At 32.5% G+C, this 72,089-nt stretch overlaps 4 protein-coding genes across 11 annotated transcripts in view; 1 reads left to right on the forward strand and 3 right to left on the reverse strand.

Annotated features, from left to right (window-relative positions):
• Positions 1-31,409: 31,409 nt before the first annotated feature.
• LOC105772237 (histidine-containing phosphotransfer protein 4) lies at positions 31,410-33,579 on the reverse strand. Its single transcript, XM_012593551.2, has 6 exons — positions 33,424-33,579; positions 32,906-33,036; positions 32,741-32,809; positions 32,557-32,628; positions 31,847-31,919; positions 31,410-31,753 (listed from the first exon to the last, which is right to left on the reverse strand). Exons 1-6 carry the CDS (start codon positions 33,481-33,483, stop codon positions 31,724-31,726), a joined length of 435 nt encoding a protein of 144 aa, XP_012449005.1. The 5' UTR covers positions 33,484-33,579; the 3' UTR covers positions 31,410-31,723.
• Positions 33,580-38,872: 5,293 nt separating this feature from the next.
• On the reverse strand, positions 38,873-45,504 carry LOC105771807 (tryptophan--tRNA ligase, chloroplastic/mitochondrial). 2 transcript variants are annotated; one of them, XM_012593199.2, is made up of 15 exons: positions 45,365-45,504; positions 45,107-45,262; positions 44,132-44,219; positions 43,575-43,616; positions 43,332-43,421; positions 43,111-43,233; positions 42,470-42,541; positions 42,209-42,321; positions 42,057-42,078; positions 41,891-41,956; positions 40,941-40,997; positions 40,507-40,553; positions 40,278-40,359; positions 40,067-40,156; positions 38,873-39,308 (listed from the first exon to the last, which is right to left on the reverse strand). In XM_012593199.2, exons 1-15 carry the CDS (start codon positions 45,430-45,432, stop codon positions 39,174-39,176), a joined length of 1,251 nt encoding a protein of 416 aa, XP_012448653.2. In that variant the 5' UTR covers positions 45,433-45,504; the 3' UTR covers positions 38,873-39,173. The 2 variants fall into 2 exon arrangements, with proteins under 2 accessions (XP_012448653.2, XP_052488829.1); XM_052632869.1 differs by having other exon boundaries at positions 45,107-45,265.
• Positions 45,505-49,033: 3,529 nt separating this feature from the next.
• Positions 49,034-53,875, reverse strand: LOC105773911 (NADP-dependent malic enzyme). The gene is made up of 17 exons (XM_012596110.2): positions 53,524-53,875; positions 52,572-52,767; positions 52,323-52,474; positions 52,127-52,232; positions 51,894-51,959; positions 51,637-51,732; positions 51,474-51,545; positions 51,296-51,379; positions 51,083-51,181; positions 50,948-50,995; positions 50,697-50,849; positions 50,164-50,253; positions 49,971-50,048; positions 49,814-49,888; positions 49,625-49,715; positions 49,408-49,536; positions 49,034-49,308 (listed from the first exon to the last, which is right to left on the reverse strand). Exons 1-17 carry the CDS (start codon positions 53,628-53,630, stop codon positions 49,220-49,222), a joined length of 1,731 nt encoding a protein of 576 aa, XP_012451564.1. The 5' UTR covers positions 53,631-53,875; the 3' UTR covers positions 49,034-49,219.
• Positions 53,876-71,758: 17,883 nt separating this feature from the next.
• Positions 71,759-72,089, forward strand: part of LOC105774671 (uncharacterized) — a 3,246-nt gene continuing 2,915 nt past the window's right edge. For all 7 annotated transcript variants that reach the window (XR_008197172.1, XR_008197173.1, XR_008197174.1 and 4 more), the window contains exon 1: positions 71,759-72,048. The gene's annotated coding sequence lies outside the window, so the exon portion shown is untranslated. The remainder of the gene's footprint in view (positions 72,049-72,089) is intronic.

Genomic DNA, 72,089 nt, shown 5'->3' on the forward strand with positions numbered 1-72,089 from the left:
TGCATCTTAAATTATTGTATTTTTAGAGGATTTTGACAATGATGATGATTTCTCATCTTCTTCATGGAAAATTTCATACCATGACTTAATTGGTTTTGAGGTGATTTGGGTTTTGAAGAAACTCTCTGGTGAGAAAATCAGGCAAATAATTTGTTTCTTGTTTGATGTATTCAATATCAAAATCAAATATGCTCAAGATTGCCTGCCATCTTGCAAAAATCTGTTTTGAGGCAATGTTTTGGACATCTTTTTGTAAAACTTCTTTTACTGATTTCCAATCGATTCGTAAAAGAAATTTTTGATTTAATAAATCACTTTGGAGTTTTGTAATGCACAAAACAATTGATAAAATTTCTTTTTTAATAGTACTATAATTTTGCTGAGTAGGATTCCAATGTCTGGAAGTAAACTGGACTATCTACTCTTTACCTCCTTTAACTTGTTTTAGGATCCCATCATATCCTATTTTAGAAGCATCTGTGTCAACAATCTTGGGGGCTTTTGGATAAGCTAAATATAAATAAGGAAGCTTAGTGATTTGTTTTTTGATTTGGGTGATAATATTGGTATGGTTATTTGTCTAAGGTTGTGGATTCTTTTTGAGCCTGTCATATAACGGTTCACATAATTTTCTAAGACCTGGATAAAAGTCTATGACATAATTGAGGCTTCCTAAGAATCTTTGTAACTGGACTTTATCAAGAATTTGGTCTGGGAATTTGCTAGCAAACTCTATAGATCGTTCTATTGGGGTAATGGTTCCTTAGATAATATAATGACCTAAAAACCTTACTTTGGATTGGAACAAACTACTTTGCATTGGGAATTTTGTAAGTAATTTTTAGTTTTTTACCATTTGCAGGTTTAAGAGATTCTGATGTTTTATTATAATATTTTGTTGGAATTATTCCTTCTCTAAGGCAGTTTTGGTCCGCTCCTGTATCAAAAAGGGCTATTGTTTCTAATTGAAATTCATTATTTATAACAATATTTATTTTTATTAAATATCTTTGAATAGATACTTCAGTTAGAATCATCATATATTCTTGTGTTTTTTCTTCAGGTTCAGTTTCTGAAGAACTTTTTTCTGAGGTTTCGTGTTTTAAGGTCCTCATTTGTTCTTTCATTTCTTGTTGTTCTGTTTTAAGCTGAGAAAGTTCCAATTTAACATGTTTTGTTTCCAAATATAATTCAGAATTTGTAATTTGCCTTGGTTTTATTTTTTCATATTTATTAAATATTATGTCTTGTATATTATACATTTGTGATTGACTAGAAATGATTTCTTTTTCTTTTCTCGGTTTTTCTTTTAATGAGGATTTTAATTTCAAAGTGTATTCTCTTTTAAGCTCTAGGTCTTGAATTTTATCAATAACTTCAATCATAAATTCTTGATCTTTGCTTAACATATTAATTGAAGGTTCATTTTCATCACTAGAAGATCGAGATGTTGTATGTAATTCATCTATTTGTAATTCATCTATTTCAAGAGATGTATCATTTTCGAAGAAGTTGTTTCTAATAGGATTTCATTTAATTTTGTTCTATCTCTTCATCTAGATTTAAATTATTGATTTTTCTTTTGATTTTACAATATTTTGACATTTGTCCTGGTTTTCCACACATATAACATTTTATTGTTTTATCAATTTTGTTTTCTATTTTTGTTGTTTCTTTTCTTTTCTCGTATTTTCTATATTTGGGTTTTTATAATATTCTGAAATATTCTTTTCCTATTTTTTTGCTTTACAGGGTAACATGGTTTTGAAGCAAAAGGTTCATTTCTAATGTCAAATTGGTGGCAGAATAATCCTAATTCCTTTCTACATTGATATCTTTCATTCTTAAGTTGTTTTTGTAATTTTAAATCATGACAAATTTTTAATCCTTCTTTTTGGGTGAAACTAATTAGTTCACCATATGTAAGCTTTTCATATGGAATAATACCTTTGTAATTTTCTCTTATTTGATTCCTAACTTTTTCTCCTAATAAAGTGGGAAGTCCTGCTAGAAATTTTTCTTTCCAAAATGGTTGCTGGTTATCAGATCTTTGCATAACTCTAGTCATAAAGACATCTTTATACCATTTAAAATCGGTTAATTTTTTGCATTTTAAATTTGATAATAATTCTGAATTTCTATCTTTAAGATGAGAAGGATCTCCAATAAAGTGTTTAAAGATTGAGAAAATTAAAGTTGCTACTACATCTTAGATTTCTCTTCCTTGTTTGTCTAAAATAATTCTATCTTGGTCATTTTATTGCTTTTAAAATTTCTTCATGTTGGGTTTTAGTGAGTGCATGATCCCGCCATCTTTTTAATTGACCAACTAAAAGATTAGTTATAACATGATCACTAATTAATTCATTTTGATTTTGGGTTTTATAAACATTTGAAACCATTGTCATTTGTTGTAATAAACTCAGAATATTGTATTTAGACATTCCATCTATATTCCATTCATATATTGTATTAGCATTGTATTTATTTTGGAAAACAAGTTTTTCTTCTATGTTAAGATCAGGTGCAGTGATTTTTGGATAATATAATCTTTTTGGTTCTTTCCAAGCCATCTTATTAATTTGTTGTTCATCTGACTGATCCGATTCAGATTGGGAGGATTGGTATAATGTATTTACTGAATATTGGGCTTGTATTGGGGTATCAGGGGCAATTAATTCAGACTTGTAGCTTTCCAAAGCATTAAGTCTATTTTGGATTTCTGTTAGGAAATCATTTTGGGATTTTTGGAAAGTTTTTGGAATCTCATAAGGTGTGAATATTGGTTCTTTGGAACTTTTTTCTGTTATTTCTTTTACTGGTTCTTTCCTGATCGGTTGACTCTCTACCAGATTCTCAATATAATCTAATTGTTTTCCTATTTTATGAAGGTTAATATTTGTATAATTGTTTTGTTCTACTATCATTTTAATATCTTTTGATGAGATTTGTTCTCATGCATCAGGAGCTCTCATTATTAAAGGGTTTGCTTTTATTCCAGTATTCTTGTGAAGATATTGAACCTCCATTAAAGGGGGATGTCGGGATTCAATTTCTCTTTTATTAGTCTGCCATCTAGTATTATGTCTTATTGTATTAACAGATTCTAAATAATATTCTTCAAACCATTCAAAGAATTTTATATGGACTTTATGGGTATTCATAAATTCATAATATTCTTGAAGAATGCTTTCTTTTTTATCATTATAATTTTTAAGGTAATCTTCTCTTTTTTGCTTATTTTTGTTGGAATAGAAGTGTTTTCTACACCATTCTTTATTTATTTCAAACATTTTTTCTAAAACAAATATTTCTAAAATTTCTCCTTGTCTTGCATTATTAGTCATTGATGAATATGTTGGTGGCATATTAGGTGAATTTTGGGGACTCTCTTCCTGTCTGGCATAGATAGGTTGAGTTATATTTGAGGAATTATCTATTCCTTGTAAATTGGTCCTAAATGTTGCTAAGATAGAAGAGACAGAGGCTATGGCTGTCCTAAAATCTACTGTTTGTGTTTCTGGATTTGACTCTTTTTCTATATTTAACCTCCTAAAAGTTGTGCTGGTACTTCCTATTTCAAAGGAATATCTTGGAGGCATTCTTTGTTGGACTATTGAATTTTAATTCAACTGTGCCATCTAGGTGTTAAGAAATTTCACTTAATAAAGTGTTTCTTATGGGGGTTGGTGCCACAGGATCTGTACCACCTTCAAGTTTCCACTTATTAGGAAGGCTTATCTCATGCCATTGTATTGTTCTTGGGATTGAGGTATGAGATCTTGTGGTATCTGTCTCTATTAAGAGGGTTTCTCCTTTTGGGCTTTGGAGTAAAGCCTTAGTATTAGCAACAGAATACATAGCTTTGAAATGGAGTCTATAAACTAATGTTAATACTTCCGTACCAGGAAGCATTTTGTAGTTATGGGTATGTATTTGGAGGGTCAAAGATTGTAAAATATTTTTATCAGTCAAAGAAACCATAAAATTTGGATAACTATTAAAATTTATTGGGCCTGTACATAGGCTTGTTTCTATAGTTCTTAATAATGAGTCATTAAACATGACGTGTCTTTGGTCTCTTAAGACTACTAATATTGAGGTATTTTTAGTGGCTTCAACACTAAGAGGTTTGACTCCAACCTGGACTAATCCAAAATGGATATATTTGTATATTTGATCTTTGAGTTTATTAATGACGACTTTATCTAATAATTGGATTGTTTCATATTCTTTTTGAATAGGTAAACTTCTTTCTTTTGTTTTTATAACATAACTGCAAAAAGCATTTAAATTTTAAAAAGTTGTTTTCTTGTAAACTTGGTTTGTTGGAACTCTTGGAAGAGTCCAATTATCAAATCTTTGAGGAATATTTTCATAATGCTCTTCTTGTTCATTAATGGTGTTGTTTGAGGTTTGGTCAGATTCTTGGGATTGATTAGAAGCAAAGGTTGCAAAAGAATTGGTTCTCCTTAAAAAAGGAAACATTCTTTGATTTCTTATTTCCTACAGGGGGTTCTACTATCTATATTTCTGAATTAATTAAGTTGCCTAGGGGGATACTATATGTCCTTAACATGCCTAATCCATGGCTAAATGGACACTGAATCAATTCTCAGCAAAATAATAATACATCAATGGAGATAGTTAAACCAGAACTCGAAAATATTGAAAACAATTTGAATTTTTTCTTAAACTTAGAAATACCTGCTCCTCCTTGGCTCTGATACTAGTAAGTCCCGAAGATCTGAAGATCGGATTGGTAATGAAATATTTGTAAGTTGAAAACTTAAGTTTGAAAACTTAATTTGAAAATTTGGTAACTTGAAAATTAAATTTTGTAAACTTAAAAATTTTGAGAAACTTTGAGAAACTTTTTAGAAAATTTGGAGAAACAACTGAAATGGGTAAATCGAGTTCTGCCTTCCATTCTCAATCTGATTATATAATATAATATATTATATAATAAAATAATATATATAAAACATAAAAATCTAATATTTTATCACTTATGCCGCATCATTTCTTGTTAATGGCTTAATTGACATTTTAATTCTTTCTATTTTCTATTAATCTATAATACAACTTTTACCACTAATTCAATTTAATCCTTTTCCTAATTTCTCTTAACTAAACTAAATTCACCCAATCAATACCTAATTAAGCACTCAACTAAACTCATAATTACTTCAAATAATTTTTTTTATGACTCAGTTTAATAAGACGGAGGCCCAATAATGTACTTTTCCAATGCTTGTGAATTTTGGGTTATTACATAGGCAATATTGGAAAGCATTCCAGATAGTAACAATCTCCCCCAATTCCAGGGTACGCCCCTTCGTTAATCGTTTAAATTATTTTCAAGCAACCTCTGAATCAACATGCTAGCTTTGTAGGCAGATGTCCTCTTAGATATTGACCATAAAGAGGGAAAGTCAAAATCAGTTTCGAGTTTGCACGTGACTCTGACGAGCTTGTATTTTTTAAGATGGAGGTTTGAAGCCCAATTCTGGATAATGGGCTCATAACCCTGGCCTGTATTAAAATGGGTCCCGGCCAAGGCACCCTACCTTTTGATCTTCAATTGATAAATCTTTTTGAAAACTTCAAGAACATGCAGCTCATTGTTCATGCAACAGTCAATGAAAGAAGCCACTAATTTCCACCAAGAAAGGCGAAGAGTTGCCCTAGTGCAAAGCCGTATTCGTTGAACACTGAGTAAAACAAAGCGTAAAGAGGCAAGTGAAAGCCATCCTTGAGGAAGAAAAGGGGAAGAATAAAGCCCTCAGTGTTGTCCCTCTTGTGACAGTTGCCGTATGTGAACTGACATGCAATTTGTACAAGTATATACGTCGGTTCAAGTAATAAAGTGATGAGTGAGTATCATTCCCGTGATGATCGGATTGAGGCACAAAATTGGTCAAGTTATTGTAATATGGTTAATGTTATGGCAAGACTGACGAATAAGATGTTATCGTAAACTCAGGTAAGTATGCAGTGATAAATCAAAGGAATGACAAAGTATGCAATAGATGGAATTGATGAATAATTAGAAATGTTATGGCAAAAGTAAAAGCAGAAATGAAATGGTAATAACGAGAATGTTTATCCGAATAAAAGGTAAACAAAGAAATAAACAACTAAATATGTTGTGACAAAGATATTACGATAAAGAATAAGGATATAGTGATGTTGATTTGAAAGGACGGGATTACCCAGAATCGACCCTTACTATCAATAATGCCTTGGCAAAATCATATCTATTTTACTACATAAAAGAGTTCTAAAATGGCCTGCCTCTCACGAGAGCAAAACCTCAAGTACATTGCCCATTTCTATACGCTTTTTAGATATCTTCCATGGGTTCCTTCTGTATGATCGTGACTCTATGTCTAGTGTCCACTACAAGTGTCTATCGAATGCTTGCTCATTTTATTTAATTTTAATCCAACCCTTTCAGAATTAGAATCAATTTATAACATGCGAACAACCTTCTATGTCTAAAGATGGTTGCATTTTAATTAAGAAATAAGAATAATCTAATGAAACAATAAAGTAATGAGATATATATGGCATTCATAAAAAAAGTTAAGGTTTCATTGAAAGTAATCTCAACCCTATGAGATTTAGCTCATGGGTTAGAAAATAAAATTCCAAACCAAAGTATTATACGACATTGCATTCGACTACTACAATTCAATCTTTCGAAGGAAATAACGGAAGAACATCAGGAAGCAACTCTCGCTTGCCTAGTCTGTACTTTGGCAGCACAGCATCCTATGATGGTTAAGAAGGACTGCCTTCGACTTCCTTTCTTCTGCGTAGTCGAACCCTTATTCACGTCTTAGTATCTCTCCCACTTTTTATCTTTCTTGTTCATTTTTCGGGGTTTCCTCCTTTGGCTTTTTATAGGCTTTTCCTTAGAGTAAATCCAACAACCTAATATTATCTTCTCCTCTTTTTAAATTCTAAATTCAACAACTCAATTTTATCTTCTCCCTTTTTTAAATTCTATTTTTTCTAGGATAAAAACCAACAACCCAATATTATCTTCTCCTCTTTTTACGTTGATTTTTCTGCTACAAGTACAATTGAGTTGACACTGGTTTGCGTTGAGTGTTGACTCGGTCTTCCTGGAATTGCCATGGCATTTGTGCTAAAAAAATGTCCAACATTTTGTCCTTGCAAACCTTCACTCCGTTATTTCTCATTCCTCAACCTGAACTTACCAAACCACCAAACACAACCCTTCCACGAATAATTAAAAGTACCTAATATTTAAACACAGTCCGGACTCTTAATGAAATGATGAAAATACAAATAAAATGTTCTAAAATATAACTGAATGTACCTAAGTACAAGAAATTAGCTAGGTTTAAAGGCATGAAATATAACTCTTTTCAAGAGTTATCAAACCCCCAAACTTGAGTTATTGTTTGTCCTCAAGCAAAATACATATGAATGTATGAACGCATATATGCCAACATTTTGCCAATGCACCACCCCAACTCATACTGACAGGCTATTCGAAGAACAACAAGTACATCAGTTTTCAGCAATCTCCTTTTTCCTAAAACCCGTTCGAGTGTCAAAGGGTTGTTCAAAAAAGGCATAGCAAAAATTTATCCCTAAACATAGAATCTCTTAAGTACTCATATATTCTCTCTTTTGGCCTATAGCAACCATCTTCTATTTTACTTAGTTCATTTATTACCTAAACATAAGTTACTTGCTTTAAGCCTACTCGGAATATATTAATCATATTTATGTTTTTTATGGTATTATTATTAGGGGATTTAGCATGTCACAAAATTCTTTGACTTGGCAATCACAGTGGAGCATACACCAAATTGCCGAGTATCAATCATGTCACAATTTAAACCAAAAGTCACTCATGAAGCTCAAAATTTTGACTAAAAAAATGGATGGAGCATACAACTACCTCCTTAGCTACTCAGTCCTTTTTGATACAACGAAGTGCCCCTAATTTTCTTTCCATGAAACACACTCTTGCTTACACTCACCTTTCTAATCAATAGCACGATGGAACAAACAAAGTGATGTTGACCTACTTGGAAATTCTAAACATTGGCGTGCCTACTATCCTTTATTTAAATAATGTTGTGGCAATATAACTAATGCTTGGCTTTAAAAATCCCTAGCTTCATTAAAAGATATTTACTATATTAAAAAAAAAACACATTGAGTATAAGACATCCTATTTTTAGGAATTAATTTTCAAGCATCTTAACCAAAGCTAAATTCACCCAATCCACTGTCACATGTTCTAGGTATATCAAAAAATGTAAACTCATCATCGAACATCATAAGCAAATATTGTACTCCGCATAGGTAAAACAGTACATAGTAGTTACATTGCAGTGGGAAAAAAATTTAACTATACTAAAATGATTATACTAAAATGATCATACATACAAAATATAAAATGCAGCCTAAATACACAACACGCCCCCAAGCCTAGTAGTTACATTGCACCGTCCTCAACGCATGTACATATATGAAATGCAAAATATATCTGTATACAGATAATGTAATGGAAAAATATATGCAATGCAATATGTATGAAAGAAAAAGAAAAAGAAAACTTTCCTTGCTTGGACTAGAGTGTAGTTACTTCATTTCGTTCGGCGTGTGGATTTACAGGCACTGACTTCATCAGTCTCCGTGAATCTAGGAAAAACTGCTCATTTATTCAAAAATAAAAGTAGAAATGAAAACAACATGAAATAATTAAATATAATCAATAATAAAGAAGAAACTAAAGTAAAGTAATTAAATAAAATAAAATAAACAAAAAAAACTGCTAACTCAAGCATTTTGAAAGTCGATGCTTTACTTGTCACGCTCCACAAGAGCACCCCAGTAGTGCTTCAAGCATTGTCCATTAATTTTAAATGGGTCCCCCACTTTCATGTCTTTGACATCAACAGCTCCATGTGGGGTATACATAAGCTAGCAAGCATTTTTCATCAAAATTAAAAGGTCTATTTTGTTCCAACAAAGTGCACAAGGGTCTCCGCTCAAATGAATCTTCATCACTATCAGAATAGTTGTTGCAAAATTTGTTGAATTCTTTCTCCACTGTTGTTTCTATAAAATCAATGGCGTTGCATTCTTCATTTTCATCTGCACATTTCAAACCATCAAAAATATTAAAATAAACTGTTTATTATTTACCCTCATGGTCAGTTCACCTTTCTGTATGTCAATTAAAGTTCCACTTGTAGCCGGCCTTCCAAGGATAATTGACACATTTTGATCAACTTCAAATTCTAAAATAAGGAAATCAGCAGGAAAGATAAATTTATCTACTCTTACCAGTACATCCTCAATTTTACCTTCCAGATGGGCGTAAGATCGATTAGCTAATTGCAAAGTCACCGTAGTAGGTTTTCCTAGCTTCCTAAAAATAGACATAGGCATTAGATTTATACTCCCTCCTAAATCACATAACGCCTTACCAACATAATGATTTCCAATCGAATATGGGATAGTGAAACTCCCTAGGTCTTTCAACTTTTGAGGTAGTTTATTCATCAACATTGTTGTGCACCATTCAGTGAGAGCAACAGTCTCAAATTCTCCCAATTTGCACTTCTTCGACAATATATCTTTCATGAATTTCACGTAATTGGGCATTTTCTGCGAAGCTTCTACTAGTGGTATCTTTATATGAAGTAGCTTCAAGACCTCTAAAAACATTTGGAATTGAACATTCTTTTTAGAATTATAAAAACGTTGAGGAAAAGGTAAAGGTCATCGTCCTTCATGTTGCTGATATTGTTTTGTCATGGTATTCTTGTTGACAATATGTTCTGATTTTGCCACGGCAGTCTTCTACTTACTCTTTTCACATGCAGTATGTTTTTCAGATGGCTCTGAGATCTTTACATGATAGTTACTTGCATTATCTTCTCCTTCCGCTGCATCGTGAACAACATCACTTAACTGAATCCCGCTTCTAATGGTGATAGCCTTGTACTACTATTTCCCTTGTGTTCTCCAATTCCCGATATCACTTGCAAATGCTTCTTGTAGCCTTGAATTTAGAACATTCGCTATTTGCCCCACTTGATTTTTAGGCTCTCGGAGAGATGCAGCCTGACTTTGAATTACAGCATCATTCTTGGACATATATTCTTTCAAAAAAGGTTCAATATAATTAGAAGATGATACTTAACCTTGTTGACCATTTTGTCTCGGCATAGGATGATTATAAACGGGTGCTGCATTGTAGATATCCTGTCTTGCAACATTGTGTGAACTCCCCGCACCTTGATTATTCTAACTAAAATTCAAATGTTGGTTCCACCCTGAATTGTAAGTGTTGGAATAGGGGTTATTATTTCGGTTAAAATTACCCATGTAGTACACTGACGCTGGATTTGATAGACATTCGTCAAACATATGGTCTTCACCACAATAAACACATGACAACTCAATTGGTTTCATCTCATGGACTACGGTTGGATTTTCATGGTTTTAATCATATTAGCTAAAGAATATACCTGGGCCATTAATGAAGTGATTGCATCAAGCTCGATGGTAGCAGCAGCTCTCTTGGTTGGATACTGAAAATCATTGTTGGAAATCTGTTCCAAAATCTCGTATGCTTCATTATAATATTTATCCAATAAAGCACCATTAGCGGAGGTATCAACTACCACCTTCGTATGCACATTTAGCCCATTATAGAATATCTCTATTCGATTCCAGTGTTGAAATCCATGCATCGGCATTTCCAAATTCAGTCTTTAAATTGTTTCCAAGCTTCATTTAGCGTTTTATCCTCTAATTACCGAAAAGATGTGATGTCATTTCTAAGCTTGGCATTCATGTTTGGTGGATTATACCGTAGCAAAAACCTCTAGCAAACATCATTCCATGACGCCACTGTTCCCGACGGTTAAACATTTAGCCATGCTCTCGCATGATCTCTTAAAGAACACCGGAATAGGTTAAGCCTCAGAGCATCTTTAGGAACACCTTATTGTCTAAATGAGTCATAGACTTCTAGAAAAAGTCTTAAATGCAGTCTTGGATCTTTAATGGGTAGTCCACCGAGCTGTCAACCTATTTACAACATCTGAATCATTACCGGTTTTAGATCAAATTGCTGAGCATGTATGGTTGGTCTAACTATCCTTGGATTCAAATCATCTAACATTGGAACAAAATGCTCTCGAATTAGCCTGTCTCAGTCATCTATCCCACGTCCAATGGGAGGATTTTCATTGCAATCATTTGGATTACCATTAAGATCATTCATGTTTCCAGCCATTTTTTTCAATTCTTTTCTCTTTCTCTGCAAGGTTTTGTCAATCTCGGGATAAAAAAGGTATTTTGTGTTAGCAGGAATGCCTCTTCTCATACACTGATTGAAGCCTGTAAAAACTAAATACACTAAGTTAAATAAAAACTACTAAGTAAAATAACCAAACCAAATTTCACCAAATTGTCGATCCCCAGCAACGGCGCCAAAAACTTGTTACGTGTTAAATGACAAGTGATTTGTGCAAGTATACACATCGGTTTAAGTAATAAAGTGATGAGTGGGTATCATTCCCATGAGGATCGAATTGAGGAAAGACTAGCGAATAATATGTTATGGTAAACTAAGGTAAGTATGTAGTCATAACTCAAAGGAATGACGATGTATACGATAGATGGAATTTATGAATAATTAGAAAGCTATGGAAAAAGTGAGAGCAGAAATGTAATGGTAATAACTAGAGTGTTTATCCAAATAGAATGTAAACAAAGAAATAAACAACTAAATATGTTATGGCAAAGATATTATGACAAAGGATAACAATAGAGTGATGTTGATTCGGAAGGTTGGGATTACCCAGAATTGACCCTTACTATCAATAATGCATTGGCAAAATTATATCTACTTTACTGCACAAAAGAGTTCTAAAATGGTCTCCCTCTCGCGAGAGTAAAACCTTAAGTACCTTGTCCTTGCCTATATGCTTTTTAGATATCATGCATGGGTTTCTTCTGTATGATCATGACTCTATGTCTAGAGTCAACTATACAAGTGTCGATCGAAGACTTGCTCATTTCATTTAATCTTAATCCAACCAATCCAACCCTTTCGAAATTAGAATCAGTTTATAGCATGCCTATGTCTAGAGATGATTGCATTTTAATTAAGAAATAAGAACAATCAAATGAAATAGTAAAGTAAATGAGATATATATGGCATTCATAAAAATAGTTAAGGTTTTCTCGAAAGTAATCCCAACCCTATGAGTTTTAGCTCATGGGCTGGGAAATAAAATTTCAAACCAAAGTATTATCCGACATTGCGTTACACTACTACAATTTAATTTTTCGAAGGAAATAACGGAAGAAATTTGGGAAGCAGCCTTCGCTTGCCTTGTCTGTACTTCGGTAGCATAGCATCCTATGATGGCTAAGAAGGACTGCCTTCGACTTCCTTTCTTCTGCGCAGTCGAACCCTTATTCACGCCTTAGGATCTCTCCCACTTTTTATTCTTTCTTATTCGTCTTTTTGGGTTTCCTCCTTTGGATTTTTCGAGGCTTTTTCCTACATTAAATCCAACAACCCAAGATTACCTTTTCTTCTTTTTAAATTCTAAATTCAATAATCCAAGATTATCCTCTCCTCTTTTTTAGGAAAATTTTTCTGCTACAAGTATAGTTGGGCTAAATCTAGTATGTATTAAGTGTTGACTAGGTCTTCCTAGAATTGCCACGGGATTTGTGCTGACAAAATGTCCAACCTTTTTCCCTGACAAACCTTTACTCCTTTATTTCTCATTCCTCAACCTTCACGCGCCAAACCACCAAACACAACCCTTCCACGAGCAATTAAAAGTTATCAACAGTATAGGCTCCTAATGAAATGATGAAAATATGAATGGAATGTCCTAAAATGCAACTAAATGTACCTAAGTACAAGCAATTAGCTAGGTCTAAAGGCATGAAATATAACTATGTTCAAGAGTTATCAACAGTCCCTTCAAACTAAATTAAAATCGTAAGCAAAGTTTGGACGGAGGATGGCTCTGGCCACTAGATATTGATTCAATTCCTTCACGGTAGTGTTGCATTCATACATGGGAGCAAGTATGTGACGGGTACCATCAAGACCTTCGAGTTTGATCCTGGAGCATTTCTAGGGTTGTTCTTTCTACTACATTGGGCACGGCCTCTTCCACGTGTGGTAGTCCTAACCATTTTTAATAATATGAGAGAGAAAAAGAATAGGGATTACCTTTGAAGAATATCATAAATTGAGGGTGCAAAAAAAAAGACTTTGGCAGAGACAGAAATTATGCCTCCAATGAATTAGTGAAATAGTTTAGGGGAAGTGTTGAACACCAAGTATTCATAAGGAACCAAGCGTCTATGAGAAGTTTTAAATTAAAGCCAACTATTTGAATTCTTTAATTATAGGAATTCTTTAATTACAGCTCGACACTTGTAAAGGCTAAGGCTACGAGATGTTTAAAAAAATGGAAGTACCTGCCAACTATTACCATGAGTCTAAAATTTGCCAATCGAGATTGCTTGTCTACATTCGCACAAGTTGAAATTTTCTAAGTATACGCCCCATACGAGAAGTGAATTGTGACTATGTTTGGGCATTTTGCCAAGCAAAATACTACGCCTGATCCAAGAAGTTGGTCATGCATCCTTGGTGATGGAATTAACAGGTTGATAAAAATTTCGAGGACAAAATTTCCTTTAGGCAGGGGAGAGTTGTCACACCCTAAAAACGGTGGACCCACAAAGGTGAGTAAAGTATCTATGTAAACTGTTTGGTGCACTATGGTAGCATAATCCTCCATCCTATTGGCTTGACGGTGAGTCAGAGTATTGGCGTATTTTAGCGTTAAGTAACCATCCGTTGGTGGTATCTAAGGATTTAATTATAGGGTATCTTTAAGTGAAGAAACAGTACTCTACAGAGTTTTGATTGAGCACTAAGAGCCTATCAAGTGTATAAGAAAGTTGTAGGAGACTCGATTGCCTTTAAGACTACGCCATATACGAGTCATCACCAAGGTATAGTAAGCTCGGTCTATAAGAGCACTGTTTTAGTTAGTTCTCGTAACAGGATTAGTTGGGAGTCAATTGGATTGATTAGACCCTCTCCATGACTAGTCAAATAGTAACGAATATCTTCATCGAATGCTCTTTACCTTTCCCTCAGATTTTTGTGGGAAAATTAAGAGATTTAGGTTAGGTAAGCATTGTCACTTGTCAAAGTCCATAGTAAGGAGACAGGGAGTTTGTATCTAGCAAAGGAGAAGACATTCCAGATAATGTTACTTCCTACTTGACATTCTGGTTCTTCTTTCTAACCTAAATGTTCTTTTCTTCTTCGTTAAGATAAAGCTAAGACATTATTTAATCAATGGATGATTCAACCTTCTGGTCAGTCTTATAGCCCTATATGTTATGATTGTTGATAAGTAAGGATTTTAAAAGGTGTAAGAATAGTGGGTTGCAAGTGAAAGGCCCTGCATGGGGATCACACGAAGTTGAAACGTTAGTAAACTATCTATAAATGGAGATTATAATGGAAATTCCTTGACCTTGTAAGTATTTGCTACTGTTGGATTGGAAGGGATAATCAAAACAAAAACTCCAAGTCGAGGTAAAGTTAGGTCTATGGTTATTCTTTAGACCCAACTTCTACATGATATACTATAATGATTCCTTGCACGATCGATGTCCATATAGATGCACATATCCTCTTGAGAAGTTGTTGTATGTATGGTTGTGTGTATTCTCTGTGAAGCATTTTTATATATGTACTTAAGTGTACGATCGTTGCATGAATATGACGATGTCTGGTAAGAATGCATGGGAAATTATATGCTAGGAAGTATGATGTTGTTAAAAATATGAGAGAAATCTATGTAAATGTGTCCATTATGTTATTTGAGTGATGCATGACGAAGGATGGTTGGTAATAAGAGGGTTCGAGCTAAGCATCTGGAAAGTATGTGATACGATAACAGACCCTGCGGTGGTGCTTGATGACGTCCAATGGGACAATAAACACGAAGGCCAATATGTAAAATGTAGTCTACTGAAACCGTAAACATGAGTTCTGTCAAATAGTAAAAACGAGAAAAGATCAGTGTGGTAGATATGTGAAAAGCCTTTATGGTGAATTGTCTTGAAAGTCATTGTGGCAAGTCATCTATAAAGCCTTTGTAGGAGTCATATAAGAAGCCTGTAACTGAATTTTGTAATGCTTAAGAGCAAGTTGTTAGTACACTTTTTTTAGCAAAATCTGGGTATGCCCTTGAGGCATTTTTTGAAGGAGGTCTTGGCAGCGTACTCGACTAATGAATCCGCTCTTGTGAACCGTTAGGATAGAAACCTTGGCATATTCAAAATTTTGGGTGGTCTATGTGCCCGCCCACCATGGAAATTGTTGCATCATGTATCAGAGTCATCTAGACTTCTGTTGTATGATTTGAAATATGATATTTATCAGAACAAGTTCATTTGGTTGAATTGAATGAAAGGTATGATGTGACTGGTGACCTTACAATATGCTTGAGCTAGTATAAGAATCCATTGAAAGTAGTGTCTGTAGGTACATCATTCTGAGAAATGTTTTCAATTTCTATACTCAAGTGATTGTAAAATGGGATACGCTATAAGGTGGGAAGTATGTGACTCGTCAATCGAGTGGAACATGTACACGGTGGTCATGTTAAAGGTTGGCGTATAGTTATCCACTAACAATCAGAAAAGTATCCTCCAAAATCTGAAAGGAAGTCCAGACTTCTTAAGTCGAGGAATTCAACATCATCGTTTAAAGGCAATAATGGTTGAGATTCACTAAGTTCTGTTGAACTTACAGGCACTTATTTGTAATGCAGGTTCTTGGCATTAAACTAGTGTGGCAGAAGGGACTGAGCCAAGAATTCACCAGGGTTGCAATTCGAAAAGAAATATTATGCATATAGAAGGGCACTCTTGGGAATGTGGCAAATAGTCCTTTACACCATGAATATGTCTATCCCACTAAAGATTTAAGTTGTAATGTTTTATACTGCTCTTAAGAGTCTGTTATAATTAATAAACATTTTCTTCAAGTCTCTTGACTTAGAAAATATTATAAATAAATAAGAAGTACATCCAGTATGGTTTTCACTAGTCTTGACATTTTGCTAAATATTTAAGTATTGTGGTGTCCTATATCAGGGCCTGATGTATTTGGTTCGGGTATCAGGTATCACACGTTAAGCTATGTGAATAACTTAGTAAGTACTCAATTGAATTCAATCTTACCTTATATATATAATATAATTAATTTTAATAATATTTATTCACATAATTTCTTTCACTGATATACTTAAACTTTTAATTCATTTCAAAAACATAAAATCATTTAAATTAACTTTATAACTTATAGTTTTTAGTTTAACACATATAGCCACTAATCAACTTTCACATTCATGTATCAAAATAGTTTTCTCATATCACAAACATAACATAATCACATATTTCATTTAACATTTAATTCACATGTATTCCTGAAACACATATATATCTATAAAACTTTTAATTTCACATGTCACTTTTGCATTCCTTGGTGAATATCAGAGGACTTCAATCATTTCAATACATTGCAGAAATCCAGGCCAAATATGAACTCTCATCCTATAACGGAACTCTGATAATGGGAACTCTAAAAAAATATACGGGAGCTCTAGTAAACACATCACATAGCCCAAGACTCATCTCTTAATCCCCTTTGAACTCATATCACCAACCTGGTTCCCATATGAAACCCCATCCCCTCTCAACTCTAAAATCATTTGTCACACCCTCATTGGTAAGTTGGTTCTGTTTTAGAGACTACACTAGCGAAGACCACCTAAGTCACAAGACTTATATAGGATAAGGTTGGAAAATTTATGGCAAAGTAGTTCATTGAAATTCACCGATGTTGTAAAGTTCCACTTCGCTAAGTGGCAAGAAACTTATTAGGTGGACTTTCCCGCTAATAAGTTTGCCACCCTTTTTTTTTTTGTGTCACTGCTAATGTAAGGGTGGTAGTTTGTGGGACACATTTAAGTCATCTAGCATCCCAGTGGAGGTAACGTGTCAGTAATTAGGACACTTAGGGAGCATCATAGGATGTGATTAATTAGTGGAAGCATGTCAGAATGATTATTGATTAGAGTTAATCCTGAATGGGATTTGGATGTGAGTTATTTATAAATAGAATTGTTTGGTAGTGAAAAGAATACTTCTGTTTCATCTTCTCTTTTAGTCTTTATTATCATCGAAGAAACCCAGAAAAGTTCTTCATCCTTAACGAAGGTGTTGTTTGTTTAGCTTAAAAGAGCTTCTGTCCTAAGTTTTTTAGTGGTAAACTCTCAAGCCTTCTTTTTAAGTTTTACCAGATAGAAATAAATTGTTGTTAGATAGGACTCTCATTTAGATACTGGATAGGAAGGCAACTTCTATCCAAAAATTGTCTGCATGTCTACATATTCATGTGGTTTCATAAATTTTTGGTTGTTTTTTATGTTTAAAGAAGTCATTTTATTGTTTTAGTCAAAGAAACAGGAGAAGGTCACAGTACCAAAAGGAAGGAACCCATCGAGTAAATAAAGCTTTGAGTAACGGATTCTTTTGAGTTCCTTTGTACCTTGAGTCTGATATCTGTGTTATTTCACTTAGCGTTTATCATTGTAAAGCTAAGTAAGTGGCTTTGTCCTTTGGTTCCAATGCTCGTGTCTATGGAGAATGCGTTTAAAGAGTCAATGCATGCAAGGTTATAAATTGTTAAACTGATCCAAAAATCTAGTATATAAATGGTGAAAATAATCCTTCCTTGGTGCACAAGCTCCATATCCAGACTGGTATAAGGAGGCAATGGATGGATGTTGCATATGATGGTGAAAAAAAGACACATGATAATATGTTTTGCCTCCAGTATGGCACTCTGGTGCAAACCGTGACTGGTGATAACCTGACCTTGCGGGGGAATACGCATGTGTTCAAAAAAAAGGATGAATGTTAGTGGGTACAGAGGTTATGACTGGTAAATAGCTCTAATGAGTGGTATGAAGATACAGGCAAAGTGGTTCTTCAGAACTAGGATTAGAAGCTAGCATAAATAAGAGAGTATGAGGGAAAAAAGGGTGCATATGTGTAAAATAAGGATATTTTTTTTGAATGGAATCTAAATAGTAAGTCTAACAATTATAAAAGGATAGTCCGCGAAAGTGGCATACATGCAGAGTAGTCGTGCCCATGTTTGTCATATGCAAGTTCCAAAACAGATAGTGTCCACCAGTAAGCTGAGTCTGATCATGGTAGTATCCGCCAATGGATACTTTGTAAGAAAGAGAGAGAGTTGTATCTGCCAAATATGGCGTACTAGTTTGTCAAATCAAGTCTAATCTCTTAACGTTTGTTGGTCTTTATTATAGGATTTTATTTCCCGGGAACTCACTAAGTTCTTATGAACTTACCTAGTTTCTTCTTTTTATTTTTAGGTTGTTTGTTGAATGTTGTGATAATAAAGAATCAGCAAGATTAGCGGCCCATTTGTGAGCCTTCTTTATTTTCTTTGTGTGACATGTATATGTTAGGGGTATTAGGACAATTTTTAGATGCCACCATTTGAAAGTCGTCAAACTGTAATTTGGAAACGTTATCTTGTACTTATGAATGTTTATTTGTAGCTTTGTTGGCTTATTACATGTGGTTTATGGTGTCATTGGATTAATTTGCATTGAGTTTTAAATTTTTGCTCGAGCAGTAACTCAGTAGGAAAAATTTTATTCAAGCTTATGGTTAGTTTCTAAGCTTATGCCAAAAGCTTTTTACTTGTGTCTTAAATCCTTAAAAGTAGTGCAGTGTTATTTTTACTTCACTTTCAACCTCACACATTTTTTTTAAATAACTGGTCAATGCACTAGTAAACAGGCACCCGCCAATCTGGAAAGTTGGTTTTTCAACGGTTTGACTCGTGATGCTCCATACCCGGATCCGACGATTGAGTCGGGTGTGGGGTGTTACATCATTTCATTATCATATATCCTATTTTCTCTAAGTTCACATATCACTTTCATATAACATACTTGATGTATTACACATATATCACTTTGTATCATATTACTTGTTCACTTTGAATCATATAAACACATTCACTACATTTTTATTTCACATATTCACTTTATTCACAATTCATAAAAATACAAACATAATATATATTCACAATACTTAGCACTTTAGATTTCAATTCAACGTCATTAAGCACTTTACTTTCTTATAACATTCACTTAAATATTTTATTTCACTATTTTAGCACACTTAGTCGTTTTGAAAATTTTACAATTTAATCCTATAATTCATGAAAATTCAATATTTACTTTTATAACACTTGAATATCACTATTCACTTATTTTAAGGAAAAACTCAAAAAATGCATGGGAGATTTTCTCTTCTTTTTTTATCTTTTCTTTCTTTTCTCCCTTTATTTTTTTCTTTCCTTTATTTCCCTTTTTTATTTTTGCTACCCCAAGTTGTTGCCATTTAACCTTCCATTTGTGTAGAAAATTCTACACTTTTCCTCTTTTTCAATTTACTCCATTTATTTCATCATCCAATCAAATTTCAACACTTTTCAAACTTAATTTGCATAAATTTCCAAAAAATTTCCACCTCAATAGCTATGGGATTTTAATCCTATCATTATGTCCCAAAATATCAATTAAATATGAACATTTTCAATTAGGTCCCTCTTTTATAAAATGGGAAAAGCGTATTATAGTCCTTATACTTTTCTACTTTATTTAATTTAGTCCCTATCCCAATTTTCCAATTCTACATATTAATACACATCTTTATCACATTCATAAAAAAATATGTATTCAATTTCATCTTCTTTCCAAAAATGGTCAATTTGCACTTTTATCTTTCAACTTTCAAAATTTTGCACTTTAGGCCTTACTAAATTTCATTATTGATATTTCTCTCCAAATACTTAATTCACCTTTAAAATACTTATCCTTTCTCAAAGACTAAAATTTTGGGGTATTACAATCCTCCATCAAAACATTAAGCCCACTAATCAACCTTCATTTGAGCCAACCATGGTCTGATTCTATCGTCATAAGACCATAAAGGCGTTTACATCTCCTGAAATCAAGGTCTAACAAGTTTGTATCATGTTACAAAAATAAAGAAATGTGTTATTAATTGAAGCTTAAACCAAGATTACACCTCAAAACATAATAAATAAATCATACCAGCGTTAACAACTTCCTTACGCCAATCCTTGTTCTTAAACTCCCTCACAAAGTTTGCTCTCATATGTCGGATGCAAAAAACATGGTAAGCATGTGGAGAAGTCTATTCATTCTCTTCATGTTCAACAGCATCAAGTACGCCAGGGGCTCTATCAGATATAATCCATACATTATCCTTCTTCACAACGCACCATGTCTCAGTTGTTTCACCCTCGACAATTGAAAAAGCTAGTGGGACAACATTCTAATCCCCGTCTTGTGATACTGCTAAGCGAAGAATCTACTTGTATTTCATGTATAGCCACGTACCATCAATTTGGACAATGGGTTTACAATACAGAAACCCTTTGATGCAAGACTTGAACATCCAAAAGACTCGACGAAAAATTTTCTTACCCCAAGCTAGTCACTTGCCATCATACAAAGGTAGAGTCTCCAACTCAACTATGGTGCCCATGCTTGATACTCTTTGTTGCAATGTCACCAACAATCTCAGCAATTTTCTATATGTATCATCCCCATCTCCAAACACATTTTCCAATGCCTTTTGCTTTTCCTTACATGCCTTTGCATACGATACTTGGTGTTTATACCAGGAATGAATATCCTCGATTTAACACTGGAACTGGAACCCTCGAATTTGCTTCCACTAGCAATGTTATTTCTTTAGCTATCACATCTTAGCTCAATTTACGATGATCTTAGGATATTGTTGGAACTATACAGGTGTGAGGCCCATTGTATTTGGTTATCTCCCCTAATTTTTTCCTATTTAAAAATGAGGCTCGTTCCCCCCACATACATGCGTCATTGAATTTTAGACATGTTCCTACATATGTTACAGTTGTAGACACATCCACTTTGTAATCTACAAATGCCTTAACATTTTATTCTTGAATGGTTAATACGAAAACCTCTTTCATTGGAAACTGAGTACCAATAGCCAGTTGCCTTGAAAATGTACTGTCTAAGGGTGGTATAACCTAGAGTGACATACAGACACTTTGGAAACTCAAGACCTTTCATCCTGTCAAAGTTAACTTCTAACTTCCAACATACGGGCTAAAGATTCTAATCCCAAATTATCTTGTCCAATATCACAAACATTTACACGTTCCCCAATCTTCAAATCAACATTGCTAAAATCACAAGCAGGTTCTCCGAACAATAATCAAATTCTCAATGACCTCTTGCTCTGGTTGGGAATGGTGTATTCCAACAGAAGTTGAAGGCACCTCATATGGATTAGGAGCATCACTGAATCTAGATTTTGGAAACTATGATGCAAAATATCCTGATTGCATTTTCGTTTAATTGTATTCATCAAAGATATAAGGAGTTTCCAACAACGATACAAACATATTAATCCGTTTGTATGTTGGGCCTGGTGTTCCCATTTATGAATCTACTAAAGGAGTCATAGACGACCTTGGAATATTGGCCCCCCATATCCTTCTACTATGTTGTCGAGCTTGACATACAAATCAACTCTACCAATAACATTAGACTCATAAACTGCAACCATTGTTTGTATATAATCATCATTCGCTAAATGAATTTTTGAATATCTTACTAGATCATCATTGGTAATAAATATATACCTCAACAACCCAAAGCTCCACTTTTTCAACCAATTTTGTGCCTCACCTCCACTAGCTTGATGTCCTTTCTGAACACCATGTTAATCAAACTTTTTAATTCAAAGATTACACCACCACAACATAAAATATGTTGCTCATTTTTGTAACAAATTTGAAAGATAAAACCAAGAAGAAGCTACAACTTTCTAGGAATGAAGGTTAAAAAAATTACTTCTCCCCTTAAACTACCATAAATGTGTCTATATATTATATTTAGCCACCCTACCTTTTCCATGATTATTTACATTTTACTTATTACTCAGTAGGCTTCCATAAATTTATGCAAAGACTTGCTTTATCATTTCAATCATCAAAAATCCATCAAATCATGCTGACTGACTTATTTTATCATTTCAATCAACGGGCTTCCATCAAATCATGCAGAGAGTCATGTTTCATCATTTCAGTCATCAGGCTCCTGTCAACTCATTCAGAGACTTATTTTATCATCTTATTCTTCCATCTATTCATTTAAAATCCTTTAGTATCTTGTTCTATCGTATTAGACTTCCATCCTCTCAATTATGCTTGCACGTGGAACAAAATTTTATTACTTTAAAATCTTAATTTTGAACCTTAAATTTTATTCCCTTAAACCCTAATATTGATTGGTTGTAGCTTCAAACCTTAATGCCAAAACCTAAATGATTGGTGGAAAATGCGGGAAATTGAAGTTGAAACCCTAGAGAGCCAACATCAAAGTCGACACCTCTATAGGCTACTCCTGAATTGCCTTCACTTTTTCCTTATCAACATGAATACCTTCCGCACTTACTATAAAACCTAAAAAAAATAGTTTATCACAGAAAAAAAGTACATTTTTCAATGTTGGCAAATAACTTTTTAGTTCTCAAAATGCCCAAAATAGATTTAACATTGAAAACATTATCATATAAAGAAGTTGAGTAAATTAGAATAGCATCAAAGTATACTACCACAAATTTACCCAAATAAGGCCATAAAATGTGATTCATTAGTAATATAAAAGTACTAGGTGAGTTAGTTACACTGAAAGGCATACCAAGTCACTTGTACAATCCAAACTTAGTTTTAAAGGTTGTTTTCCACTCGTCCCCTTCCCTCATATGATTTTGATGGAAATAATTTTTTAAATTAATTTTAGTGAAAATCGTAGAACCATATAATTCATCAAGCATGTCATCAAGTATAAGGATAGGATACCTATACTTTACTGTAATTTTCTTGATTAGGCAACAATCAACACACATTCAGAACAAACTGTCTTTCTTAGGCACCAATAGAACAAGGGCGGCACCAGGTGTAACACCCTATACCAGACCCAATTTTTGGGTTTGGGCTACAGTGTGCAACATTCATTGTCGTAGCAACTACGACCCAATATAAACACAATCAAATCATTTATCATTCAAATGCAAGCATTATGAGGAAACCATATGGAAATTATACACTCTCAAGTCTTATACGAGCTTACGAAAGCTTTAAAGTTATCTCGAGGTTAAATAAGGATTAAATTGTAAAATATTCAAATTACAGGGTTAATTTCATGATGTCACCGCACAGTTTGTCACACCACAACATCAGGCCACTTGATGTCATGACGTCACTTACTGTTTTGGCCTCGTCGAGACGATAAGGTTCCTCATCTCAACGTGACATTATAAGTCATTTCTCGTCATGACGTGATACGTCTGACGCCACAACATCACATATTGTTTTTGCAAAATCTAATACCTTTACCCTGCAATTTCTTCCATTTAAAAAATGCACACATATATTTCAACATCCAGCTAAACCATGCTAACGTCAACACTCAAAACATGATTCTCAATACCTTGATACAACAATGTATCAAATCTTAACAATTTCAAATAGCTATATCTATGCTTTTTTCAACCATGTCAAAATTCATCTAGAATCAATTCCAATTGCAACATTATACACATCACAAACATATAATTTACTTATGAGTATATAACCATACTATCAACTAAATTCACATATACCAATTTGATACTCAAATTCTTATGGACATCAAGATATACCGAAAGTGACTCAACTAGATAGGTACATGCCAAACTATTACAAAATCGAAAATACACTAACATTGCTAAGTAGGGTTCGATTCCTGGATGCTGAGATGACCTTCCCTCGATCAACTAAAAATCTACTTTACCTGCGGATGAAGAAAACAATTAGTGGTATTTCTATGATACAAGCATTATCAACAAGTTTATGTAATTTGCATATTTAATTTCTAAGCTAATTTATTCCATTTCATATCAAGCACCTTAATTTCATATAAACATGCTTTTACAAATTGTACATGTCAAATGTTCACCTATTCATACCAAAAACTACCATTTATTACATTATAGGCATGCTTAATATCATTCACTTCTTCAAGTATAATTCACTCATTTGGACCCATTAAACACAATTTTATGTTACTAATTAAATCATTTCTGAGATTACAAGCTCGTTAGAACTCGATTGGCCCCTAGGGCTCATTCTCAATTCAATTTGCATACTATAAAAGTTCACACTTCGTTTCATTTATCGTTTAACACATTTACATGTTTTTAACCCTATTAACTTGACACAGACTCAAAACGAATACGTGGATCTGTCACCCTAGGTTGCTTGGTAATGATGATGCAATAACGATACATGATACCATCTCGGATTACCCGAAAACAATGGTTTTCTCAACTCAATCCATCATGTCTCCCCGAATTTCTCGAAAACTATGGCTATCAACAATACTCTAATCCTATGGCATGCCAACTATATCTAACTTGGTCCGAACAACTAATAGGGTGGGTATTCCACTTTTGATTCATTATATTTGAATCAATTTACAATTTAAAAAACTCAAATCAATCAACATATCATAATTCCATAAATCATATAACATATTTCAACTCAAGTCTGCGCCAACTAGCAAATATCAAGTAAATTCCAAGTTTCGCATTTTATTTAATTTAGTCATTATCTAGGAAATCAATCTCATACATACCAAATCAACTCAAATAGTCATCAATGAATTACCTCAACAATGTATGATGTAAAATGACATGAAAATTTATTAATTAAATAGGTCCAGAATCATAGAAATACAAAATAAAAATTTCAAGATACTCATCGTAGAGGTGCTCATGGTAGGTAGGGTTCTGTCCTGCCTAGAAAAAATTTTAGCTCGGGTCTGAGGCAGGCCCAACCCAACTTAGAAATATGGGCCTAGAATTTTGCCAGAGGCCCGGCCCGAAAAATTCATAAGCCAGGCCCGGCCCGGCCCTGCTTTTTTTAAATAAATACCAAAATTTATTTTAAAAATTAAAACAAAAATTAAAAAAGTATTTTAAAAATATTTTAAAATTAAAAAATTAAAAAGTATTTTAAAAAATTTAAAATTTAAAAAATTATTTTAAAAGTATTTTAAAATTAAAAAATAAAAATAATAAAATATTTATTATATTGGTAATGTAGGGGCCAAAAAGTTGTGTTTGAGGCCTGCCTGCTTTTTTAATCGGCCTCATTTTTGCCCAAGCCCATATTTCGGCCTATATTTTTACCCAAACCTCCCATATTTGGGCGGGCCGTCAGGTAGGTCAGCCGCCCGACCATGAGCACCTCTAACTCATCGTCAACTTTAGATTTTCCTTTCCTTCTCGATGAATCTAGGTCGACGTTAGCTACGAATTAACATAAACACATAGGACTATCAATAAACAGCCAATTTACAATCAATTATCAATTTACAAAAAAAAATTATAATTTATTCAATTTAGTCCCTAAACCGAGATTAACCTAACTTTCAATTTAAATCTCCAATTTGAATTCTGATTTCACTATTACCCATTAGGAACCTCCTATTTCTCATTTCTATAGTAAATTTTAAAATTTATTTATTCTAGCCCCTAATGTACGAAACTATCAATTAAGCTTTACAATTTAGTCCTTTTTCATATCTAAGCTTAAAATCTATCAATTTAACACCTAAAACTTTCAATTCTCAACTACAGAAACTTTCAAAACTTTAGCATTTTTACAAATTGGTACATGGGCTAGCTAATTCAAGCTCCCATGACCTCAAAACATAAAATTACAAGAAAATGACTTGAATTACTTACCCAAATGTTTAGCCGAAAGCTGAGAAAATAAGAGAGATTTCTTGGCTATGTAGGACAGGAAAGGAAGAATATGAATAGGTTTTATCTTTATTTCCACTCAATTTTCTTTATGTAGTGTAATTAATTTGGTTAATTAGATAATTAACCTTAGTTTAATTATATAATACTTAATTTAATTAAATAATACTCACATAACTATACCATCCACTTCCTAATATTTAAACATGTTATAATTTCCATTTTGATCCTTGGTTTAATTTCAATTTAAGTCCTCTAGTCATTTTCTAATTAAAAATTATAGCAATTAGACTTTACAATTTAGTCCTTAAACTTTAATTAATCACTAATTCGCTAAATTACTTATCCAAAATTCAATTAAATTATATAATAACTATGTAAATATATTTATTTAATATTTATGGACTCGATTTATAGAAATGGGATCCCAAAATTGTATTTTCTAACACCACTGGAAATCGAGTCATTACGCAATGACTTAAACTTTCTCTAATGTGCCCTTTTTTTAATAGCTCATCAACATGCCTTTGCAAATCCTTTGTATTCTTTAGATTGCTTCGGTAAGTTGGACGGTTTGGAATTGTTGCATTGGGCACCAAGTCTAATTGGTTCTTAATGCCTCTTAAATGTGGTAAACCTTTAGGCACTTCACTGAAAACATCCTCATACTCCTGCAAAAGAGACATAAACACACTAGAAAAAGAATCGTTAAGGTTAGATAATGATAAATTTTGCACTTGCACTTGCACTTGCAAACAAATTTTGCCCTCAGTTTTTACCACTGAAGGATTCGCTTATCATTGGGCCTTTTTTTTAATTTGACTTCTTTTCACTAAGGGTATTATTTCTCTCAGTCTTTTATGTTTTACCTTTACCCTTAACACCCTTCACAAAATTTCATTATTTTTAACTACTCGTTGTACACATGTTTGGGATCCAAAAAGGCTAATGTGTACTTGTTTCCTTTATAAGGGAATAATGATTCATCTTACCATGGTACACCATATCACGATTAAATTGTCATGGCCTTCCTAAGAATGAATGGACGGCATGCAAGGGAACCACATCACACCAAACACCATCCTCATATTTCCTAAACTTAAACGTAACCAACGATTGCTTCATGACTTGAACTTTTGAGCCCTCATTAAGCCATTGAAGGTGGTATGGCTTAGGGTGTTTCGAACAAGGTAAAGCCAAAGAGCCCATAAGATAACTACTAACAACATTAGCACAACTTCCACTATCCACAATAAGTGAAAATAATTTACCTTTGATAATTCAAACTTCACACCTACACACACACACACATACATATTTAACAATGCAAAAAAGGAATGAAATTTGGCTAAAATTGTAACGACCCAGTTTTTAGTGGTGTTAGAAAAGACAGGTTTGGGATCCCGTTTTCATTAACTGAGCCTGTAAATATTTTATAGAGAAATTTATGGAGTTAGTGTATTATTGAATTGGATTTCAGATGGCCAATTTAGCCAAATTTGTGGTTAATTAAGGTCTAGGGACTAAATTGTAAAATCTAATCGCTATAGATTTTTAATTAGTAAATGGCTTGGGGGCTTAAATTACAATTAAACAAAGGTTCAAAACAACAATTATACCTTGTTAAGTTTCATATAAGTGGACGGTATGGTTAAGGGACCATTAACTTAAGAAAAACAAGGTTTAACTAATTAAATTAAGGTTAATTAAGCTAAATTATAAATTAATCCTAGTATATAAGTTATTTTTTATGGAAATAAAGAGAATGTCATCTCCTTCAACTGAATGTGAAAAATAACGAAGAGCTTGACGCCATAGCCAATTGTTTTGAGCTTTTTAGCTTTAATTTCAAGTAAATCCCTAGCCATTTTTCTTTGATTTTTACGGATATTGAATCATGGGAAGTTGATCTAACTAACCCATGTACTAGTTTGCAAAACTGTTAAAGTTTTAGAAAGTTTCCATGGCAGAGAATTGAATGATTTTGGTGTTAAATTGTTAGAAATTAAGCTTAGTATGTGAAAAGGACTAAATTGTAAAGCTTAATTATTAGTTTCGTACGTTAGGGACCAAGTTGAATAAAATGAAAAAAAAATTAAATTATTGGTAGGGATAGAAAATAGAGGGTCCCTGATGGGATTTGGTGAAATTGGATTTTAATCCAAGGTTTTAAATTGAAAGTTATGTTTGTCTCGATTTTAGGGACTAAATTGAATAAATTGAAAACTATGTTTAACTTTGTAATTGAATGTGATTTGATATAGAGTTTGATATTTCGTATTTTTAGATTATTATTCGTAGCTAAATACAATGCAAGAACATCGAGAGGGGCAGAAAAGGTGAGAGCCGACGAGTAGTTCAAAACTTCAATTTGTATTTTTATGATTCGAATCACTTTAATTGTTGCATATTTATACTATTTATGATATTGAGGTGAGTTGAAAATGGTTAATTGAATTGAATTGAATTGATATGATTATGATTGATTATTGAGATAGAGGATTAAATTGAATAGAATGAAAAATAGCATAGATTGATAATTTATGGTATTTAGTATGAAATTGAGTTAAGATATGTTGTATGACTTGATGAAATGATGTATTGACAATGAATTGAGATTGATATAATGTCAATTGAGTTATATAATAAATTCAAAAAATTGGTTGCCCTATTAATTGTTCAGGCAGAGCCGAATATAATTGGTATGTCATAGTGTAGATTGACTTCAGGTTACTTCGGCTATATTTTGATGAACATTGGGTGCATTTTCCTTCGGACGTTTTTACAAGTATTAGGCACAATTACGACTTCAGTTAAACCGATGAACGTTGGGCTTAATGCACTTATTTTGGGCGTTCCAATGAGGCATCGAGTGCCAAATTGGTGTGTTGGTTAGATCCGTGTACCCGTCCAAGTCTGAGTCATGTTAATAGGGATTATAATATATCAATTAGTTGAATGATGATTGAAATCGATTAAATGTTACAAAGTTGGAATACAAGCACTTATATACGACATTGAATGTCGAGATTAGGTAAAAGATCACAACTGGTTAATGAGCCAGAGAGCTGACTTGATAAGATAAGAAATGAATCGTTTGACTTGATAATGGAATGGAGCATGATTATATGTTACAAGTTGAGTAATTATACAAATTTAACTAGCATTGTAATAATGGTATGAAATATTCCTATAGATTACTAGTACATGAAATGTTTAGATAATTCATCTTAAGTATGGACATAATGGTAATATATGCATATATAGATGTGTTGAATGAGATTGGTTATATGGTGCATTTGTATTGATTAATAGTATATACATGGAAATTGTATGCAATTGACTATTTCATATGTTATATTAATTTGAAATATAGAAATACCACTGAGCTTTATGGCTCAACGTACGGTTTATTTTTCCGTACACAGGTTAGGTCCAATTTGAGATTTCGAGCATCGACTTCAGCATCCAGTCAAAGATCCTAGACTTAACAACATTTTTGTATTTTCTTTCGTTAGTTATACGACATGTACTTAAATTGAGTCAAATTCGATACAACTATGTTTATATGCACTTTTAGGTAAAAACGAACTTGGTTAATTGAATATGGATTGTAAATGTATTTAAAGTTGGTTTGAAATGGTGTGAATTGCTATAATGATAATGACCTTAATTGAAATAGGTATGAATGTACATGAATTGAAGGAATTGCAATAGGTAATTAGCTTATAAGTGATAAGGCATTGGCATAATGTTGAACATGGTTTTGGGGTATATAAACCAATGTTAGCATGTTGTACATTGGCTGATCAGGAATAGGAGGTGTTTAAAATTTGTTTGGGAAGATTGCAAGTCATTGTTCAATAAATTTCGCAAAAACAGTATGTGATGTCGCGACGTCATGTGAGTGTCATCCTAACTTAGTGCAACATCGAACTGGTTGTTGTGACGAGGCTAAAACAATATGTCACATTGCGATGAGGAACTCTCCATACCTTGAAACTTTTACAATTTAGTCCTAATTCAACCTCGGGTTAGTATTAGAGCTTTTGCAAACTTGTATAAAACCCAGGAATGATTATAAGTCGTATCATATGCTCATAATTACTTGTATTTTTCATGTTAATTGGTATTATTGAAATATAATTCAGTCGTAGTTGCTTCGACAACGAATGTAACACCTTGTAGGTTGGACTCGGCGATTGGGTTAGGTATAAAGTATTACAAAAAGAAGATGGAAAAATATATAACATTTGTTGTATGATCCACATCTGAGTCAACCTTTTATCCCAAGTTGTCCACTAACATGTAAATAAAACCTTAGTCAATTGATCCTCCCATGTCTGAAGTCTAAAATAATGAGATATTTCAAACATTGTTGAAGAGGAACTCAGACACTAGAATCCAAGTTAGGTTTTGATTGAAAAGATAAAAGTAATAATTATACTTTCTGAAATTGCTAAGTACTCTTAAAACTCATTCAAGCGTGCTTTCGTGGATGGGTGGAAAACCCTACCTTTGCTTTGATGGGGTTTGCATTTGGTTATTTTCAAGTTAATATATATGTTTCTTTTTTTTTTCTTTTTTTCAAACTAGGCAATGAAAATGCTCTATCAACCAATTGTAAGTGGTGGTTGAAATAGGATAGATGGTTGAATTACTCGTATCGTGAATCGGTTGGTTTGATACAATTTTAATAATACTGATAAAAATTGACAAGTTGAATTTAAATTAATTTCAACTTGAATTGACACGAATCTAAATTAACTCAAACTTAATAATGATCCGAACCCATGATAACACTACAAATAACCTGAATCTAAAACGACCATAATCAAAATAATTCAAACTCGTAATGACATATTTAAAAAATCTAAATCTTTAACTCGAATAATTTAAATAAAAAAAATTTTAACTCGAAATGTTTAACCTTTTATAGTTATCAACTAATAATGGCAGTGGAGGCCTAACATTTCCCACTTGGTAGTATCTGTCCTCATGATTCCCCAACTTTAAAAGGAACCTTTTTGTTTTTATTCCTCCCTTTTCATGTCTTTATTTCTTGATATCTTACATAAATTTCGTACTTAACTTCCATTTCAATATTTAATTTGATTTTTGAATTTTGTTCTTTGTTAAACATGGAAGTTTTATTTCAATATTTAATTTGATGCATAAATTCTTTTTATTGCAATTAAGTACTTATAATTTTTTATTAGAGTATAAGTGTCAAATATTCATGAGACCACATGATATTATTTGATATGGATATCAAATTAAACATTAAAACTAAACTCAAGTATCAAATGATATAATAACACTAAATTTTAACATGATAAAAAACCATATGAAATAGAAAGTGGCAAGCTATTGTTATTGTTATTTATAACATTTAGATATATTACAACATATATATAGGGTGAATATTTGGGAGAGTGTACTTTTTCTATTCTATAAGTAACCTTTAGAAACTTAATATGTATCTTTTCTTTTAATATTTATTTTTAAATATTTTACTATAATGTTGTAAGACACTTGTCAACCCCTAACTCTGTTTGCGGAGTAGTACCAAATAACTTCCCATATTTATCCATGTTTTCGATATATAGTGATGAGCTGATTATTGTGTAAGCTATATATGACAGTATTGTCTCCATGCAACTCATGCTGTTTGAGAAGCTTGTCTCACCGTCTGAATAAAAAAACCAGACAAAAGCAATTACTGTAAAATGTTAGTGCTCAATTAATTGTAAGTAGCAATATAATGATATAAAAAATGCGAGACCTGAAGATAAACTTCGAGCTTCCTCTTTAAGATTGCATGCTCTTGCTTCACTTGTTGAAAACTCCTAATGCATCTATAAAATCAACACCTTGAGTTCACTTTAGTATCTTCACTCAACATATATTCAAGTATAAATATGTGAGTATAATCCTCTTCAACTACATGAAAGAACTTTGAAAAGGGTAAATATATTTGTATTCAACATATACTCATATCCGATTCTACTTTGAATACGGCCCTAAAGAGAGTTATACCAAAATATGAGTAATACTATGACCCAAAGAAAGATAAAACACATAAACGTCCAACATGAGCAACTCTTGATTAGAGAGAGCCACTTGTTACTAGTCAAAAAGGAACCAAGCAACCAAAGGTTAGGTATAAATACCTAAGATATGAGTCTCACACTATCTCTTTTACGTGTTTAAAGCTTCCATTTCTGTATCCTTCCGTTAATACCTTTCGCTAACGTAAGTATTAGAGAATGTCTCAAAATACAAGCTCCAATATCTCTCACCTCCCGCTAATTTTGTTGGAACCTAATCTCTCCAAACCCGGCTTAACTTCCTAGAAAAATACCTCCCAACCCACTTCACCACCAAAAAAAAATGACAAACAGATCACGAGTTAAAAGAGTCTTTTAACGTGTGCTAATGGAACTTAATTGATGAAAGGAAAAAAGAAAAAAAGGAAGTAGACAAGAAAATTACCCTTCAGCATTTTCAGCATTGCAGTATTCTCTGAAAGCTGTGCATTCATTGGTAACCTTCTTAGCCCCAATGCTTCAAGAAAATCAATATAATCAAATGACTCAGATAAACAAGAGTAACATCAATTCACTTTTTTTTTTTTTTTTTTTTTTTTTTTTTGGGGGGGCGGTATGTAAGAGTTTACCTGGAGCTGCTTCCCTTGAACTGGTGCATGTAATCATCCAGTTTACAAAAGTCAATAGGCCTACTGTTCCTGCATGATATATGAGAAAATTTCTTATAGTGATCTTAAATATTTAATCACATTGAAGATTAATATGAGAGAATATATATGTTGTTCTCCACTTACAGTGCTTGTTCGATGTTCTGAATTAACCTTGTGGAATCATTGTAAAATAAGGTGACAACCTCTTGAACAAAATTAGGGTTGGTATCATCCTGTAACTCCTCCAGCTGAATGAATTGATCGTCAAGGTAGCCCTGCAATAATGCTTCTTTTTGTAAATTTTACTTGATTTGGAAATGAAATTAAACATAAGTAATTTCCAAATAGAGGAAGTTAAGGAAAAGAAAAGTTGGAAAGGTTTTTTTTTTTAATTTTAACCATATATTATTCTCTCTTTTTTTTTTTTCTTTTAACATATTCCTATTCAAAACATAATTAAGGAATCTCAAATTATGACCTATTAACAAGATGTTCACCTTCTTTAAGGATAATTTAAATTCCAATCAAGGTTATAATATTTAGATCTATTTATGTTTTTGTTAAATGGAATATATGATAATTTTAAAATAAATAACTACTCATATTTAAAATCGTGTGAAACCATTTATGTAATATATATTGACTTCTGAGAGAGAATGGACCTGATCAAAGAGGGACCTTCTCATGGAGGCAACTTGGTTGTGCAGGCGATTCCTATCCATCTTTGCTTTTTTTTTTCTTTCTTTGTTTTTTCCCTTTGTAAACAAAGTGGTAAAAAAAATGGGGTATGCCAATAATTGGTACCTCCACACCTTTGTATTTATAGTATACGGCTAAACCCTAATGGTATGTATGAAAAAAGAGGAAGAATAATAGGCCAAAAATGACTAAAGGGAGAATCAAAGCCAAATTTTTTACGTGTCAAACGATTATCAATTTGGTATATCCCTTTAGATTTTGATTTTTTTTCGACTGAAAAAAAAAGAAATTGTTGAAGAAATAAGGACAAAAAATATAATTTTTTTCATTTTTATTACAAACTAAAAGTATTACAAAAGAAAAATAAATTAATTTAATGTAACTCAAATAGAAATAGTTTGTAATAGCTTGATTCCGTACTACAGTTAATCTGTTAATCTCTAATAAATGAAACTATTCACCCTTGCTAACTAGAGTAACCTAACCCAAGGGAATCAATTCACTTTTATTTCAACCATCCTATCATGCTTTTTCTAGCTTTAGGTAAAATTTAAAATTTGTTTTTTTTAATTAAATATAAATTTATTATAGTTTTGAATTTCATTACTAGAGAGAAGTTATAAACTTTTGGTATTTCATATCTGTTTTATAATTTATAAAAATTAATTTTTTTAATGTTTATAGATACTACTCTTTTTTAATAATTCATCAAATTTAAATTCTAAAATATGTGTTTCTTTTAGCTCGTACTAGAACCTCTTTTGAGAAAAAAAAAATTCCCCAAGTACATAAATAGTTCTTTTAACATTTCCCTAATTTTTCAAAAGAAAGTCAAGCTAGCACCAGCACTTATACTTTCAATGGCTAAAAGAGCTTGCCTATGGACAAATTTATTGTCTTTTTAGTTAATTAATGTAGAAATAGAAACACTCAAAAGTCTAAGATAATTAGATAATCGAAAAGACAAAATTAAAAATTGAGTGATCATTTTATAAAATTTCATTATTGAGTGATAAAAAATTATAATTGGATGATTACTAATATAGTTTAGCCTAATAATAATAACTCTTCACCAAATGGCGGAGCTTAGTAGGGTCTCATAGTCCCCCCTAAAATGGTAATTTTTTAATTTAGGTTTTTTATAATTTATAAAATTTTAAATTAGTAATGGTAAAATTTTGATTTAAGCTTTTAAAAATTATAAAAGTATAGACTATTAAAATAATAAAATTACATTTTTACTATCATAAAAATATATAATTTAATTTCGACACTTATGCTAACTAGAGTAACCAAACCCTAGGGAATCAATCCACTCAACGATCTTATCATGCTTTTTGGTCTCATCAAATACGCAGACGCGAATAAATTACAAGGAATCATCCCCAACATAGAAATTACATAAGGTAAGTTTTGATGTCACGATCAATTCTATTTTTTTATAGCAATATTTTAAAATTAAATTTATAGTAAAATTAATTTTTATGTTTTATTTTACTTTTTATAACAATTTTTCATTTAAAATAGCAATAATCGAAAATTATATAACATCTCTCAAATTTTAATAAAATTAATAAATTTTAGTTAATATATTAATTTAATAAAATATTTAACTTTCACATAAAAATCTATTAATCATATTTTATTAATGAAAATCAATATTTAAGAAATAAAATTATGTGATAAATTGTATTAAAGATATAATCTAAATCTTACTAATTAATATTATTAATAGGAGAGAGATCCATTTACACCAATGTAAAATTAAACTGGTTTTACACCATTCTATAACTTTTATAGGATTAATATTTTAACAATTTAACTATCATATTTCATACTCCATTCATTTGTAGATCATGCATGTCAAGTTAAGCTTAAATTAAAATTTTCTAACTATCTATGTTATGTAATAAAAACTTTCAACCATTAAATATATATTAATATAGACAATTTTTAGACCGACATGATAAAGATTTTAGAGCGATTTAAAATTTTACATAAATGAAAAGTGCAAATGTTTTGATAAATTGAACAGTAGGATTGTTAAAATATTAATCGTATAGAAAGTTACAAAATGTTTAAATCTCTTTAGTTTTACATTAGTGTAAGTGGATCCTCCCAAATTAATATATTATACTTTTAATTGAAAAATTATTTTAAAAGTCAAATATTAACTAAATCTCAAATGTTATCATAAATATATAACAACTAACTTTCTATAATAACTAAAATCTTGGAAAACAAATGAAACTATTATAAAATAAATAAATAAAAAGTTTGACGGTAGTATAATATACATAAGAGATTCATCTAATATAGGGACCCGATTAAATTAGCCTCTCTATTATTAAATGGATCAATTTAGTTCACATAATGTTAAAAAGAATAAATTAATGCCATATTGGGATAGAGTTAACATTTACTATTTAATAGGGTTAATATTTGTAAATTTTTATGGTTACCTAAATAAAATCTTTTGTTTAGAATTGAACTACAATTGAAAAAAGAATTCAAGATAGCTTTTGTACAATAAACCTTAACTCTGTTACAAATTGAACTTATTTGATTATTTTAATAATTTAAAATTAAATTGATCCAGTTAGTAATAGAAGAATTAATTTGATCAAATCCCTATAATATAAGGACCTCCCAAACAATTTAACCTATATTTTATCATCCATGTGTAAATACATTCTGCCTTCCTGCAAGAATATGACAACTTGCAAAAAGTGAAAAAAGAAAAACATGAGCGAGAAAATTACTTTTGGCAAAAAATTGTTTTTCCTCATATTCTTTAGGAATTGACTCTACTCGTGCTAAAGCCGAAGAAACCTTTTGATAGAGGGAACTTGGCTAACCAAAATTGGCCGAAATTGGGATCCTTGTTACCATAATTCCATCGGTCCAACATCAGTTTCATTCTCTAAGTTGAATATCTATATCTTTTATAAAATTTAAATTCAAAATCAGAAAGTCTAAAATTCATATTAATTCCCTTAAAAATTCATATTCATTTTTTATTCGCATTAAATCAAATTTTCCACATCTGAATTTAAATTAATTAACTTATTAATCAAATACTCACAAATACATGTGTTTTATAAACTATATTAAAATTTTAAATATATAAGTAGATGAAGTTTATATAATTTTCAATATGCTTGTGAAATCTAAAATATTCCATAAATTGTATATTAAATAATTACCCGCCTTGAATAATAAACATCTGAAGATTAATATCTAAATCCATTACGATAGCAATTAAAGTATCCGAATCAAAATATTGCCTAAATTTAAAATTTTCAAATTAACCAAAAAAACTCAAATGCCTGCATCCGAATAATGAATATCCGAAAGTTAATATCCACATCTGTTCTAATTCCATTAGAGATGGTAAATAAAATATTATCTGAATCTATAATATCTAAATATGCATAAAAATAAATTAAATATCCACAAATATCTTAATGCGCAGTATCCATAACCATTTATACCGCCAAAGGTTACATTATAACATGTCCACCATCGAACAACCCAAGTTCAGTCAAACATTTCCACATGAAGAACGTATTAGCTCCTCTGTTAATCTTTCAAGAAATCGACTAATACTAACAATCACAAAACTAAAGCTACAATGTACAGATATGTAAAAGAAAATGGTTTTATCCCGTGCTAGTGATAAAAGATACTTGAGAGTGATCGGTCCAATTACATATAATATTGCTAATTGATTTATTATGAAACAATTGGTCATTTATTTTAATTATAATTGATTTATTATAAAAGAATTGTTGATTAAGAATTATAAAAGATAAAGCAGAAACAATTAATCATTATCGTCGTTGACTCTTAACTGGATTTGTATGGACATTGTTGCCAATACGGAAGGACATGAGTTTAATCCGCTGAAACGCATTGTCCTTCTATTCTATTTATGGGTGTGAGAAAGACTATCTGCAATTCTAAATATTTTTTCAAAAAAGAACAGATATGATCAGAACTTATAATGAGATTGTTTAAAAAAATCATTGTCACCGGTCAAGAACTAAAATAAACAATTTCAAAAAGGTGATATCATATATCAAAAACATTTCAAGCCACCGATAAAGATATATCTTTTAAAATTTGCTTAGTAAAAGTGAAAATTGAAAAGATGAAAAGTTGGAATGGAAAGAGAGAAAATATTTTTTTTCCATGGTATGCTTAATAGGAAAATTTTAAAATTTTAAAAATAAACTGAAAATAAAATATTTTAAAAAATGAATAGTTTTGAACTAACATCCATCCTTCTAATTTTCTTTCCTCTTAGCATTCTAACTTTTTAAGGGTGGCAAATATCGTACTCTAGAAAGATTAATCAAATATTGACCAACCATATGCAGACTGCAATTTTTGAACAAATGTTTAAACAAACAAGGTCATTGGCTAACCTAGAACTAGAACGCCTTCAAATAAATCATTAATAAGCATGGCTGCCATCTGATTGGAAATCATCAACTGAAAGGAGTACATGCTACAGTTTCCTAAAAGCATAAAGCGCCTATGGCAATGAAATTGTATTAGCAAAACCGCGATTTCCTAAAAACTTTAGGCTATAATCTGTTTTAATAATAATAATAATAAAAGGGCAGTTCTAAGCGGGAAAACCTTGTAAGAAGAGAAAATCAAAATGTCAAAAGGAGGCTGAAAGGATCATGATTCAAGAGGCTATCAAGACAGGGCAATAGAAAGCCCAAAAGTATGTTAGTGATTGGAATGAGAACATTACCTTTACATAAGCAGACAGTGGTCCTTGTCAAGTCTCTGTCCGTCCTTCCCATGGAACTGTCAGCCAAAAGTTAAAAAAGGAAGAGGTGAGAAGGATGCCTCCTTTATTCCTTTGCCACACATTGAAGAGAGAGTGGAAGAGACAGGGTAAAGCGGATTTTACATTGCCATTCATCTCAATGTCTTCCTCACATGGTCTTTTATAGATGCTTGATCACGTATTCTCCTTCGTTAAAGAAAAGGCTGAGGACACGTGGAGTTGGATGAGAATACGAATTGCTGACTTTGATTTTCACCCGAAGGATCAATATTCGCTCTTCCATCATCGTCTATGCTGATGAGAATCCCACCATGGACGCGATAAACACTACCCAAATTCTAAACTTTCCAAAGCTTAACTAAGCCTTAATTCAAACCAGTTGTGATAAGCTAGAATTCTAGATGAACCTTTGTCCCCATTCAAATCATTCAAAGAAATATCCTTGAAAAGAAGTATCGTAAGCCGATGCGGAAAAAGCACTTAATCAGACCAATCACTGGAAACTACAGTTCACCTCGATGACAAAAGAATGCTTGTTTTGCACTAAATAAATCTGAGCACAAGCCTTCAGAGGGAAAAAATGACAGTTTATATAAGATTGGTAATTTGTTCCCATGCAAAACATGAAAGAGTTTAAATTTTAATTAGGATCGCTGTATTTTATACAAATAAAATTGTCTTGGTAAAAAAACAGTAAGAAAGCATCTTTAAAGAGCATTAAGGGATATAAATGGCACCTATCTGGAAAGGTGAGGTAGAGGAAACTCCACATACAATTTGTGGGCCTTCAAAGAAATAACCTTTGCACTCATTTAGACCATTTCAATGGGTATATACTCCAAAAAATGGTGGGCGATGATGAATCATCTAAAAGTCAAATTAAGGTTTGTACGCAAACCAATTCATTCATCTATGTAAGAAGCCCATTGCCTGGTAGACATTACTAAGAGTAGCATCAGCTATAGCTGCAGCTTTAGTAGCCCCTTCTCCCAAGACTCCGTCCAAATAAGCTGGATCAGAAATAATTTCCTCATGCCGAACCTGAAAAAGTTGAAAACCAAACTAATGATGGGGACACCTCAGTGGACATGCAAAACCAATGCCATACCAAAGTAGGGAAAATGAACAAAATGTGGTCACAACATTGGCTGAAAACAACTTCATGCACATCAACCAGAAAAAACTCTCCATGCACATGCAATTTATTCATGAAAAGAAACACCTACCACTACCGTCAAAGATATAATCTAATCAAACATTGGTACCATCTTGGCAGCAATGCAGGTTCAACACTGAAGCAGCAACATGGATATGACTAGATTTTATGTTTTGCTAGACTGCAGTAGACAGCTTCATAGCAATTGCCGGGAATCATTTATTGAAACTAAGGTTGACCAAACAGATGAAATAAGATAAGCAGGAGACACTAGATCCTCAATTACATCCTTCATTAAAAAGAAAAATGAAGAACAGAATTATATCAAGAATGCTTTTACTACTAAATTATAATCATTTGAAAGCGAAAATAATTAGTCAAAGAAGATCCATAAATATATATTTCTTCCCCACAAACATGACTGTATGGTAAGAATTATTTGTAAGCCAGCATTTGATTTAACATGATTAATCTTAAGGTGAAATATATGTCTAGGATAAAGTACTAATACAAAAGTACACACCTTAAGTCCACTTGGGGTAATAACATGCCTAATCACAATAAGATAAAAAGAATACCATGTATATGTTCCTATCATGCACGATAAAAAACTAAAAATAATGTTGCATATAGTGCTGAGAACCTGTATAGGATGTAAATGATCAACCAATGCATCTGTCAGGAGGGTTTTAAATGTGCCCCAGTTCATATCTTGGCATTCCTGTGCAACTTCCTGAAATAAGGAGAAAAACATAACAGTTATCTCGTGTTGAATCTCTTGTAAGCTATCAAGCCTCAGATCAATGACCCCATAATTTCCTGAAATAAGGAGAAAAACATAACAGCTATCAAACCTCTTTTGTCTTGCCCGAAATTAGCTGATATATTGAAAGAAGATTGTTGCATTCAGGACGTTCGGGATTGTCAAATTCCATGCTATAAGAATTGCCAGAAGAAAAACAAGACAATAAGTTGGAAAACTTCATATCAGATGCTATTGTCATATAAAGAAACATGTAAAAAGAAAATAAAGCTGGAAATATAAAGGAAACTTCAAATTAACAGTATAGACGAGGAATTTACCCTGGAAATGAGTCAGTCTTGCAACGCTTTATCTTGTTTGCTATCACCTTACCACCAAAATAAAAATGAGATTAATTTTGATTGAAGTGAACTACGGGTAAAAACAGACCTCTGAAACCAGCTAATCTCCATAATTTCTTCATAGCATCAATAATTGAGTGTATTAAGTCATAAAAGCATGTATTCTTTAATTAAAAAGCTGGTATTAACTTTATTAGATAAACTTACAAGAAGGGGGAAAACTTTGTAAGATGGTCCACAAGAACCCTTTCCTTCCCCCCCCCCCCCCCAAATAATACTGTAACTTACAATTAGTTTTTGAAGCCCAAAAATTCAACTCTAGTAAGCATGTATTAATAAAACCTATTGTCATTTTCAAACAAACACACACAAGGCAGGGAGAAACAAGGCAGAAAATGCATTAAACCACTCACATCCTTGGGGTCAAGAAGATTGATGCGAGACTGATCAGAAGGTGCAGATTTGGACATCTATAAAATTGAGCCCCAGAAATAAATCAGTCAGTGTCAGAAAAAATCATTTCGGAATACAAACAAATAGGTTATAACAGTTTCATCGGCTATTACTTATTTCCTCTTTAGCAGTTACAGAGCGAGAACTAAGAGATGAAAAAGGTTGAAAGGTGACTTCATATTTCCTATTATTTTCCAATCTGTAAAATGACGTTCAAGAACAAAGATCAAATATCCCCAGTTATAAACTGCGAAGCTTAGCTAAATATGATTCAATATGATTACTTCTATGAACAAGTAACTAGGTTAAAGTTTGAAGAATGCATTCTTAATAGCTTCATTATGCAATGGAAGTGAGAATGTAGGAAATAGAAGGCCTTATGCTAATTGAATAAGTGGCAATGAAGTTAAATTTAGTGAGATCCATGAAGCCGTCTTAAGACAGTTTGGTCTATCTGTATTAGGTAATCATGATAGTTCGATTTAACAATTACTTGATGGTATTAATCACTGAGAATGATAGCTGCAGAGAAATAAAAATGCAGAAGATAAACTTGATTCTTAAAATCCTAAAAGTTCCCAACATGATCATCTGCACCAGTGGCGGATCCAAAAATACGACTTGGGGGGGGCAGGGGCGAAGTCACAAATTTTTTTTTTTTTTGGGGGGGGGGCAAAGTGCAATTTTACCCTTACTAATTTAAAATTTTATAAATTTAAATGAAAATTTTTCCATTTTAGGGGGAGCTGGGCCCCTGCCACCCACCCACCCACCCCCCAAGATCCGCCCCTGATCTGTACGCAATTCATCAAAGAGGAAATTGCACTATATAGGACGTGGGAAGGTCAGAAACTCTTATATTCATCTACCAGCAGCAAGTTTAACATATCAAATTATCGATTGAAGAAACCTTTGAAAGACCATCTGTTAGGGACATGACTCGTGCTCCAGCTGGTGGTATAAGGGGTTCAGGAACCTACAGAAGCAAACAAACTTAGATAAGGACCCTCCATAAGTTTTGATGGTTCATGAGCTTCGATGCAAGGTCTAAACCAAGTGTTGGTATAGACAATCACCTTAAAAATAGCACCACCACGCCTGTGACCAAAATAAAATATTAAGAGTCAAAGCTTTAATGATGATAATGAGCAGCAACCAGAAGCAAAGCACAGATACAATGATGAATCAACTATTTAAATCAATATTATAAAATATAATAGATTCTCACCCTCCCAACTTTTTCCACTTCCTTCCTCCATATAAATAGTTAACACGCTCAGCCAACTCACGAGTCAACTCCAAATGCTGCTTCTGATCTTCACCTACTGGAACTAAATCAGACTGCAGAAGCATGCTGCAAGTGTGTAAGAGTCATGCATCTTCAGGGCACTTAATCAGAACATCAACATTTTTCAGATAAGATACTCAAACTATCAAAGTTGTTAAGCATGCTAAAAAAAATCAATGCTACTTATGCTTCCAGAACCACCTGATACAAAAGAATATCAGAAGCCATCAGAACAGGATAGGTCAATAAAGCAACTCCAACATTTTCATCTCCCTGCAAAACCATAACAGAGGAAGGAAATTAATGTAAACAGACAAAAAGCATAAATTTGGTAAGAGAAACAAGATGAAAAGAAATAATGACTCTACTGGAAAGAATACCAATCCTCTTTTACCCTGACATTGGAAAAACATCTTACATAATGTCACAAGTCCTACAAACTTCTTTGTTACAATAAATGGTGAAAGCACCAGAGGTAGAAGGGCATTTCTGGGAAATGGTATCCATAGTATGATATTTGCTTTAGCTAAACTATTTCTGCATCATTGAGATTGATGCAATGATGCCTACACATTTAGAGCAAGTAAGTATATTGGGTAATGCTCAATGATGATTAGTAGACCAAAGGAGGTCATCAAACCGGCCGAATTCTTCTCCGAACATTTATATTCACTAATGACATCTAAAGCACTCCCCTTTTGACAGACTCCAAATTCACTGGGACAAAAACTTCACTAGTAAGAGGTAATATTACAGAATCCAAAGAAAGTTAAAGCTAATAATAATAGTGAAAATAACATCAATAATAAGGAGATGGAGCTGTCATACAGCTAAAAACGCACCGCCTTGCGAGATTTCTCTTTAAACTGAATCATTCTATTTAGCCAACCAATTGGTGTGGCAGAACTCAGTAGCCACATCAATTCTACATGAGCACGAACATGTGACTGCACAAAGACAGAAGCCTGCAAGGACAAAGAAAATTCTAAGCAACCAGAATTCAAACATCCAGCAAAATAACTCATGAAAATATCATATAGGAAAAAAAAAGGTAGCAACACGCCTTTGAGGTGTCCACACCACATGCCAAATAAATAGCTGCTGTATTCCTTGTTGCCTTAGATAGTTGTTGTGTATCATATGGTAGTGTAATCTGCACGTTGAGAAAATGAATCAATTGAAAATAGGTAAATAGTCATCCAGAATCAAGAAAATCTTGCTTTCAAAAAGCAGTCCAACATAAAAGATGATTGCAAGGCAGCAATATCAATGAGAAATTTGCACATAGATAATATTTTAAACATACCGCATGGAGGTCCACAATGAAAAAGAGTGTGTCATATGAGTCCTGCAAAATAGAACCACATCAAGAAACACTTAATCATGCAAGAAATTAAACATAATGGTAAAGTTCCTTGTAAGTATCAAAATAACAAGGACAGACACTAGCTTAAACAGGTTTAGTCAATCTTATTCTCATTGAAACCAAGAAATTGGAAGCATTCATTAGTTCAGGTCCATGAATCCAGAAAGTACCTGTCATCTAGAACCTGCTATAAAACCCAACCTTGGGGATATTTTCAAAGTCTAACAAGAATGAGTATATTGAGAAGACAGCAACAACAAAAAAAGATAGCACATGCCATTTTCACAATGAAAATCTAGAAAAGGTACACTGCACAAGGACAAACATCAGTCTCACACTAATTTCAAAAGCAACTAAAGTTGATCAAAAAGGAAACAAAGATATTTATTCTGTACACTTCATCAGAAGTAGCTACATTGCTGATGTCATAAAACCATATTATTCATATTACTTAACATGTTTGACCTTGAGAATATAACAAAGAAAGTCAGAAGAACCTGAAGCTCAATCCAAGTCTTTATGGCTCCAAGATAATTCCCAAGGTGGATAGCTCCTGTTGGCTGGACTCCAGACACTATCCTCTTCCTGCAAGCAATTCAATATATGCTTATTAAGCCATGTTTGTGCTTTGAGAATTAAGTAAAAAAATAAAAACTAAGGTAATTTGAATTCGCTTAGTCTAAAAAGCAATAAAACGGTTTCGATTTTCAAAATCATTAAAATCAAATATGTGCAAATCTTCCTTAAAATTCATTCTCTAATTCAATGAATTCAACTCTAGTTTCGTTCCAAACAGGCTATAAACAAAGTTATTCTAGATTAGTATTCTGATTCTGGCTTTTCAACAATTCAATTTAACAATTCAGAACAAGCTTATATACCACTGCATTGCTTTTGGAATTAATGTAATGAAATAAAAATTTAAGGTCATTTGAAATCTATAATTCGCTTCCTGATGCAATGAACTTCCTTTTTTGAATAAAAAAAAATTCACATGTGAGCAAATCTTCCTTAAAATCTATTCTCTAATGCAATGAATTCAACTTTAATTTGCTTCCAGACAGACTAAAATCAAAGTTATTGTAGATTAACAATCACATTCTCGCTTTTCAACAATTCGATTTGACAATTCAGAACCAGCTTGTATATTTTAAATCTATAATTTACTTAGTCTGGATGCAGTAAACTATTTTTTTTTTAATCGATAAAATCATATGAGAGCAAATCTTCCTTCAAATTCATTCTCCATTGCAATGGATTCAACTTTAATTTGGTTCCAAACAGGAAATAAGCAAAGTTATTCTAGATTAACAGTTACATCCTCGCTTTTCAACACTTCGATTTAACAAATGAAAACAAGCTTATATTTACCAGTACATCGACGATAAATAAATTACTAAGTCCTAAATTTTTACTTCACTGATTACATTAGAAACAAGATAAGGAAATAACTATGCAAATAGAGATTTTACCTCACGGGGATAGAAGAAGTCTCGGGAACAGCTGGCTGCGAGAGCGAGACACTGCAGCAGCAACGGAAACCAGCGCCATTGTCTCCATTTATAGTACGGTTATGACGGATGGATCCAGGCCTTTTCAAGTATTTACTTCCAAGTCTGCCGCAAAACCTGCTTTAGTACAAAAAAGAAAATGCCAAACAAGAATGTAAATAGTTTGAAAATGAAATTTTCATGGATCTAAGTATGAAGCGAGAAGGATAGAGTACGTACAGTGAAGAAGAGAGGCGAGGAGTGGTATTAGAAAGGGTGAGAAATTGAGAGAGAACTGCGCGTCCCATTTTTTTCCTTTTTTTTTTTTTTTTCAAACGGTGATTTTGGGAAAAGATTTATCCTGCGAAAACGAGGGAGAAACTAAGACCGCGAGATGACGGATTGGGTGAAGATTGGACCGGTTTAAAAAATCAAACCGATCCGCAATCCAATTCAAAAAATAATAATATAAATTAATAATAATTAGAAATTAATAAAATTCACAAAATAAAGAAGATATAAAAATTAATATATTGACCTTAAAAAATTTTAATATATTGCATTCCAAAAATATATATATATTTAAAAGAGTAAACTATAAAAATAGTCACTAAATTTTAGTAAAAAATTTATTAATGAACTATGAAAAGTTACATATTTATCATTAAAGTTATCGACTTATAACGTTTTGATCATTTATCCGTTAATGATTGTTCGTTACATCCTTAACGAAAAAATGAAGTGGCACATTCATTCAAGGGATAATATCTAATTTGATCCCTAAAATATAGCTAAAACATTCAATTTGGTATTTTTACAATATTGTTAACAATAATTTTGAAAAGTTATTAAAAATTCTAAAAAACATATCAAAAAATCTTTTAAAAATCTAAAAAGTCAGTATTTATTTTTTGAAATTATAATTAAGTAAATAAAATTTAAAAAAATCATATAAGAAGCAATAGGGGTATTAGAGATTTGGCCAGCCAAGTTGATTAGCCCAATGGTACCATCCGCATACTTAGATGGAAGGATCAAAGGTGATAGAGGGTATGGTTCAAGTTTTTGGAAACCACTAAGCGAAGACACGAAGAGTGCATGGAATGGCTTGAAACAAAGCCATCTAACTCACTAGTCTATGTTTCCTTTGGAAGCATGGTTTCATTATTAGAGGAACAAATAGCAAAGCTCACATAGGGTTTAAAGGAAAGCGACATGTATTTCCTATTGGCTTTATTTGATGAACGTGGTTTTTCTCAGGCAGGATGGGTTTTGTTTATTATATGTTTTTTATGAATTTTTAATTTTTTTTACAAAATTATAATTTTTAAAAATATTTTTGTAATTTCAAAAATAAATAATGAAATTTCAGATTCTTTTTAAGATTTTTTGATAACTTCTAGAATTTTTAACATTTTTTTAAAATTATTGTTAAAAATGTTGTAAAAGTACTAAATTGAATAATTAGTTATAGTTTAGGGATCAAATTAGATATTAACTCTTAAATTGTGCCACCTCACTTTTCCGTTAAGGCTGTAACAATCAGTAACGGACGAGTGACCAAAACATTATAAGTCAATAACTTTAACGACTAAAACGTAACTTTTCATAATTAGTAAAAAAAAGAAATTTCACCAAAATTTAGTGACCATTTTTATAGTTTACCTAATAAAAATGAGGAGGTAAACTAACCGTTAAAATTCTTATTTTTTTTCTATAAACATCCAAAGTTATTTAAAAGAGTTAAATTTTATTAATTTGAACTGATTTTTTTATTCTCAATTTTTTATTATAATAAATTTAGCTCTCAAGTTTGTATTTTTGTACTCTTTTTTTAGTTAAATTGGTCATTAACCTTTTAAATAGAGTCAAATCATTTTACTAAGAAAATGCTAATTAAAAATTATTTTTAACAATGTTAGTGTGACAACCCACATTAGAGTGTCTACATGTACCTCATGTTGATATGATACTATTTATCTTATATGTAACTTCAACAAATAATTTATAATTTATAAAAATATTCAAAAAATTCAAAATTTAGAAAAAAAATTATAAAAAGTTCATAAAAAAAAGTTAGCATGAATGTAGGTTAGACCTGTCCATGGCCGCCCGGCCCGACGGCCCGCCCGTATGGGAGGGTTCGGGTAAAAATATAGGCCAGAAATATGGGCTTGGAAAAAAACGAGGCCCATTTAAAAAATGAGCCGGGCCTCGGGCACCACTTTTTTGGCCCGGGCCTGGCCCGGCCCGAATATAATAAATATATATTTTTTATTTTTATTTTTTATTTTTAAAATACTTTTAAAATAATTTTTTTTTTAAAATAATTTTTTAATGTTTATTTTAAAAATGGGTCGGGCCAGGCTCGGGCTTATGATATTTTTCCCGGGCCGGGCCTGGAAAAAATTTTAGGCCCATATTTCGGCCGGGCAGGCAGGCCCGGCCTAGGAGGTGGGCGAAAAAATTTTCGGGCCGGCCCGGCCCGGCCTATGGACAGGTCTAATGTAGGTTAGCATGTTTGAAATTTTAACATTATAGTTAATATCTCCATTAAAAACAACAATTTGACTAGAGGTGCTCATGGGCCGGGCCGGGTTCGGGCCGGGCCCGGCCCGAAATATGGGCCTAGAATTTTGCCTAGGCTCGGCCCGGGAAAAAATTCATAAGACCGGGCTCGGTCCGGCCCGTTTTTTAAATAAATACCAAAAAATTATTTAAAAATTAAAACAAAAATTAAAAAAGTATTTTAAAAATATTTTAAAATTTAAAAAAATTAAAAAAATAAAAATATTTATTAGGCCCGGGCCAAAAAAGTGGTGCCCGAGGCCCGGCCCGTTTTTTAATCGGGCCTCGTTTTTTTGCCCAAGCCCATATTTCGGGCCTATATTTTTACCCAAACCCTCCCATATTTCGGGCGGGCCATCGGGCCGGGCCGCCCGGCCAATGAGCACCTCTAAATTTGACCCTTTTTAAAGGTAGATGATTTCTACTTTTTTTTAAGGTTGAGGTCAAATTTAAATAAAAAAATAAAGCTCAAATTGACAAAAAAAATGTAAATATTAAAAGTTAAATTTATCATTAGGCCTTTTTTATAGATGGTACATTCTTTAAATTTTTTTTTTCAATTTGTTGGTTAAATGGATGATTTGACTTTATTTTTACTTTTTACTTCATGGTAATCATTATAATTAAGGGTAAATTGCATCATTAGTAACTAAACTATGAGTAAATTTTCGTTTTGGTCACTTAATTAAAAAAACTTACAATTCTGTCACTAAGCTATTCAAAAACTTTTATTTAAGTCACTGGATTGTTAATTAATTTATTTTTTTTAAAAGTTTCGCCACTGATCTCCAAGTGACGATTTGACGATCGGTATGGTAGATAAATACTCATCGACAAGTAGAAAAACATAACTTAGATCAAAGTAAATCTGGCAGTCAGTGTCGAATATTAAAGAAAAAATATGTTTGAATTTTGGTTCGCCGGCAGTGTGAACAAAGAAAGTTATATAGCATCAATTTTAACAGTCCAGTGACTTAAATGAAAACTTTTGAACAGTTCAATGACCAAAACAAAAACATATTCATAATTTAAGGGCTAATGGTGTAGTTTACTGGGGAGATGTTTTTGTATAGATTTGTTAAATTATTTATAATGGTCTAAAACCTTAAATTAAATAAATAGAATGATACTGAGTATTTAAGTATATTGGAACTCACAAGTTTTAAATTGAAATAAAATCAACAAAAAAAAATTAGTTAAGACTAAATGAACCAAAGTATCCTTTGAACTTATATTTAGTAATTTTGTTATTTTCGTGATTTAGTTATTATGCCTTGAAAAACAAAGTTATAATTGATTGATATTTTATACACAAACATTGAATTGAAAATAACCCCCACAAAAAGAAAAGCAATATTGTGATTCATTTCAAAACAGGATTGAAATTACATTAAAGAAAACAATGAATAGCCCATAACTTGGTGCTATGACAAGAGCAAAACCAAGTGAAGCTTAGGCTTTGCAAATAGCAGACAAACATACAAAGCATTGGACTATATAGGACGAGTCTATTCCAATTTCAAGTTTCTAACGGTAGGTTCTGTATTTTGGACTGTACATGCAGCTCTCTGCATATTTAACCAGATCCTTCGGCTGAGGAAGGTGAGAAGCCAGACCTACACCAATCAAACAACATATCAATGGATGCTTATATATATATACCACGACGGCAGTGAATATAAGAGCTTAACGAATTATATAGAAGGGTCACTCACCGAGTTCATATGCCTTGGCGGCAACCTTAGCTGCGATGTTGGCTGATATCTTTCTGATATCGGAGAATGGTGGGTAGATCAATCCCTTCTCGTAGTGTTCCTCCGTCACTTGCAAAGCCAAAGCTTCCGCTGTATAACAAAAAGGGTTGCAGTTAAGAGTCTAATTTTGATAAGAGGGGTTGTTGTAGAAGGATTTTGAGTGGTTTGATGCACTTACAGGCTGCTAAAAGCATGTCATCGTGAACACGAATCGCACCGGAAATTATGACACCCAAGCCAAATCCAGGGAAAATATATGCATTGTTTGCCTGAATTGACATCAAACAAGGAGATAACTAGTGTAAGAAAATCTGGGTGTAAGCAAACTTCAACCTTAAGAAATACTTTTCGAGGTTACAGATAGAACCTGGCCAGGCACGAAGACTTTGCCATCATATTCAAAGGGGTCAAATGGGCTTCCACTCGCAAAGATTGCACGACCCTTCAAATAAAAAAAAGGGGGTAAAGATTAGATGTAGATAATTTTAACTAAAATAAAAGAAAATTACATGTCATATATATACCTCGCTCCATGTATATGCTTCTTCTGCTGTACACTCAGCTTGTGAGGTAGGGTTAGATAGAGCCATGATAAGAGGTTTCTGCAAGTTTGGTCAAACATTAGGATTAGAACAAAGGTCTTCGGTCGAGACTGAGATGGTGTCAACATGCATAGAGAGATATGTAGTTTGAGTGAGACAGAGAGAGATAAAGAACCTCATTCAAGGCTGCCATGGCCTCAACGACTTCCTTTGTGAATTGTTTTCCAACACCAGATGTTCCGATCAGGACTGTTGGCTTGATTGCCTGATTAATTTAAACAAAGGTGAGAAAGAAAAAAATATATATATATACATATAATATTATACTATTATACTAATATATGAGCAGGTCATAGCTAAAGAAAAAAAAATATATATATACATATAATATTATACTATTATACTAATATATGAACAGGTCATAGCTCACGAAGGCAAAAACACCACATTCTAGCGGTCAACCAGAGAGCAAGCCACCTGACACGGCAAGTAGCTATCAGAGACCAATTTCATTGTCAAGTACCCTGAGCAACTTAGTAACCAATGTGCATGAACCGGGCAGCCTAAAGTGTCTCAAAGCACAAGCTTTGACAGTCCCTTAGCTCACCCTTACCTTGCAGGCAGTACCTCAACCCTACCAGGTCTAGTCCGGTCTACTACCTCAGAAATGCATCAATATAGATAGAATCCAACACAAGATATACACACCTTCACAGCATCAACGAGTTCCTTGACAGGTTCATGTTCATGAGCCCAAGGTTTCTTGAAGTGTTGAAGTGACTCCTTGCGCGAGTCAACAATCAATCCCCTTGAGTCTACAAGCCATATCTTCTTCCGGTTCTCTTCAATCGGATTTCCAGTCTGTCACAAGAAATTAAATGTTTAGCCTTAAACCCTTTCCTTAAGAAACAGAAAAAAAAAAAAGACATTTAGCATCAGAAAATGCTTAATCTTGTTACCTGCTTTGACATTTCAAGAGCTATGAGCTCAGCTATACCGGTTCCAGCCTATGAATACCCAAAATGTAAAAAAAATTAAGGCTTGAAACACATCTAGAAAAGTTTTTGTTGGCATTGTGTTAGTTGAAGCCTTACCTCACCAGCACCAAGGAACAAGAACCTATGGTCTGCAAGAGTTCCACCGAGTAATCTCAGGGCTGCAAGTAGCCCGGCCAGTACCACAGATGCTGTTCCCTGCCATTATGAAAGAGCTTCCATTTAAGAAAAGAATATTTCTTGAAACTAAAACAATGTAACCACCATGAATGAAAAAAATAAAAATGACGGAATTGACTTAGAATGTATTACCTGTATGTCGTCATTGAAAACAAGATGAGATGAACTGTATCTTGCCAACAACTCGAATGCGTTGTGGTTCGCAAAATCTTCAAACTGAAAGCCAAGCAAAGCATATACATTCAGGGAACAGTGCATGCAAAAATCCAAAAGTAAAGGCCAAAAAATGAACATGAACCGATGATGTTACCTGTATTAGAACTTTCTCTCCGTAATTCTGCTTAACTGCAGACATGAACTCATGAAGAAGTTCTGCGTATTCCTAAACCACAGGAAATCCACGTAATTCAGTTTCTTTAGAAAGTAAATACATTTATGAATAATTATAAAGACGTAAAGGAAAATCATCAAACCTGTCCAGTTGCCCTCCTTTGTCTAAGACCAATGTAAAACTCGTCATTTAACAACTTCTCATTGTTTGTCCCAACATCAATAGTGATAGGCAAGCACTGCAAATTATTGAGTGAAAATTGTAAACAATCAAACCATAAAAGAATTTTGAACCAACATCATATATCCAACACAAATTTTAACTACAAACTCGTCCATTGAAGGAAAAAAAACAAAGCAAAACCAATCATGAAATAGAAATGGTTTCGCTAATGCTTACTGCTGAGGGGCGGACTCCACCAAGAGCTGTATATAGAGAAAGTTTTCCTACAGGTATCCCCATTCCCTGAAAACAAACCACATATTAAAAACATTAAGTTGCAGTAAATTTACATGTTAGATCACTTAATTGAGTCACTTATGCTAACTTCATTTAAGTAATTTTTATGAAAAAGTTGTCCCAAGCATACATGGCTTAGCTCGAAATCACGTATGCATGCTAGAGCAGCTTACCTGGCAACCGAGATCTCCAAGTCCCAAAATTCTCTCACCATCAGTGACAACAATAACTTGAACACTCCTCTCAGGCCAGTTTTTCAACACTTCAAGAATCTTCCCCCTGGTGGATTTGCAGTGCTTAGTATTTGTTATGCAATACATAAAAAAGGAAACAATCAGACAAAGGGCAGCACACCATCAAATTGCATACTTCTCTTTCAAGCTGATGTAAAGACCCTGAGGGCGCCTGAAAATGCTCCCATATTTTTGGCAAGCTTCACCAACAGTTGGGGTGTATACAACCGGGAGCAGTTCCTCCACGTTATCGACGAGAAGCTTGTAGAAAAGGCGTTCGTTTCTCTCCTGCGAAAATGCAGTGAAACCACCATCATCGCATCAGTATCTGTAGATTGATTAAGAAGTGTGATGTTGAAGGGGAATTTAAGAAATGACGACGTACCTGAAGGTCCATGAGGGCCATGTAACGTTGCAAAGGAACTTGGTATTGGCGAAGGTTATGCATGAGCTTCTTCTCTTGAAGCTCTTGAGTGAGAACAACAGGGGGAAGAAGGCCACGCAGGTAATGGGCATCTCTCTCTTTCTCAGTGAAGGCTAGCCCTTTGTTGTGGCGAGGGTCACGCATCAACGAATACCCACTGCAACAACAATAATACCAAATTAAACCTATACTAAATTATGGCTCACTCATGCGGTTGATGAAAAAACTTAACTAATTATATTTATAAAAAGTAAATAAGCATTCCATTGAAGTGGTAAAGCTGGCATATCAAAGAAGATAATATTTTTGTTAAATAAGTACAAAAATACAATTATAAGTAATATTTGTTTTTTTTTAACTAAGCTCCATTTAGCTTTAAGAAATAAATACTATTTTCCTTTTATTTTATTTTATTTTCGTTTTCCTGAAAATGAAAATTGAAAACAAAAATTAGTTTTAAAATGAAAATAAAAACATTTTAAAAATCAGACAATAGTGAGCTTTTAATAAAATAGATATCACCAACTTGATTAGATAATTAAAATATATATATATTTTGTATATGATGATAGAAACTCGAAAGCTTAATCCTATTAACTCAAATGATTTAATCATAAAAAAATCAACAACCCTAACTCAGAAATAACTCCAGGCAAAAAATTATCCAATATCCAAAATCATATAAAACAAAAATATAATCATTAGAAATTATCTGAATTCGACTTTGAGAATCCATACGCAAACATGAATAATCAAATCCCAAAATCATCTGACCCAATTCAAAGACAAGCAGTAGCTTTTCTGTTTATGTTATAATGCACATACACATACACACCATGCTATAAAAATGAGAAGTGAAGGAAGATAATATCGGCAACATTAGTGCAGAAATCTGAAAATCCAATTCAATCACCTAGCAACAGAGACAGTCCAAGGAGTGACAAGCTGATCGATGGAGGCAGCATCCTCACCGTACACATCCTCCACACCACCAGCAACACTGTAATCACCACCGTCCATCCTTGTTCTCAGCAATAATCAAAGACTCTACTCAACTATCTAAGATCAAAGAAAGCTTTGAAACAGGGCAAAACAAAGGTTTTGGCTTTATATTTCAGATAACAAAAACCAACCCATTTTATAGGGGAAGTGAAATCAAAGGAACCCCAAAAGGATTGTTCAAGGAAAGTTGGAAATCAAAAGCTTGGTGGCGTTTTGCTTTCTTTGTTTTTTTTTCCAACGTCAAAGAGAAGGTGCTGAGTACGGCCCCACGTGTAGAAATGGGTGCTTCTTAAAGATATTTAGGACAAATTATTTTTATCTTATTTTATACAAATCACAGGCAACTTGCAATATATTGGATGGTTTTTTTTTTTTGTAATGAATGCATGAATGCATTCTTTGTGGTGCTGGTAGGGACTAGGAAGAAGAGGATGGAACGTGGTGAAAACTGGAACCAACCGACAGCTATATATATAGCAGCCATTATTTTTAAAATAAAATACTATTAATAATTCCCAAATTGCAATTCACTTTTAATGACTTTGGGATATAATAAAACTAGTCCTATGCCATCTGAATAAAAATTAAAAATATAAAAATAGTGAAAAACAGAAAATGGAAGAAAAAAAAGTTTATTAATGATTATATTCAATCCTAGCTCTTAGTCTAGTCGCACCCTTTGTTATTAAAATTAGATTAGTAGTTGAATTGGTTAGGATATTTATTTGTTAGTTTGATTGATTTGATTAAATATTTTAAAAATAAAAATATATATTAAGAAAATCTAATTTAATTAGTTCAACTAAATTTTAATTGGTTCAAACAATCCGTAGCGATTTCCAAACTAACTAGTTCAATACCAATATCATTGTTGTGAGTTTGAATCACAATAATAGGGTTGTGAGTGATTTGTAAATGTAAAAGGGAAAAAACTTATTAATGAGTATTCATAAAAACTGAATGGGAGGATGAGAAAATAAAAGAAATATTTTTACTTTAAATTAAATTATCTACATAATTTTGATTTATTTATCTTTTATTCAACTGAAATGATAGGATTTAATATAGAATGGTGATGAAATAGGTAGTGGGAGCTTACATGTCAATCTAGTCAAGGACATAAATCAGCAATTTTGCTTAAATATTTGTTGAAATTAATAAATGAAAATATTGGGTTTTACTTTGTCTATCCCCGGAAGCTTGAAGGTCAACATATTTAAAAAGTCGAAAATGAAATTATTTTATATTTCGACCATCTAGTATTTTTCATCAAAATTTATAATAAATTCGTCCATACTCCATACAAGCATACCAGTTTCACCAAATAGTAAAAATAAAGTAAGTGTGCATACTTTATGATACACGATTGAACGTCCATTAATCTGTTGCTAAATGTAATTAGTTAGTTAGCTCACTATATGTAAATATACTTGTAATCTTATTCTCAAATCCATTTACTTTTCTGGTTTAGGTGCCCACTTCAATGTTCTTCATATGACATCAATAGCCAGGTAATTAGTGGTTTGGTTCTGTTCCATTAATTCTCTGCCATCTCTTTTGTTTTTTCATCTTGATTTCGTAGTTGTAACTCTTATGCTTTCATCAGTTTTTTTTTCCTTAAACAATGATTGTTTCTGATCAAACATTTAATACGAATATAATACCTTTTACCTGATCCGAGAGCTAACAACATGTGCATCTTGCCACTCCCTTAAATGCCTAATAGCCGAGTTTACGATTATTGAACCATGTATATTAGAGTTGTTCCTGACCATCTCGTTCCTCGCCTACCAAAGACGCCAATAGACCATACTAAAATCATGCAAGACAGCATGAGGATGATGCTCCACAAGGACCTGAAAGCATTTAACAAATTGATACTTTAGACACTATATCAATATCATTCCCACAGTACTCCCCGCATTGACGTGCTTTAGGACAAGAAATTAACACATGATTAGTGTCTCGATTCTACAATACTTGCAAGTAGTTTCAAGGTCGATACCCTTCTCCCTTAATTGCACTTTCGGTGCCAACACGTTCTTCAATGAGTGCCACAAAATTTTCTATAATATATATTAAAATTATCGATATTTTACTTTTATAAATTCATTTATCATACACTTCAATTAATTAAATATTAATTTTATTCACAGTTGTTTGAATCAAATCGAACCAACAGATCAAACTAAGAACCAACCGGGTATTAGTTTGAAAAAAGATATTAGACTGGTTGGCTCGAGAATCAGTACGGATCGGTTGAACTTAAATTTTTTAATACATTTTTATTTTTAATGACTTATTTAATGGAACTAAACAAACCGGTCAAACCAATCAAAACAGTTGGACAGATGCATCAGTGGCCTGATTTGTTCGACTGCCAATCTGATTCTGAAAACTTTAATTTTAATTGTTCAACTATTCAATTATTATATACCAAAAAGTTAATTTTAATTGTTCACATTTTTTGTTTGTTTAAATTCTTTTCACACACATTATAAGTGTAGCATAATCTGGTGCAAGTATATCATACTTTGAACAAACACAAAAAAAAATCACAAACGCATCCTTAAAAAAAATTCAAACCATGAATTATAAATTATGTAAAAAAACCATTTGTCGAAACTGCTTTTTTGAAAACAAAAATTTTAGGTTCGACTTAAAATAAAAACTGGAGTCGCCACCGATCCTTTATTAAGGTGTGATCGGTCCACCCTAAAAATAATTTTGGTCTACGAAAATTGAGAAAACAGGTTCGGGAGTCAGTTACGCATGAGGAAGGATTAGCACCCTCGTAACGCCCAAAATTGGTACCAAATTGATTTTTAATGCCTTGGTGTCGAAAATTTGAAAAGATTTTAAAAGGAAACTTTTTATTTCATGAATGAATCAAAATAATAAGACATTCTTATTCCGAAGAAATAAAACACCACACCCAGTGAGTTAGGGCACAATGTTTTTAAATCCTCAAAATACTGAATATGACCTTTTGCTTTTGAAATTCTCATTTCGAGATAATAAAATGTCATGACCAGTAAGTTAGGACCCGACATTTTGAATTCCCGAGAATAAGCTTTTATTTGAAATTTGTGAATTTATTACGAAATGAATACTTGGCTTTCTAAACTCATCAAAAAATAACCGCGATCCAGTAAGTTAAGACACGGTCTTTCCCGAGAATCATGAACGCCAAATACTTTGAAAATTTATAAAATATGGTGATTTTAATGCTTTGACGAAACCCAAAATATGTATTTTCTAAAAGATATGCTAAAAGTTAATGTATAACATGAAACAAAACTTTAATTTAAAACACGTGTGAATAAATATTTACAGATATATATACAAGTACAATATACAAGTAAATTTGCAAAAGAAGGAATGAAATACATCAAACCAAAAACTTAATAAAAAAAAAACATGTATATATGTATATGAAAATCATGAAAATAAAATAAAGATAAAAATGTATATGTGTATATATTTACAAAATAAAAATGTATAAGTGTATGTATTGGTAAATCATGAAAATACGTATATGTATATTAAAATATTTACATATGTACAATATATATAAAAATAATGGTGTATATAAAATAATAGGAAATATTTATAATAATTTAAAAATATAGAAAGGGTGTACGTACGTATTATAGAAATGCACGTATGTTTTGGATTATAAATGTGTACAAAAGCGTATACATATGTGTATATAAAACTATGCAAATAGAATCATAATAAAATATATATATAAAACATGAATCTGTATATGTATAGAAAATACAATAATAATAATAATAATAATAATAATAATAATAAATGGGGATTAAATCAAAAATTAAACAGAATTTTAGGTTCAAAATTAAAAACAAAAAAAAGCTAAATCAAATTGCGCATGAAAGAGGGAGGACCAAAGAAATAAATATCCCCGCGTTTGGCCAAATGGCGCCGTTCCAGTGGCGCATGCACATGGTCCCTGGACCAGATTGCAACAGGCAAGAAATTTCGTGGCGAAATCGAAAATACATAAAATACTGCATTAAAAGCAAAATAAAACAATGGGGACCAAACGTGAAAATTCCTCATTTAAGGCCAGAACGCGCGAACCCTGCTTGCGGGTCGGGTCAACGTGCGGATCTGGCCTCTTTAAACGGCGCCGTTTTACTCTTTAGTTTTAAAACAGTTTTTCCCCTTTTTTTTTTAAAACATTTGCAGCTTTATAAAATTTTTAAAAAAGCCTTTGTTTGTCTGCTAGGGTTTTGTACCCTTCTCTCAGCCGCCGCCGTCGTCTCAGGCCGATCCACGGCCTCAGTCACGCCCGTCTCCGATCGCGACGGAGATGGGATGAACCGCGACAAAGCCAGGTATGATCCTCCTAGCTTTTATATTTTAAGCGAAAAATAAATAAAATAAAAAGAAAAAAAACAAAAAAAGATCGAATCTAAAAAAAAATGATGAACACCTTCTGTTTCTGTCTTCTGTTTCTCCCCCTCTTTACATAATATAAATGGCCTTTTATAGCCCGAAATAAAAAAAAATAATCAAATCTAAATGCTATTTTCTGCTTGTTTTTTCTCTTTCGGGCTCTTTGAGTCCGTTTTTGCAGGTATCGTGCGCGCGAATGACGTGCGTGGAGAGGAGTCGGCCCCGAGTCGTGCGGTGCTTGGAGAGGCTGCTGGAGGCGGGGGACTACTTGCGGCGCTGAAGCAGAGAGGCTAGGGTTTCTGCTTAGTTTTTTTAATTGTTGGGCCATTTAGTTTGTTGGGCCTGTAAAAAAAAAAACTGGGCTACGCCCAACATTTTATTTGTGCGGGCCCGGGCTAATTGGGTCTGCTACACCATTTTTATAAAAAATAAAATATTTAACTTCTATAAAGGGATCCACTTATACCGGTATAAAACTTGATTGGTTTAGACCTTTTCGTAATTTTTTATACGATTAATATTTTTCAAGATATTTATACTTGTCATACATGTAAATTTTTTAATTGATCCAAAATCTTTATCATATCGATCTAAAATATCGTCTATACTAATATATATTTAATAGTTGAAAGCTTTTTACATAGTTAAAAAAATTAATTTATGTCAAAATTAACATGTATGATCTACATCAATGGTGCATGAAATATGATGGTTGGATTGTTAAACTATTAATCATATAAAGAGTTATAGAAAAATATAAAATTACTTAAATTTTATACCGATATAAATAAATCTCTTTGATACATATATTATAAAAATATTAACAAAAGTGAAAGCTTACTTTAAATTTTTAAAATGTTTAACCTCCTACCAATTATTATTATTATTTCTCTTATAATTTATGTATTTCTAAATAAATTTAAAATCACGAATGATTGAAAAACTAATGTTGGCTTTGCCCTTTTGAACTTGGAAAACTAATCAATGTTTAATTAAAGAAACAAAATCTACAATTTTTATATCCAAAATAGTCCCTTTAATTAGGTTATCCACTCTATATTATATATATATGCATAATAGCTGTTCTGTACTATGAAAATAATAAGACAGATTAAAAGGAAGAATATTGGTATTGCATCCTTCTTTTTATTAATTATACAGCAGACATGGTACAACATTAATTAGCCAAGGAATCATCACATGCTGTTACCAAATAATTACTACTTTATGCTATGAAATATTTTGTTTTAAGTGGACAATTTGGTGCTTTTCTCTCACTATTCTCTTTTCGAGGTTGCTGTACCACCCTATATCACAACCTTTTTAGTAGTAGAGGTAGTATTCATTTACTATGTGCTTATTTTATTTATAATAAACATTTATAAAAGAGATCTCACATTTCCACTTTTTATGTTTATTTAATTACTTTAGACATCTAAACAATAAATAATATACTTCATTAAAAGTATTTAAACTCATCATCTATACACAATGGACCACACGAGTCTCCATTAAACTTGTTTTGAAATAGTTTTACTAGTGCATCATGGACACATAATGATAACTTGTTTTTACCCATTAAACTTTAAAATTAAAGATTACTAATTAAAAGTTGGGTTCTCATTATCGGTGTCTAATAGGGTTGAAACTTATTCTAGTTGTAGTACTACTAATCATACAAAATTATTTACTTTCACATCCATTATCGTAAATTAGAGATTAGACCTCTTATAGGCTAACATGTTTGAGCTTCTATTTTATATGTTTTTTAGGATATAGTTGGAATAAGTTATGACTCCATTAATATAAATTTTAACCATGTTGTTTTAATAACTTTAATCCAACTTGAAGTTAATATTTCAAAAACTTTTCAAGATTAAGAAAATGGAAAATAAAATCACTCCCAAGTTTATTCTTCTTTTATGTAAAAAAATCTATGATATTCTTTGAACTTTACAAAATACTAAAAAAATTCGCATAAAACCGTTGTTATATGCTTAAAAGAATTATTTTGGCGGTCAAATGCGATACCCCGATAAAAATCTATAGAGAGGTGTCGGAATATACCCATCGCTATACACCTTCTTGTCTAATGTCTATATTTACTATCCATCCCTCAGTGTACTATTTTCTTTCCCATAATTTTTAATAAGCTTTTATTGATAGTTTTGTTACTGTCAGTACATTACTAAGCAATAAATGAAAATGCCATATCTCTCTTTTTGCGAAAATGCCTCACACCATTTTCAATCTAAAATGGCCACCGCCATTAATAATTATTGGCTAAAGTGCCATCACTTTCTCTTCTACAAAATGATCATTTGCCATTTTCTTTTTTTCTTTCTTTCTTTTAATTCTCGTCGGGAAATATGAACTTTTGTATATCCCAATGCTCATGATAAAAAAAAATTTATCCTAATTTCACATTTAAAATTATTTAAAAATTGTTTAAAAAATTTATCTAAAATTATGCATGATTTTAACTAACCTCTCCAAATTATCAATTCATAGTATTCCAAATAACATAGAAAAATAATTCATACAACAAAATGAAACAATTAGTTGACTTGTATACTCACTCATGCATATGTTTTAAGTCACTAGTTTACTCAAATTCATTACCTATGTGAGACCGTATGTCAAGGAAATTGTAAAGAATTCTATTGTAATTTGCAGCATGATGTCGATGTGGAAGAATCATTCAATTTTCATCAAGTCAAGGTTACGAGGTAACATGTTTTCTTTTAGTCCCGCTATTATAAACTGATTCTTAAACAATCCAGGGATTAGTGATGAATGCACCGAGGATTACAATCAGATTGTTAACGCTATTACTGTTGGTGTGGAGCAAGTATGGTCGGAGAATAACACTCTTTCTCCCGCTTGGCTAACGACTAAGCCTTGTGTTTCGCATAAAATTTCCATTCATAATTGGCTACTGGCTATTCACAAATAGTCGATCAATAAACTGCTTGCTCGACTTCTGTGCATGGTGGGAAAGGAGATTCGGTTCAACCTTGGCGAGTATATCTTCGATCAAGTAGTCAAGCATGCAAAGTCGGTTTCCACTCGTGAGTTTCTTCCTTTTCCCTCCTTGATATACCAAGTACTTATGCTACAGTTGAACATAAAAATGAAGAATGATATGCTGAATGAAGACTCCAAGGAACATAAAATCTTTAGCAAGCTTTTTAAGTCGATTCAAGTAAATGACCTTGTTTCGGTGGAGCTCATTCCATCTACCATTCCAATAGGGGGAACAAGTACCTCATAAAGTGTGACTACTATTCAGAAAGCTCAAGTCATGGCCGTTTGAGGACTGAAATTGATACTATTGGTATTAAAATGCAACATATTAATGCTTGCAAAACTCGCCTTACGGACTTGCTTTGAGACTTAGATTCGACACCTTGGTGATAAGGGGAGGTAACTGGCATTTTTCCAAAAAGGGGGAGAGATAGTGTTGATGCTTGGATGCTCATATTGCTGCTAATTGTTGCTGCTGAAGCACTGGTCGTATTGCTGCCGATTGTTGTTGCTGCTGCGCTGCTTCTACTGTTTTTATTTGCTTTTACTTTTGGAGTTTTGGCTTTTAATTTATGTTTATAATGAACTTAGATGATGTTGGTAGATTGGGAGGTTGCTTCTTAATACTCCTTTTGCACAAAGACATTGATTGATATTGGTTTCTATTTTTTGATATTTTTTATCTTAAGCTTCATGTTATATCTTGCCAATATGTTTTCGTGTTTGCTTGATCTCAAGGGGAGTTGTTGTGCTTGGAGTATCAGTTTTGTCAAAATGTCAAGGGGAGATTGTTGGAGCTTTGACTTACTCGTTCCATGTTCTGTTGAAACGAGAACAATTTTTACTTGGATCGTGAGTTGTTTCAGCCTCTTGGATGTTTGATGTTCTTGGCCTACAAAGGAATGGTATGTTTGGCAAAATGTGATGCCTTATATCTGATCTAGTTAGAGCATCTGAATATAAAATGCCAAATTCAGTTATTGAAGTAATCTACTTTTCTATCTGATCACTTTATTGAAATGGTAACTTAGTAGTATTTTTTTTTTAAATCGGCAGCATTTTTGCTTATTTTACATAAAAACCCACCTACAAAATTTAGATTTCATAATATATTCATATTTAAATCATCTCCCAAATTAATTTTCAACACTTGATATTCAAACATACTACAACCTAAGCATATTACATTAAAACCATTTAATTGACTAATAATATTATACTTATTGTAACCAAAAGTTAAAATTTTCATGTCACACATATATAACTATAGCCAAATGACTATACTAAAAACCAAGTACATGCCAACTTAAAGCAAAACAAAATATACAAACTTTGTTGAGTCTAAGATTTGTCGGTTGGATGTTGACGACTTTAAGGACAAGATCTCAAAATACACCTAGCTTACATATGAAAACAAGACCATATGGTGTGTAATAATTCCAATGGTATTACTATAACTCATTCAATATAGCATGAAATTTAGATGATAGCACTCAGTTGATTTGTTTCTTCCTTAGACCAATTCAAGTATGTTTCATATCAAAGTTTATCCAATACATTAATTTACACATGTATCCCAAATAAATCAAATGTGATATTTTAACTAACCAATGTATTTTAACGAACTTATTAACAGTTTATGCTGACGAAGTATATAACCTTATTCGATTGTGTCTCATTTTTTCATTTTGCATTACTTTATCAATTTGAATCAAACCATTCTTCCTATTCAACATTTATGTTCGCTAATACATAGCTCGGATCTGAACTAATTTACGGATCCTGCTAACACTATAATTCGACATTCAGTGCCACATCGAAACATCTCAAACTAAACAAATTGCCCCCAATGTTCATCGGCTCATCCAAACCAATAATCGTGCCCAACACTCGTTGGTATGTCTGATGGTTAATGTGCCTAGCGCTCATCGACCTATAGTCGAAGTAATTCTATACATTCGACGTAAACAATTCGCGCCTGGCGCTCATCGGCTCAACTGAAGTAGTAATTGTGAAAGCCACAGTTGGGATGTTCGAAGAAAAATGCGCCTAGCGCTCATCGACTTATAATCAAAACAATTTTTTTTACTCGATTCTATAACTCATTAATTATTCTCAACTTTGCCCAACAATTACTACAACAACCCATAGTCTAATTTAATTCATAGTTCAGTTTTCATTCTATTGATCTCAACAACAATAACTCTTCTGTTGAATGTCATTTTATATAAAACATGGCATGATCCGTCTCATGTTTAAGCCAAATGCACAATTTTACTAAATTATACTATTTTAAATTTTATACAATTTAACTCTCTATTGCAATAATCAATCTTAATATCGTATTTCTAATCAGTCACTCATGTGTAACTTCCTTTCTTTTTGCCAACTTACCTAACAATGAAAATAAAAGGGAAAATAAATAATAAGTTGAGTTATAGTGATACTTACAGGGAATTTCGAACTATTCGTCGGTGACTTTAGCTTTTTCCTTCGCTCTTGAGGAAACCAGGTCGTCGGTAGCTAGGAATTAACATAAACAAATAACACTATCAATAATCAACGCAATTCACAATCAATTATTATTTCAAACAAACTTTACATTTTATTCAATTTAGTTCTTAAAATCGAAACAAACATAATTCTCCATTCTAAGCGTCGATTTATAATCCGACTTCATTTCCTTCTATTTTAGACCATTTATTATCGATTTCTAACAAAATCTCATGACAACTCTACTTGATATCCACTTTAATTTCTCAGGTGAAAAATCTAACATCTAACTTCAAAATCTAGTCTTTTTCATGTATATTCTAAAAATCTATCAATTTAACATAGAAAACATAAATAAATCATTAATGGTAACTTCCTAAAAACTTAATAGTTTTACAAATTAACACACAAGTTAGCTAAATTAAGATTCCCCGATCTCAAAAATATAGAATTGATAAGAAAAGTATTAAATTGCACTGATCAAATTTGTAGGTTAAAGCTTGAAAACCCTAAGCATTTTTTTGTTTTGCTTTGTTTCTTTTCTTTCTTTCGTGCATGAAAGGATGGAGAAGATAATCTTCTCTCTCCTTCCACTTAACTCATAAACTTTGTTTTTTTTTATTTTTATTTCTTTTTTATAATAAATAACAATAGTAATATACCAGCCCATGTTTCTTAGTCACATATTTGACATGTTTTATTGCCATTTTAGACTTTTGGGCCATTAGTAATTTTAGAACCCTTTAGCAATTTTCAAACTAAAATTTATAGCCATATAATTTTATAATTTAATCCTTGGACTAGATTAAATACTCAAATCAACTAAATTATTCATTCTTGATTCAATTCATTTATAACATAACTCTGTAAATATTTTTATTAATTATTTATAGCTTGGTTTACTAAAACGAAACCCAAAACCTTATTTTTCGACACCACTATACCAGATTGTTACACAAAATATAAGTCAATTTTCGACCAAGACTCTTCAGCTCTTTAACAGATTATATAAGGAAATTATGAGTTCTACCAGATAAGGATTGAAGTCTTATCCGTATGACTTTAGTTGGTTGAATGATTAATCAAAGGATTTTATCTAAATTATCCAAGGGTTTTTCAAGGGATTTATATATATATATATATATATATATATATCATTTTATTGAAGTTTATCTTGTGATATCAACCTGCTGATCGACACTATAAATATGTGTCCCATTCCATAAAGGCTAAACGACTTGGAGAGTTGGATATTCACAAAACACTAAGTATCTTTGTTGCAACCATTTGTTTATTTTTCTTGTGTTGGAGCATTTCATATTATTGATTAATTGGTGATGAGCTCTCTTGAATGGAGTTGAGAGTTATATTTGGTGTATGTTGATTGTGGTATTGTTTTTATTGAAGTTACATGAATTTAGTTTATAAAAAGGGTTATGGGCTTTATCTGATAGAGACAGATTGTTACGGTTAATTGGTTTAGTTGATTGAATAAAAGTATATATTGAGCGAGGCAGAGGCAGGTTCCATAAACGTAGGACTGTTGTATCTAAACTATATTAACAAAACTTGGTTTTGTTGTTTCTTATTTCTCTTACTTTCTACTTTTACAAGTTCACAGCTTTCACGTTGCAACGAATTTAGTTAAATTATTCATATTCACATACTAATTTTGTTTCAAATAAATTATTAAAAATGATTGAAGCTAATAAGAAAGGGTTCTATCGTTATCCATAACCAAAATTATCTATAAAAAATCTTAAATTCGGTATAACTTAATTTCACGCCATAAATGGAATAATGACACCTTTACTATCACTACATCCAAATTACAAATATATATTTTAGTTTTTATGAATTCAAATAAATATTCCTTAAACACGAGGATATATTCTAAAGAAAAAGCATATAATTTACAATTTAGGGAAAGCTTATTATGCTATAATATTTGTTGCAACTAAAGAAATCCTAGTGGTTGATGTTTCATCAAATCTAAAACAAAAACTTACTTATCAAAGGAATGATCATAGCTATCTTACATCATCACCAAGGGAAAGATCAATGCTTTGTTTTCTAAACTTGCATGCAATTCCAAGGCCTTACCAACCTTGAATATTGTAGTGTTTTAGCTGGGGTTGAGTCAAATTCTTTCAATTTTCATTATTATTTGGTTTTCATGGCCTAATATGGCTGGCTAATGTAATATTGCGTTTCCCATTCTATGAATCTTGATTAGAAAATATACATCTAAAAGAAAAAAGAAATTAAGGTGATATGGAAGAAAATTTAAGAAAATAAAACCCTACATCATATTCAAACAATTTTAAATTTATGGACCCACGCTTCAATCCAAATTGAAATTTGCTCTCCAGACCCAAATCTCCAACACATCCTTTTCTCAAGAAGGTTTTTTATTGCCCATAGACTTCTACAGGTAAAAGAAGGTAAATTCCCTAATCTTGCTTGCAAAAAATTTGAGTGTGGATAGTATTTTGCTTTTAACGATCTTGTTAATAACGAATTGGGATAACAAATTAACCGCCAACCCTGTTTTGCAAGGAACACCATACTAAATTTTGACATAACTCTAAAGCCCATTCCCTTGTCTTCTTTTAAATCCCCAAGTTTCCTCCAATCGCACCAATGGATTTCTCATTTATTATGTTGTTTTTTCCACCAAAATCGACCCATAAGATTTTCTAATTCCAAACAAAAAGAATTTCTTAGTAAAAAGCATGCCATAACATAGATAGGGATTGCCTGTGGCACTGCGTTAATGAAAACTTCATTATCTCTTATGGATAAGAAACGAGCACTCCACCCTCTAATCTTACTAATCATTCTATCTTTCAAGATTTGGAACGTTCTTTTTTTATTTCTTCCTACATTATTTGGAAGACCTAAATATTTTTCTAGATCTCTTAATGTTCGCACGCCCAATAAAGTCGTTTTTTGTTCCCTTCTTTGTTTGGATACATTCGAGCTAAAATAGGCTAATGATTTTTCAAAATAAATAATTGACCTAAACATATTGCGTATTCTCTTAATATGGTTTTGAGATTTTGTGCTCCTCTTTCTGTAGCATCTCCAAATAAGATGCAGTCATCCGCAAATAATAAGTGTGTAATACTTGGTCCCCTTTGGCAGACTTTTACTCCTTTTATGGTTCCCTCACGTGATGCTAATCACATTAAAGACGAAAGTCATTCACTGCATATCAAAAATAGATATGGGCTTAAATGGTCTCCTTGTCGCAGTCCTCGCATTGGTTTGAAAGATTCCCCCATCTCATTATTCATGCACATTGCATAAGTAACTGTCTTAACGCATTTCATGATTAAAGACACCCATGCATCAGCAAAGCCCATTTTCTGCATGACTATCTCAATCAAATCCTTTTCCACTCTATAATATGCTTTGCTCATGTTAAGTTTTAGAGCAAGATTTCCATTTTGGCCCAATCTTTTTTATTTAATAGAGTGATTAATTCGTATGTGAGTAGAATATTGTCCGCGAATAAGTCTCCCTGACACAAATGCACTTTGGGTTTTAATAATACAAACATTTAAAACTTTTTGGAATCGGTTTGCCATTGTCTTAGGGATAATCTTATAAATTAAGGTACAAAGACTGATAGGTCGAAAACTCTTTAAGTTGACTGGATTTACCACTTTAGGGATGAAGATAATAGATGCTGTATTAATCTCCTCAATCGAACCGTCCCTATTTAGAACATTTAGGCAAAGATCGCTAACCTCCTTTCCCACAATGTGCTAATACTTCTGAAAGAAAAGTGCTAGAAATCCATCTGTCCCGGAAGCTTTGGTCAGTCCCATGTTTTTAAGAGAATAAACAATTTCTTCCAAAGTAAAGTTTTTTGTTAACATGCGGTTCATAGTTTCTGAGATGCAACTTTCAATCCCAGATAAAATATTCTCGGGATTACTTATTCCTTTCGATGAAAATAAATTTTGAAAATATTCCCTCGCCACATTAGCCTTCTCCTTTTTGTCCATAACAAGTTGCCATCGCTCATTTTCTAGTTTCTCAATTCTATTAGCTCTTCTTCTTTGGGAGGCAAATGTATGAAAAAATTTTCTATTATTGTCACATTCTTTTAGCCAATTCGTTCTCACTCGCTGTTCCCAATGCCTTTCCTTTTTTTATCAATTTCGAGATTTAGAATAATTTTTACATCAATAAGCTCCTCTAAATTTTCTTATGTTCTTTCCAATTCATCCAATTCTGCAATACGAGTAAAAAGTTTCATTGGTAGCCCTTTACGTGATTTCTTTATTCCCCATGCCCATTTTTGTAAGCATTTCCCAACATACTCTAATTTTTCCACCACTCCTCCTCTGATCATTTCCCATAGTCGCTTCACTTCCTCCTCACATGATTATTCCATGACCCACCAAGCTTCGAATCTAAACCCTCTCATTCTTCTACTTAAATCTTTATGCTTTGTTTGAAATAGGAAATGTCAATGATCCGAAAAAAAAGGTGTCAAATGCCGGATAGTATAATCAGGAAAAAGATAGAGCCATTCTATATTATCCACTTTTCGATCAAGACGTTCTTCAATGTTTCTTTCTGAAAGGTTCCCTGTTTCCCAAGTAAACCATTTACCTGAAAAAAACCCACATCCTCAAGTTGACATAAATTAAGAGTGTTTCGAAACTCCTCCATACGTCTTTCATATCTAGGCAGACCACCTTCCTTTTCAAAAGAGTATAAAATCTCATTAAAGTCCCTACAAACTAACCAATGCGTGATTGGCTCTCTACCCAACATTTTCAAGAGATCCCATGTCTCTCCCTTTCCTCGTGTTTTTAGGGCACCATAAAATCCAAGCATTCACTATTTAGCCCGAATTTTAAAATCATCAATATCAACATCAATATAGTTATTAGAAAAACTTCTCAAACTCACTAATATTTCCTTCTTCCAACCAAGACTTAGCCCTCATCGTGTTCCAATTGTTGATACGCTAATGCCCAATTGAAAGCCACAGCATCGTCTAATTCTTTCCATCCAATACTTGTCAATTATGGTGTCCATAATAAGACTATTTGGGGACTATTCGACTTCAACGCATATTGAAGCCTTCTAACGCCCCATGGACTTCCCAATCCACGAATATTCCAAGTTAAGATTTTCATTGTGGTCGGTCGGTTTGTCTATTGATAGCCATCGATATCTGATTTTTTGCAATTAATTCCTTGTTGGTCTACTAGTTTACCCTCCATTTTTGATAAAATTCAACCTAATTCATTGATATTTGACCGGTGTCTTTTCTTTCCTTCATGTCTCACTAAAGATATTTCCTTACTATTCTATACAATTCCCTTTCTTTTGCCACACTTATTCTTACCTTTTAAATTAATTCCTGGGGTTTGGGTAATGAAACCCTTATTTTGTCGCATATCAAGATTATATTCCCCATTATTGTTATTCGTAGCTACTAGTTTACCTCTAATTCTCTCCAAGTTCCTTTCCATCTTATCATCCCTCAACCATACGCTTTGTATGACACTGGCTCTTCGTGATTGTGCCTTTAAAGAAATATCCCATCCATATTCCACTTCTTTTAGGCCTAAATTAATCCTCTTTTGGCAAAATCTATTGACATGCCCCAAGCATCCACACAGGAAACAGAATAAAGATAATTTTTTCATATCGAAATTTCACATAAACAAAACTAGATTGAGAAATCATAATCCTTTTTTTTTTCCTTTTTAATGGTTTTCTAACATTAATCTGGGTTATAATACGCATAAAATTTCGATAACCTTGGGTAATTTGTTTTATATCATGTTCCAGGAACTTTCCAACGAAATCCCCAAATTGTTCCGCCACATAATCGGAGAAAAATCTTGATGGAAGATCGTGGACTTGCACCCAAAAGTAACCATAACACAAAGGCACCAAATTTAGATCATCACCCTCTTGTAATCTATAGAGTAAAAGAAGATGATTATTAAAAGTCCATGGCGTTCCACTCATCTCCCTCTCCACATCAACCTCATAAAAAACCAGAATAAGTATCGTTTATCACCTAAATCAGAGATTTGAATTCCCCCCAATGAATGCCATAAATTGGGCATAGTGTTTTTTAATGCTTGGAAATTAACTACGCTTGCTATAAGACAACAACCCACTAAACACATTTCAAAAACAAGTTTCTAAGGCCTGGTCTCCATCACAAATTGTATCCCTTCATCATCTTCTTCTTCAAGGCTTAACTTTTCCAACTCTTTCTCCATCAATATGTCTTCTACCATGATTCAAAAAATATAGCTTCCCTAGGTATGGGAATTTGATTTTTTTAGCCTAAATCAGAAATTCAAGAAAGCAAAAAACAATGAGAATAAATTGCAGGATTCCTATCAGTAAACCCTAGACTTTTGCTAGACTAAAACTTGCCACGTTAGGGCAGATTGATCAATTGTGAATTGTAAATCTATTTTAGAGTTAAAAAATAAAATAAAAACAATTAAGTAATAATAATTATTTTTTAAAACCACTACAACAAAACATGCTTACTGCGACACTTTTGGGGCGACACTTTTTTAAGTGTTGGGATAAACTTGTCGACATATGTTTTAGCCAACTTTTTGTATAAGAGTTGGGATATGCATGCCTAAGGTAACACTTAAATAAGAATCAGCTTTATCCAACACTATGCCGACACTTTTGGGCCGACACTTTCCTAAATGTTGGGATAGACTTGCCGATATACACTTTGGCCAACTCTTTATATAAGAGTTGGGATATGCATGCCTAAGGCAACACTTAAATAAGGTCGGCTTTGTCCAACACTATGCAGACACTTTTGGGCCGACACTTTCCTAAGTGTTGGGATAGACTTGTCGATATACACTTTGGCCAACCCTTTGTATAAGAGTTGGAATATGCATGCCTAAGACAACGATTAAATAAGAGTCAGTTTTGTTCAACACTATGTCGACACTTTTCAAAGTGTTGTGGTAGACTTGTTGGCATACGTTTTGGTCAACTCTTTGTATAAGAGTTGGTATATGCATGCCTAAGGCAACACTTAAATAAGAGTCGGTTTTGTCCAACACGATGCCGACACTTTTGGGCCAACACTTTCCTAAGTGTTGGGATAGACTTGCCGGCATATGCTTTGGCCAACTCTTTGTATAAGGGTCGGGATATGCATGCCTAAGGCAACTATTAAATAAAAGCCGATTTTGTCCAACACTATGCCAACTTGTGTTATACCTTTCCTAACTATATAAAAGTGTTGCCATATGAAAAGAAAAAATTTTTATGTCCTAACTCATGATATACCACCAATCACTAATTTTATAATTGTACATATCACTTTTTTAATAAATTAATTTTATATTAAATAAAAAATTATGGTATTAATATTTTAAACTAATCTCTTTGGATTTAAAAATGAATATTCTTAAAATTTACATAGTGAGTGTTAATAATTGTATATAGTCAAATTAAAAGGACTTAATAGCTCCGAGTGAGAATAAGGGTTTTAAGATTCATACATCCTCACTGCATTTTCATGACAAGCATAGAAAAGCCCATATTCATATTAGACATAATTGTTATTTTTTTCTTTAAAGATGAATTTTAAGGTTAAAACATGTTTGATGACCAGAATCATTGTTAATGGAAAAAGTTTGATAATAAAATTAGAAATTAAAGAATTGCTATGATATTAATTTTTTCCTATTTGTATTGGCAATAGTTTATAAAATACAATAAAAATAATTATTTTTAATTTGCAGCTTATGCCTTTTCTCTTTGTTTTATTTCCTTTTGCTTGATTTATTAAAACAGAAAACCTGTCACTTTCTTCTTCTTTTAATATTAAATAAAACCTGTCTTTGTTGGGTGTAATTGCAAAAGGCAAATTTTATTAAAATTAAAAAGTATAATATATGGTGTAATTTAAATGATAAATAATCACAATGGATTATAATATTAATTAATTTTAAGAATATACGTTAACTTAATAAAAATAATATTTCTTACTTTTAACAATGATGAAGTGACATGAGATTCACTTTCGCTGCCAAACGAGCAAAGTAGCTAAAACAAAGAGAAATGAAAATCAAAACACGGCCAAAACAAAGGCAAAACCAAATCAAAACGCAGCGTTTTATCGTTTGCAAGTTCAAAATGCATCGCGTCTGTTTCGCACTTTCCTTCCCCCTTTTTGTTTGGTTACGAATGTCTTCCTCTTCTCTCCCGAAGGAAGGAAATCGGGGAAAAATGAAAATGAAAGGAATCGAAGGAGACACCTCAGTGGGAGGAGCAGGGCGTTACATTTTTAATCTGACGCGAATAATTAGCGAGGACATAATATTTTACGTTGATGTGGACGCAGAGTCGCTTGTTGAAATGAAAACATCGGGAGTCACCAGATTCAATTCCATAAAGCAATCTATCCTACTCTTTATCAATTCCAATCACTCTATCAAACCCGACCACTGCCTCTTGGGTACTTTTCGCTTTCGCTTTTCTTTTCCGTTTCTTTTAGAT

This window comes from Gossypium raimondii, chromosome 6, assembly GCF_025698545.1.
Source record: "Gossypium raimondii isolate GPD5lz chromosome 6, ASM2569854v1, whole genome shotgun sequence".
NCBI lineage: Eukaryota > Viridiplantae > Streptophyta > Magnoliopsida > Malvales > Malvaceae > Gossypium > Gossypium raimondii.

What these genes read in the sequence shown, in the direction of transcription:
- LOC105771807 (XM_052632869.1), bottom strand. Translation starts at nt 45,432, where the DNA reads ATGGGACGCGCAGTTCTCTCTCAATTTCTCACCCTTTCTAATACCACT. An exon ending in TCATTGTGGACCTCCATGCG is followed by an intron (nt 43,422 to 43,574) that starts GTATGTTTAAAA and finishes CTCAACGTGCAG; the next exon opens with ATTACACTACCATATGATAC. An exon ending in CTGATATTCTTTTGTATCAG is followed by an intron (nt 42,322 to 42,469) that starts GTGGTTCTGGAA and finishes ATGCTTCTGCAG; the next exon opens with TCTGATTTAGTTCCAGTAGG.
- LOC105772237 (XM_012593551.2), bottom strand. Translation starts at nt 33,483, where the DNA reads ATGGATAGGAATCGCCTGCACAACCAAGTTGCCTCCATGAGAAGGTCC. An exon ending in GAAGGTCCCTCTTTGATCAG is followed by an intron (nt 33,037 to 33,423) that starts GTCCATTCTCTC and finishes GCATTATTGCAG; the next exon opens with GGCTACCTTGACGATCAATT. An exon ending in CAGAACATCGAACAAGCACT is followed by an intron (nt 32,810 to 32,905) that starts GTAAGTGGAGAA and finishes TATATCATGCAG; the next exon opens with GAACAGTAGGCCTATTGACT.
- LOC105773911 (XM_012596110.2), bottom strand. Translation starts at nt 53,630, where the DNA reads ATGGACGGTGGTGATTACAGTGTTGCTGGTGGTGTGGAGGATGTGTAC. An exon ending in TTGGAGATCTCGGTTGCCAG is followed by an intron (nt 51,960 to 52,126) that starts GTAAGCTGCTCT and finishes GTTTGTTTTCAG; the next exon opens with GGAATGGGGATACCTGTAGG. An exon ending in GAGAGAAAGTTCTAATACAG is followed by an intron (nt 51,380 to 51,473) that starts GTAACATCATCG and finishes CTTGGCTTTCAG; the next exon opens with TTTGAAGATTTTGCGAACCA.